The 71,856-nt window shown below is 44.2% G+C and overlaps 2 protein-coding genes across 9 annotated transcripts; both read left to right on the top strand.

Moving 5' to 3' along the window:
* The first annotated feature begins 5,712 nt into the window (after positions 1-5,712).
* LOC118520383 (aldo-keto reductase family 1 member C15-like) lies at positions 5,713-21,814 on the top strand. The gene is given in 10 exon segments (XM_078074079.1): positions 5,713-5,797; positions 10,213-10,382; positions 11,201-11,292; positions 11,294-11,315; positions 12,204-12,281; positions 13,319-13,441; positions 16,178-16,287; positions 17,763-17,928; positions 19,754-19,836; positions 21,565-21,814. Coding segments are annotated over 10 exon segments (972 nt in total). The 3' UTR covers positions 21,608-21,814.
* A 9,529-nt stretch (positions 21,815-31,343) lies between these two features.
* On the top strand, positions 31,344-70,276 carry LOC118520382 (aldo-keto reductase family 1 member C1-like). Of its 8 annotated transcripts, none has more exons than XM_078075090.1 (12): positions 31,344-31,648; positions 42,849-42,954; positions 43,776-43,840; positions 52,825-52,947; positions 54,686-54,853; positions 58,912-59,028; positions 59,709-59,786; positions 60,993-61,115; positions 63,985-64,094; positions 64,787-64,952; positions 65,475-65,554; positions 67,870-70,276. In XM_078075090.1, the coding sequence occupies exons 4-12, from the start codon at positions 52,861-52,863 to the stop codon at positions 67,910-67,912; spliced, it is 972 nt and encodes a 323-aa protein (XP_077931216.1). In that variant the 5' UTR covers positions 31,344-31,648; positions 42,849-42,954; positions 43,776-43,840; positions 52,825-52,860; the 3' UTR covers positions 67,913-70,276. The 8 variants fall into 8 exon arrangements, with proteins under 8 accessions (XP_077931216.1, XP_077931215.1, XP_077931213.1 ...); XM_078075089.1 differs by having other exon boundaries at positions 52,822-52,947; XM_078075087.1 differs by lacking the exon at positions 42,849-42,954.
* The last annotated feature ends 1,580 nt before the right edge of the window (positions 70,277-71,856 follow it).

Here is a 71,856-nt window from a genome sequence, read left to right as displayed (position 1 = left end):
CAATGTCTTATAGTTTTCTGGGTACAGATCTTTCACCTCCTTGAGTAAACTATTTCATAAGTATATATTTTTTTGATGCTCTTATAAATGACATTATTTTATTTATTTATTTTTTGGTTAATTCATTGTTAATGTATAGAAATGCAACTGATTTTGCACATTGGCATTTGTGTCTTCAACTGTACTGAATTTGTTGATTACTTCTAACAGTTTTTTGGAGTCTTTACAATTTTTCATATGTAAGATCATGTCATTTGCAAACAGAGACAATTTTACTTCTTTTTTGCTGATTTAGAAAATGCCTTTTATTTCTTTTTTCTTGCCAAATAGCTCTGACTAGGACTTCCAGTACTATGTTGAATAGGAGTGGTGAGAGTAGTACCCTGTCTTCTTCCTGATTTCAGAGGAAAAGCTTTTGACCTTTCCCCATTGAGTATGATGTGAGCTGTGGGCTTGCCATATATGGCCCTTTTATGTTGAGATATATTCCCTTTATACTTAATTCATTGAGAAATTTTATCATGAATGGATGTTGAATTTCGTCACATGCTTTTTCTGCATCTTTTAAAATGATCATGTGATTTTTATCTTTCATCTACTAACGTGATGTATAACATATATTAGTTTATGTATTTTGAACCATCCTTGCATCCCAGGGATGAATCTCACTTGATCATGGTGTATCCCTTTAATGTGTTGTGAATTTGGTTTGCTAATATTTCCTTATGAATTTTTGTGTCTATGTTCATCAGAGACACTGACCTGTAGTTTTCTTTTCTTATTGTGTCCTTATGTGGCTTTGGTACCAGGGTCAAGCTGGCCTAATAAAATGAGTTTGAGAGTGTTCTGTCCTTTTTAATTTTTTAGAAGAGTTTGAGAAGAATTGGTGTTAATTCATCTTTACATGTTTGATGGAATTTGCCCATGAAGCCATCTGTTCTTGAGCTTTTCTTTGTCCGGAGGTTTTTGATTACCGATTTGACCTTCATACTCATTATTTATCTGATCAGATTTTCTTTTTTTTTTTTTTAAAGATTTTATTTATTTGATAGAGAGAGAGAGCACAAGTAGGCAGAGCAGCAGGCAGAGGGAGAGGGAGAAGCAGGTTCCTCGCTGAGCAGAGAGTCTGATGTGGGGCTCAATCCCAGGACCCTGGGATTATGACCTGAGCTGAAGGCAGACGCTTAACTGACTGAGCCACCCAGGCGCCCCTGATCAGATTTTCTGTTTCTTCATGATTCAGCCTCGGTAGGTTGTACCTTTCCAGGAATTTATCCATTCCTTCTAGGTTGTCCAGTGTGTTGATGTAGAGTTGTTTATAGCAGTCTCTTATGATCCTTTGTATTTCTGTGGTATTATTATATATTTTATAATAATAAAATTTATTTATTTATTTATAATAATAAATAAATAAATAAAATAGAATAAAATTTATTTATTTATAATAATAAAATTTAGTACGTTTGCATTGGCACAGGAACTAAAATATATATTTTATATATATTATTATATATTTCATTTATAATATTATTTATGTAGGTTCTGTTTTTTATTGGTTAGTTTACTTAAAGTTTTGCCACTGTTGTTAACATTTTTCTTAAAGGGCTGGGACCCTGTCTCTTTGAAATGTAAACATCAGACAAGACAGGTTTCTGTCCCTCTGGGCACCTTGCTCCAGGCTATAATTGCCTGTTGTCGTAGAGGTTTCATTTTTCCTTCAGAAAAAGTCAGTTAATTAGCACAGATGGTTCTCCCAGTTACCATGCAAATTTAGAATTGAACTATACAATAATGCATTGCAAATGGTGGTATTAAGCCCTCTTACCTGAGGACAAGCTATCATTTATCTTGAAGATATACCTACTTGTTTATATAAAGGGATGAGATTTCTTTCCAGTCTCTGTAACCTTATTAGCAGATTACCTGCGATGTTCATTGCAGTCTGGTTTAATGTACATTCAATAATAAAACCATTTACTTTCTTTTTTTTTTTTTAATTTTTTTTATTGTTATGTTAATCCCCATACATTACATCATTAGTTTTAGATATAGTGTTCCATGATTCATTGTTTGTGCATAACACCCAGTGCTCCATGCAGAATGTGCCCTCCTCAATACCCATCACCAGGCTAACCCATCCTCCCAACCCCCTCCCCTCTAGAACCCTCAGTTTGTTTTCCAGAGTCCATCGTCTCTCATGGTTCTTCTCCCCCTCCAATTTCCCCCCTTTCATTCTTCCCCTCCTGCTATATTCTTCTTCTTCTTTTTTTCTTTCTTAACATATATTGCATTATTTAAAACCATTTACTTTCTTTTCTGCATGCATGCAGAGGAGTTTTCTGTGTTGGCAGGAGATTTTACTTTTAATTTTTCCCTGAACATGATTGAAGAGAAGCTTGACAGTCAGTGTCCCAAACAAGGTAAAGGAAGATTGCCATTTGATGTAACCATGGGCCCATCATTTCTACCTTCAGTGACATAATAAAGGACACAGAGCTACCTTCCCCTTCCAGAGGCCTCACTGGGGACTATCCAGTAATGCCCAGTGACATGGACACGTGGAACCCCTTTTGCTCTCGTTCCTACCCTCATCTGACTGAGTGAGCCATGCCAGCGTTGGCCTCCAGAACCACCTGGAGAATTGAGAAACCCCTCCTTCCTGTAGAAAGCTAAAAACAATGCATGGCATATCTGATTAGTACCTGGCATTGCATTCTGTAGGGAATACAAGGGGAGTGAGACTTTGACCTACCTGCGTATTTGGTATCAGGAATTTCTGCTTTGCTGCTATCAGAAATGCCACCCCAACCCTCTTTGCAAAATACTGCTGACTCACAGTGACCACAGGCTTTTGGTGGCATGTTAGAACTGCTGAAAACACAAACCTAGCTTGTCTGTGCTCACTCGGAGCCACATGGGTTCTCTCTTTTGATCCCAGCTTATTGGAAAGAAGCTCATAAAATGAGGGCCATTCTTTTTTAAATCATTCTGTTTTTTGCACTGTTCTAATAGTGTTTCCGAGGCTGGTGTCCACCTTCTCAGGAGGCAGGGAGTGGGGCCACTGGCCAAGGGTCTCTTGGTACACTTACGTTTTTAGGGCTTACAGTTTAGTACGTTTGCATTTGGCACAGGAACTAGAGAAGGTACAGGAAAAGAATAAATGGCAGTTCTAGAAGTAGCAGACATTACCCTGGAAATGGCATGGGGAAACAGTGCACCCCCTGCAGATACCTTGATAATTGGAGGCCAGAGCTGGGGAACCCCTCATCTCTCCCACCCCCAGCTGCACATGACTACACAGAGGCAAAGACCTATAGCCACAGCAAGGGCTGGGTAAGGAGAACAGATTGGAAATGACTTGTGTATGAATATGTGTGTGTGAGAAAGTTAAGAGTTTTGTTGAGCAAAATCCTTCCTCAAGAAAATATATTTGTACAATCTTTTTCCTTGAACTGTAAGATTTCTTAGGTCCTACAGTTGAAAATGCACTGTGGTCCTCTAAAGGGATATTGAGTCAGAGTCCATCCATGTCTCATTTTGTCCTTAGGGCTAGGTTAGCTCTCCCCTGAAACTTACAGCGAGCAGCCTCCTCCAGGGAACACAGTTGTTCCTGTGCACAGTTAGGCTGTGGTGGCCCTCGGCCACCATGGCCAACATGCTTGCATTGAATTGAAACTTTCCTCCATCATAAGCACTAGATCACCAAGGTCTCTTGGGAAATAGGCAGAGTAAAGAAGAAATACATTTTGTGGTAAAACAAACCTCTTGTTGACTCCAGAAAAGACTTTCTCTCAGCACATCTTTTAACCTCCTCAAGTCCAGCACTTTCTCATGACTTCCAGAAAGCTATCCAACTGTGTGTTGTTCACTAACCCCAACTCTGCCTCTTTTCCAGGGACTGATTCAAAGAGAGGACCACTCCTTCTTGCCCCTTCCCCTGAGGCTTTCCCACCCAGCGTAACTTCTCCGTGTGGGCTCCCTCCCGGGCCGTGGCAGTGCCCGCCCTCTCCCGTTGAGTCATGCATCCGAGGCTTGCCCTCCAGTGGGGAATAAGACAATTTGCCTTCTTCCTTTCTTGTTTCCTTCTATCAGTGTTTCCTTTCAGTATCCAGCTCCCCAAGTTTCGAGAGAGAAGCAGGCATCCCCTGTATGGTGCATGATGGTTACTTTTTCACCTGGCAGGAATGTGATAGTTTACCATAGAGGAAAAAATTCTCTGCTGTTATCAATTCTCAAGATGTCTGGATTCAATAGAGGGGGTTTCTCTGTCTAAGGTGAGCCCTCTGCTCCCTGGGCCACCATGTCTCCTTTGTCAGTTGTCAAGAAAAAGTTCCAGAGCTCTGCCTGTGGCTAGCAAGGCCCTCACTGCTGTGTGCACAACCTCCCACCGCCTCTTGCCAGGATAACGTCAGAATTGCTGTCATCTGCTCCTCACCCCAGCTTATGTCTGTCATCTGAAGAGCCCGGGACTCCCAGCTCATCCCAGTCCCCTAAACCTTCTTCTCTGCGCTCTGTCCCTCCTACTTCATGAGCATGGCTCACTCCTGGCTCACTTGAAAGCCCTCCTAGTGTTCCCTCTGGAGCTGGGGCTCCACCCATTGTCACAAAATTCTAAATCCTGGACTTCTGACCGCATACCCACCCCTTCCCTTTCTTTCTAGCCCAAACATGTTTCCTCCTCATGGATGCCGCTTTCCTGGCAGTGTGGAGATGGGGGTGGTGGCCCCCCGGAAACAGCCATGTCTCAGGCCACCTCTCATGGTTGTGGTCCCTGGCCTCCACCCTCACCATCATTCAGTCTCGTTCCTTGAAGATTTTAACTCCTAGTTCTGGCTCATTCTGTAATACTGTTTCTCTCTTCATTCCTGGCGTTTTCAACATCCGCACAGATACTGCATCTATGCTCCGGCGTCTTGTCTCCCCCACCGTCCCTGTTATAATGTAGGTTCTTTCCCTTTTTTTTTTTTTTTTTATTTATTTATTCATGAGAGTCAGAGAGACAGAGAGGCAGAGGCAGAGAGAGAAGCAGGCTCCCCGCCTAGCAGGGAGACCGATGCGGGACTTAATCCCAGGACCCTGGGATCATGACCTGAGCCGAAGGCAGATGCTTAACCATCTGAGCCACCCAGGTGCCCGGTTCTTTCCCTTTTATACAACACTCTTCAACCTCTACCTCATGTCTCTCTACTTTCCTGGTTCAGTTCCTTCACAGATCTTTCTTCATTCACCGCCTCTAATTCCCGTTCTCTCACCCCACGGGGGTTTTCAGCCTTATCATCCCACTAAAACTGTTTTACTCATGTCACTGGTGACTTCCATGATGCTAAATTTAATAGTGAAATGCTCAGTCCTTGACTGGTATAACCTACCAGCAGCATCTGCCATGGTTGGTACTCTACCCTTCTTAAATTATTTTTTATAACTAGGATCAATTAGTGAGCAATGCTGAGGAGAAAATTCAAACTCCCGTGACTTGCGTGACATTTCTGGGCGCAGTTCCTGCAAGAGATGTCTGCAGGGACCTGAAAGAAAGACATGAACGTCATTGGATTGATTCCAGTTTCATCGTTCAATAGCTGGAGTCTGCAAGCCCAGCCCCACCTACCTCGTTGTTGGTAGCAATAAAGGACACTGGAGCCTTGTCTTCTCTTGGCTCTCTGTCAGGAAGAGGGAGGAGAGACAGAGCCAGATTAGCCGGGACTATGGACAGTGATGGACCTCAACCGGAGTTGTTCCGTGAAACTGAATGATGGGCACATCATGCCTGTGCTCGGGTTTGGCACTCTTGCTTCTAATGACATAGGTGGAACCCAGGCGACCGGAGGGTTGACCATGAACAGCCCTGGAAGGGTGGTCAGCAGACATGCACCCCATGCCTCGTGCACTCCGGGTGATGAATCCTGGCAGGACTCATTTGGGTCTTCATTTCATGATCTCTAACTTTGCACTAAGTGGGATGGCGAGCTGTTGATTCTGGGGATCCAGAGGTGATCATTTTGAGGGTGGATTATTATTTATTATTATTATTTATTATTTTACTGCAATGCATACTGAATGCTTACTGTGTATTTTAAGTGCTTTCCATGCATTTTTTTTTTTTTTTTTAATTCCTCGACAACACTCCTGGGTAAGTGCTATTATTCTTTCTTATTTCTCACCTGTTTAAAATCTGAGCTGGGGCTGCCCCTCCTGCCGCCACCTGCTGCCTCGGTCAGAGCCACTCTGCTCTTTGTTAGAAGCTCCTGATGGGCAGTGGGTGCAGGGGGCAGGATGACATGACCGCTTCGTAGCTGCTTTGCTGTAGGTTCATTGGCACATCACCAAAATCTTTCATCCTAGGAGAACCTGCTATTATTTCAAGCAGTAGGTTAGTGCCTGAACTATCACCAGCTAATGGCTCTCAGACAAGGCCAGTTTGTTTGCGTGACATAATTATCTCGTGTCCACCATTATAGCTTAAGCAGAGGGTATGTTCTTCCATATTTATATCCAACCTACTGTTGTTAAAGACAGAAAAGTGCCACAGAGGATAGAATCAAAACAGCCCATTATCTCCACACTGACCCAAAGTAACATGTGCCTGTGCTTTGTATGGTGCAAAAGGTACAGAGTAAGATGGGAACTTCTCTTCCACCCTGAGCGGAGTTCTTTTTCTGAATGTGACCCCCCCAGCCCCACACTAGTGTCCTGTGGGTCATGGCAGAAGCAAGAAGCATGTTCCAGTATCTGTGCATGCAATTTTTTTCACAGAGGCAAGTGTCTTTTCAGCCTCACCTAGCCCCCTGTATGTGAAGCCAGTGTGTGCATTTTATCAGAGGCTGAGATAAATATTAGAATAAATAAACGAGCATTTGACACAGTGGGCAGAAAGGAATAATACCCCTTCTGATCTCATGAGTGAGGCTCTCAAGAAAGTACAGGTGGAATATGTCATTATTAATGAATAAATCAATTAACCAATTCAACAGTCATGATTAAGCTTCTACTTGGTGTTAAAATCTACCCCAGCGGTGGTGAGAGTTTGCACAGAAGATAGCTCCATGTCTTTGGGGCTTCGACAGCCAGAGGAAGACACCTGATGCCCGGGACAACAGCCACTCAACAAGGCTCAATGTTAGATCGCTAGGTGCCAGGAGAAGTGAGGGGTTCAGAAAGAGGAGGCTGATGGGAGCTGGGATGTGCTGGGAAGGCTTCCAGGAGGAGGTGAGCTGAGCTTAAGTGAGGCTGGAAGTCAGACTCAGACATTCTAACGGGCAGTGTGACGGCTCCATTTCAGTAGAAGAGGCCATTCCAGCATGACTGGAATCTCAAATGGCTGGCAGAGGGACGAGGAATACTCTGGCGGCCCGCAGACCCGGTTGGCGCAGCGGAGAGTGTCCCCTGGTATAAGTCTTGGTTTTGTAGTTGTTGTAAAGACAGATCTTTAATGACAACATCATGAATAATTTTGAAATATCGTTCCAACTTTTTAAAAAGATTCCAGTCATGTGTCACTTCCACTGCTCTAGGCTGCTGGCTTAACGGGGCAATCACTTAGGGGTCCGAGCACCTGCTTCCTGTGCCCTTGTCCGTGGTACTTGCTCAAATTGTCCATTCACAGTTATTACCAGGTACAGAAGCACCCAGGGCTGCCCTAGTGACTTCTCTGAATTCCAGACATCCTCCTCCCTGCAGCCATTATACAGAGACCACTCTCTCTACTTCTGAAAAACAGGTGGCCGCCAGGGCATTAGTTAGGTGGAACCCTTACTAGGTCACCTGGTTGAAGGTTTCCCTCCTGGGAACCAGGATCATGAATCTGGCGCATCCTGAAGCTGAGCAAACGGGCAACAGAAACTCCCCAAGCAGATAACTAGGAGTGGGGATGATAGTGTGTGGCAGGTGCGGTTGTCCCACCCGTACGCTCCCCGTGAACCCCTGGCGCTTAGCCTGACTTCCAGCTGCCCGCATTTGCGTCTCCTCACCTGAACGCCGGGGACTTACGCAAAGCCTCCAGGAGCAGCCCGTAGCAATTTACTGACTGGAATTATCTAGGAACATTCTCGGTCCCTCGCTTCTTGGGAGCTATATGTTTCCCATGAGCATGGGGTTCATAGTGGCAACTGTGATAGAGCAGTGTTTACTGGCTCTCTTCCTTCTCCCACTTGCTCACACCCCTACTGGTGTACCCTTTGCCCCTCCAGTAAATTACTTGCTTTGGGATCCTTGCCTTGGTTTCACCATCTGGAGGAACCCACACTAATTCAAAGAGGCCACTTGTATTTCTAGCCCTTGGTCACTGAATCAGGTATGAGGATTGTGGCACCACATGATTGTTACTAGTTCAAAGTAATATATCGCATCTTCAATGACAGTGTCCTAAACCTACAGTGTCCTTCCTTGCAACCTGGCTCTTGCGGTTGTACCCTCAAGAAGCCGTTCGACATTCTGTCATGCCCGTCGCTTCTTGAAGATGCAGTATCTTCAGAGAACCAATGCATTCTGTGGTCAGGAGCTCATTGGTGCATATCCTTCACTATAAAGGGGTCAAAGCGCTAGTGCATGAGATCCTGTAATGACAAGCCAAACTCTCTGAGAGCTCTTACATCGTAATGCTGGCCGAGGGACTGTGAAGGGGACATACATAGAAACTCATCCATAGAACGTGGTAGTCTCAGTAAAGATGAATTCCTTGCTTCCCTCCCCACTGGGGTGGGGTGTTTAATACAATCAACTTGCCACTCAGGGGCTGGCTTGCCTCCTCGAGGAATGGTACCTTACCAAGACTCGGTGTCAGTCTCTGCTGCTGCTGACGGGCCACACATTTACAAACAGTGGGGTCTAAAAGAGCTCTAGTGAGAAGTAGCACATGAAGTTGGCCCAGGCGCAGTCTTAATCCCTTCCAGCATGTCTGTTCCGTTCATGGGCCCATAGTGTGAGGCCTGCAGTGGTCAGGTAGAGAGGTGAAGTAGCGTCCAGTGGTCAACACATCTTCTCTACCTGATGACTGAGAACCTCTCCCAAAGACTGGTGGCCACAGAAATTCCCAGGCAGAGTTGTGGGTGCTTCCAGCTGGAAGACTTTGGGTGAGTGTGCACGGATATGTTTAGTGCCAAGCTCATAGAATGACAATTGTGTCACAATGATGGGCATCATGTAGTATATTTCTCCTTTAATTCTCTCTCAATCTCCCTGAAAATCAGCCATTATTTTCCTTTAATCCAATTGGTATACTATTGATTTGTTTTTTGTCAGCTTTACTGAGGTAAAATTCACAAAATTGTAAGATATTTAAACTGCACGACATGATTATTTGATATATGTATACATGGTGAGAATATTCGTCCCATCAAGTCTAACTCATCCCTCACCTCACATATTTATGCCTTCATTTCTTTTCTGGTGAGAACATTTATCTTCTATCTTCTTAACAAATTTCAATTCTACAGGACGGGGTTATCAACAATAGTTACCATGATATACATGAGTTCCTTAGACCTTGTTTTATAGCTGAAAGTTGGCACCATTTTACTAATGTCTCCCCATTTCCCCAACTCCTGGCCCCTGGCAATCCCTTTTCTACTTTCTGTTTCTAGGAAATGGAATTTTTTTTTCAGATCCCGTATATAAGTGACACCATGCAGTAGTTGTCTTTCTCTGTCTGTCTGCCTTATCTCACTTAGCATAGGTTCATCCATTTGTTGCAAATGGAGGATATCTTTCTTTAAAGCTGAATAATATTCTGTTGTGTGATATATACATATAAAGAAAATGTGATATATATATACATATATATATGTATATGTGTATATATATATATGTATATATATATAATTGGATGGAGAATGGCTATTATGGCCTCATTTTCAATTCTAAACCAAAAATACATGCCGTCCCTTTTATCCTGTCTCTGTCTCCTGTAACCATATCTATGTACATCTATATACTTAGAAGTTCTCTCTAGTGTCAGAAGCTTTCCTCTTAGTAACTTCCATACAACGAATTCCTTATTGAGTGAGAGTTGATTTTCTGTGGTCCTTGGTGAAGCCTGTTTCACTAACTCCTCTGAGATGAGAGGTCTGTGCCCCCAGAGTACAGGTTTGTTACCGAGGCTTGCATCACCCCCCCAGGGGAGCAGGGGACACGCAGAAATAGCTGGCCAACATGCCATTAAGGAAATACATTACTTCTCTGTGTCAGGTGGATTACCAGCCCTCCTAATTTATATTTTATAGATTCCTAAAAGCAAGGCCGGTGAGGCCACCAAAGTGGCGATTGACGTAGGTTTCCGACACTTCGATGCAGCATATGTCTATCAAAATGAGGAGGAAGTCGGCAAGGCCATTCGAGAGAAGATCGCTGAAGGCACCGTGAAGAGAGAGGACACATTCTACACCACCAAGGTGCTGTGGGCCAGTGATGGGAAGTCACTGCTAGATACATTATCTTGCAAAACACAAAAAACAACCTTTGGTCTTGGTTTGAATAATTTATGTACCTTCTCACATCGTAGGGACCCATTGTAGAAAAGTAGAGAACGAAAAAAGCTTGCTTTGCTTGAAGCATGTGAGAGGTAGGAGAGCAGACCGCATTCACACGTGAAACATGATTAGTAATATGTATGTTTTTTATCCATTGTATGGCTCAGCTGAGCCACCACAGGTGGGGTCCACTCCTTTTATTCTTCAGCAGATTCTCTCAGGACATATCCACGTGTGGTTGACCTAGTATTCACAGAAGGGAGCCTGACTCAAAAATAGGTTCTTCAAGTCAGCATTGAATTTCCTGAGATTTGTAAAATGTTCTTAGGTGGAAAACGGTGCTTCCAATGTCAAGAGAGCAGGGGTCTCTACAGAATGACCCTATGAGTGTCTCCATCAGGGACACCCTGTTTCTAGAAAGTGGCAGAATTCCTTCCAGGCAGATTCTGTTCCCCTTGCATGACACTTCCTGACTCTCCCTTCAGAGATGACTTTTCTGACCTGTGGGATGTTTGGGCTGCTCTCCCTGGCCCATCCAAGTTCATTCAGTTTTCCTACCATCACTCGAATACAGCTCAGTGCCCCTGAAGGACCCCAGTCACACCAAGTGATGAATTTAGTCCCGGCGTTTCTTATTTTTAGACCACCCCAGTGACTTGCTACTCACTTCTCAATCTTGTAACTGAGATGCTTAATTTTGGTCCCCAAATGTGTGAAATCACTTCTTTTGGTCACTGCAGCTTTGGACTACTTTCCGTTGCCCGGAATTGGTTCGACCAGCCCTGGAAAGATCACTGAAGGCACTTCAGCTGGACTCTGTGGATCTCTTCATTACATTTGCCACTCGTCATGAAGGTCAGCTTCTGCTTTTCCTTGTTATGCCCATCACTGCTGCCACACCTCGTTTCCTCCTTCCTGATAGATTGTCGGGGTTCTGACTGAGAGGTAGGCTTGGGTGTGGTGCATAGAATTGCTCCATGACTTATGACTCTTGTTGACACTTCTGTCATCTCACCACTGAGATTTTTTTTCCTCATCCCATAGCCTGCAGAATGATTGAAATTCAATGATCTCTTTGTCTCTACCTCAAAGAGTTGAGGACAGTGCCCTACACGTCTAAGTGATGTGCTCCTGTCTGTGGTCCCTTAGCGATCAGTGTCCTCAAGAACGTTAAGTTATAACTGACTGCATCGATATGGGAAACCCCTACCTCTGTAGGGGAAGAGTCCCTCCCATATGGACCTCTCAGCCCAATCATGATATGGTACCGTGGGTTGGTCCTCACTGCACCCCTGGGCTTCTTTGGGCTTCGCTGATCCAACCTCTCATCAGAGTGGACATTCACTGACCATGTCTGGTAACCTCACCATCTCTGACAGGTTGTCATAAACTGAAGCTGAAACACATTGCTTATTAGTAAAGGGAGTTCCTATCATCCAAACCAGCCTGTCCTTGTGAAATCAATTCCAACAGTACGAAAACTGATTCTTGGCAGAGTTTAGGGGTGTGTGTGGATAGGAGGGAGAGGAGGTACTTAGTTACAGTCTCTCCTGATTCTTGTTCTCCTCCCTCTCCCCATTTCTTCTCCACAACACACACACACCTGCATGCACAAATTCACACATACACTCTCATCAGTAATCACAACTTTTTAAAGGTCATGTGACCAAGCTCCTTAGGCACCAGAAAGGTCATTCTTTAAACAAACCTTCTTCCTCCTTCTCTCTCCTCTCCGTATTCCAGCCTGGGGAGGAGTTTATGCCCAAGGATGCCAACGGGGAGGTTATTTTACAGACGGTGGACCTGTGTGACACGTGGGCAGTAAGTGTGGCTACTAGACCCGAGAGGCACTGTGCAGTGAGGTAGAGGTCACTGGGTGGGGAGTCAGGAGACATGGGTTCTGGCTCCATCAATTGTCTGCTTTCAGACAGGTGGCTGAGCCTCGACGTACATCAGTGTTCTCATCTATACAGCAAGGGCGTTGAACAGGATGGCCTCTTAGGTCTATTTTTAATCTAACTTCTGTGGTTCTAAGTGGAGGTTTCTTTGCTCCATGGATCAGGTTGAATCTGCCAGCCCCATAAGGGGGATTGTCAGCAGCAAGCTCAAAAGGAGGTAGAGCTCTATCCAGCACAAGTAAATGCACCCACAGCGGGAGGGAAGGACTGCTGTCTGACTTAGCAGAAGGGTGGGCTGTAGGAGCGAAGCTTGCCCTTGTGTACCCCATTCCATACACTTTTTTCACCATTCAAGGAAAGAGGAAGCAGAAGGATCTTCCTTTGGTGGAAAATCTGAGAGTTTCTCTTTGTCCTTGACCCTGATACCATTTGTTAAAGAACTGTTATGGGCTTTTTTTTTTTTTTTTAAAGATTTTATTTATTTATTTGACAGAGAGAGAGACACAGCAAGAGAGGGAACACAAGCAGGGGAGTGGGAGAGGGAGAAGCAGGCTTCCCGCGGAGCAGGGAGCCCGATGCGGGGCTCGATCCCAGGACCTGGAATCATGACCTGAGCCGAAGGCAGACGCTTAATGACTGAGCCACCCAGGCGCCCCAAAGAACTGTTATGGGCTTAATAGCAAAACAGGTGCTGCGGAAGAGAGCGGGGAGCTGAGGGGCAACTTAAAAGCTTTTCAATGTCTATTTGTTGTCCTGGTTGTGCATGTTAATGGACTCAAGGAAACAAAACGTGTACATAGCGATAAAGTATCATAGGAAATAATATATGTAAATGATAAAACTGGTTCAGTCAAATCATTATATATGTTAAAAACAGATTTCCTAGTTTTGAAATGTTCAATGTCAAATGCAAGGGCCAAAGTACACTAAAGATTTGCCTCATGTTTCCCTCCTCCCCAGGCCATGGAGAAGTGTAAAGATGCAGGTTTAACCAAGTCCATTGGGGTATCCAATTTCAACCACAAGCAGCTGGAAATGATCCTGAACAAACCAGGGCTCAAGTACAAGCCTGTCTGCAACCAGGTGAGCCCACAGCCCACAGGAGACTACCTTGCTTCCTGCCCTTCATACCCTCTTCCTTAATGTATGGGACCCAAATTTCTGGCTCATGTCCACTGCATAGGGGATTGTTCCTTTTATTACAAGAGGAAATGCCAAAGGATGAACAGGTTGAGGGCAGTGGGAAGGGTATGATTTCTACTTCTCAGATTCCTCTGAGACGTCCAAATGGGAGATGCTGAGTTGGCAGATGGCAGTGCTGGTCTGGAGCTCAGGAAGTCGGTCAGGGCTGGAGGTGCAGATTTTGGAGTCCTTGCTTTATGGGTGGTAATTAAACTCACAGAAATGGATTAGCATTTCTGGGAGCAAATTTCCAGTTTATTCTGAGATAGGATAAACTGGAAGGGCAGGAAAGTCAACATTTAATTAAGGATCAGGCAAAGGGGCACTGGTTAGGAGACTGAATATGAGTTGCTAAGTTGGGAGAGAGAACATGGTGGAAGCCAAAGGAGAGGGTTGAAAAGGTTTGAGTGAGTCATCGGGGTGGGGGGGGGGCAGTCCTTGGTGAGGAGCAGCCAGTCTAAATAGGGGTAGAAAATGCCACTGGACTTCATGACACGGGCTGCATGAGAAAGCCCACAGGAGCAGTGGCGGGGCAGTGAGAGAGGAGCTGAGAAGAGAAGGAAAGAAGTGGAGAGTGAGGAAAGGGAGAAGTCATAATTAAAAGAAATAATTTTAAAAAATAACTCTCAACACCCAAAAAACAAATAATCCAATCAAGAAATGGGCAGAAGACATGAACAGACATTTCTCCAAAGAAGACATCCAAATGGTCAACAGACACATGAAAAATGCTCCACATCGCTCGGCATCAGGGAAATCCAAATCAAAACCTCAATGAGATACCACCTCACACCATTCAGAATGGCTAAAATTAACAAGACAGGAAACGACAGATGTTGGCGGGGATGTGGAGAAAGGGGAACCCTCCTACACTGTTGGTGGGAATGCAAGCTGGTGCAGCCACTCTGGAAAACAGTATGGAGGTTCTTCAAAAAGTTGAAAATAGAGCTACCCTATGATCCAGCAATTGCACCACTGGGTATTTATCTCACAGTTACAGATGTAGTGATCCAAAGGGGTACATGCAGCCCGATGTTCATAGTAGCAATGTCCACAATAGCCAAACTGTGGAAGGAGCCGAGATGTCCTTTGACAGATGAATGGATAAAGATGTGGTTCATAAATCCAATGGAATATTACTCAGATATCAGAAAGAATGAATACTTACCATTTACATCGATGTGAATGGAACTGGAGGGGATTATGCTAAGTGAAATAAGTCAATCAGAGAAAGACAATTATCATATGGTTTCACTCATATGTGGAACATAAGAAATGGTGCAGAGGATCATAGGGGAAGGGAAGGAAGACTGGATGGGAAGAAATCAGAGAGGGAGACAAACCATGAGAGACTTAACTCTGGGAAACAAACTGAGGGTTGCTGGAGGGGAGGTAGTTGGGCAGATGAGGTAACTGGGTGATGGCATTAAGGAGGGCACGTGATGTGATGAGCACTGGGTGTTATATGCAACTGATGAATTACTGGACACTACATCTGAAACTAATGATGTACTATATGTTGGCTAATTGAATTAAAAATAACGCCATATGTTGCCAATTTTCAAACACTATTATATTGTAAAGTTTTATAGCCCTTTTGTAAAAGAGCTTGAAAATGAGGCAAGAAACCATTCACATATTTATACTCTTCATCTTAGTTATTTTACTTCTAGGAATCTATTTGCAGAAAATAATTTAAAATGTGTTAAAATATGTCCTTCAGTCCTTCCTTCCTTCCCTTTGTCTTCCTCCTCCTCCTCTTTATCTCTCAATTTATTTGTGAAAGAAACTAAGCCTTTTTTCTTTTAAATTTTCCCACACAACTGGTTTTACCGACTGATGCCTGTGATACAGTTTGACATGTTACTCCGTCTTTTGTGCTTCCTGTAAACTGGAGGTTAGGTCTAAAGATGTGATCATATACACATGTCATCGTGAATTCATGAGTTTTAACAGATGGGATGTTTTCCCATCCAGTGCAGTTGCCGTTCTTATCCATGAGCAAATGGTTCACGATTTTGGTCAGCAGAAGCCTCCTCTTCCTCTTTGTCTTACCCATCTTCTTTACTCTCAGGACTGTAGGATGTTCTAGGATCAATTTGTAGCTTTTTTGTTCAGACCTGGAATCATCCAGGTTTCTAAGGAATCTTGGTTTCTTTTAGTAGGAAATGGCATTTAGAGGCCACAACCTGAGCATAATGGTCTCTAATCATTTTAAATACTAATAAAAAAATGAGAAGAGGGGCAACTGGGTGCCTTAGTCAGTAAAGCATCCCATTCTTGATCTCAGCTCAGTCTTGATATCAGGGTCGTGAGTTCAAGCCCTGCATTGGGCTCTGCATTGGGTGTGGAGCCTACAGAAGAAGAAGAAAAAGGGAAGAAGGGGAATAAGGAGAAGAAGAAGGAGGAGGAGGAGGAGGAGAACAGGAAGGGGAGGAGGAGGAAGAAGAAGAAAATTGTTTAATTACATTTGAAAATTGATAGCATCTGAAGGTATTTCAGAAGGACATGAGAAAAATAATCTGAAAATATAGTATATATGTTAATAGAGTATCAGATATTTCTTCAAAGGACTTTCCAAATTTACATGTCATTGGCTTATGTATTTTGACATCTTTTGGTCTTGGCAATTTACAGGTGGAATGTCATCCTTACCTCAACCAGAGCAAACTCCTGGAGTTCTGCAAGTCCAAGGACATCGTTCTTGTTGCCTATAGTGCCCTGGGATCCCAAAAGGACCCAACCTGGTAATGAGAATATCAAAGTGAACCTATGTCAACAACTCTATGATGACGAAACACTTTTATTAACATCTTAATGTGGAAAGATTCAAACATCAGAAAGTAAACATGATCATGTAGCGAGTTCCCATGTACCATCACCGAGCTTCAAAAATCACCCACCTTCTTACAATCTTGCTTCATCCATGCGTCCATCTATTCCAAACTCCACTCCAAATGGTATTTATTAAGTTATTAATAATGTTGTTTATTAATTTGATGGTAAAATTTGCACAGCATATCATGCATAACTCTTAGCTGTATAATTTTGACAAATGGATGTACAGTATAACCCACACCCCTACCATGATACAGAAACTTGCTATCTCCTAAGACCATTCTTTTGTGTTTCTTCCCAAAAAGTTCTTCCTCACCATCTTTTTTTTAAAGTATTTATTTTAATTCCAGTTAGTTAACACACAGTGTTATGTTAGTTTCGAGTGTACAATACAGTGAGTCAACACTTCCATACAACACCTGGTGCTTATCACAGCAAGTGCCCTCCTTCATCCCCGTCACCTGTTTCCACCCTCCCTCCATCCCCCCTCCCCTCTGATGACCATCAGTTTGTTCTCTGCAGTTAAGAGTCTGTTTCTTCATTTATCTCTTTCTCTCTCTCTTACTTTTTCCCCTTTGCTTCTTTGTTTCTTAAATTCCACATGAGTGAAATCATCAGATATTTGTCTTTCTCTGACTGACTTATTTCACTTAACATTATACTCCCTAGCTCCATCCATGTCATTGCAAATAGCAAGATTTCATTCTTTTTTATGGCTGAGTAATATTCCATTGTATATATACACCACCTCTTCTTTATCCATTCATCAGCCAATGGACACTTGGGCTGATTCTGTATCTTGGCTATTGTAAATAATGCTGCTATAAGCATAGGGGTGCATGTATCCCTTTGAATTAGTGTTCTTGTATTCTTGGGTAAATACCCAGAAGTACAATTGCTGGATCGTAAGCCAGTTTTATTTTTAACTTTTTGAGGAACCCCCATAATGTTTTCTTCCTTACCATTTTTTCTGATTTCCTTTTTCAATTTGGATTAGTTTGGTATGTTTTAGGACTTCATAAATAAAAGAAGTCATAGAGTACACACTCTTTGTGTCCAGCTTCTTTGGCTTAGCTTAGTATCTGTGGAATGTATCTGTGTTGTTGCAAGTGTCTAGTTTATTCTTGTTTGCTGCTGTGTAATATTTCATTGTATGGGCACATATCCCACAAGTTGTTTCTCTAGTCATCTGTTGATGGAAACATTAATTGTTTCCAGTTTGGTGTAATCATGAATGAATCCCTATGAATATTCATGAAACTCTCTTTTAATCATACCATATTATACCCACTTCTCTCAATCGTCTGGAGAATCTGGGGAAAGGTGACAGCACACTCTAGATGTTCAGTCCCACACCCTTCAAATCTGTGTTTTTTGTTCTCAGGATGGCAGGGGGTAGCCCATCCCTCTTGGAAGAGCCAATCTTGAATGCCATTGCCAAGAAACACAACAGAAACCCAGGCCAGGTGGCCCTGCGCTTCCAGCCGCAGTGGGGGGTGGTGGTCCTGGCCAAGAGCTTCAACGAGAAGAGACTCAAAGAGAACTCTGAGGTATAGGTGCAGCGGTATTTTTCCAAAGTGAGGAATGGGTGCTGTGTTGGGGACTATCTCTCTTGCTTTTCAGCAAGTGCCCATGTGCATTCATTCCCAGGCATCTCTCCCTGTGTGCCATGGGGCAGCTAGGCAGGTAGGAGAGAGAGTACAAGCCTGAGTCCTAGGCTTTATGGTCTTTAGTTCTGGCTTTACCTCTTCCTAATTTTGTGACCCTGAGCAGATTTTACCTCTATGCTCCTTACAGGAGGCCTTCCATGCAGTAAAGAACTTTTAAAACCCTGGTTCCTCTCTTTTACCTTCTCCACCTGATGAACTCCAATGTATATTTCAATATCAAACCCAAGTAGGATTAGCTGCTCTGTTAAACCATCAGCAGTTTGACCACCATAGCACTTGGCATGGCTGTGTGGGTTTTTCCTTATTAAACTCAAATTGCTTGTTTATATGTCAGTGTGCTCTCCAGGCTGTGAGACCCTAAATGTCATGACCCTCTCTGGGTCATCTTATAACACCTTGTCCCCAGCAGAGCTCCCGGCAGGTAGGAAGCTAGGTATAAGTTTATGGACTGGCCAAATTAACAAATGAATGAGTAGTGTTGCCCTAAACCCTCTCTCATATATCTCCTGGTGCCTCAGAACAGTAGTATTCTTCAGCTTACTTTGTTGTGAACTCCAGCGAATTGTGAAAAACTGTGGGAGCCCTAGCCCATCCTAATGACAACAAAAATTTCATCCTGAGTATAGTATTTGCACAAGATGATATTGTGGAGCATATTATTTAAAAGCATTTGCTCCAAAACCTTGAAGCCATAGATTTAGTTCATTCAATTTATGGAAATATCCAATAGGTAAATCTAATCTCATTGTTAAACCAATCAGAAAAAGATCCCATTTTATTTTTCAATTCAATTCAATATATTAATACATATCCCCATGACAACATATCACTTCTGGAGTATATTTGTAACATGAATGATAGATGGATGGAGAGATGATAGATGATAGATAGATAGATGATAGATAGATAGGTGGATAGGTAGAGGTACCGAGTTTTCTGTGAAATCATCCCCTGGATGAAATAATGAGTTTCCTGCTTTAATATTTCTTAACCAAAGATCTGTCTGCTTTGCTATTAATTCCCTCTCAATTAGGTGCTATGTATCTTCAAATAAAAAATCTGGACGTAAGTAAAAGAGACTTTATTCAAAAGGGAGAACTGTCTGGATGTAAGATCAATCCCTAAGTGTCTCAGAGATCAATCAGAAAGATTTTTCTCTTACAGGGAAGAGCAAACACAACTAGGAAGAGAATGGTGTTTGGGGTTGGAATGAGCAGGTGGTTGACTGAACCGCAGATCAGGAAATGCCTTTTTCTGAAGTCAACAGGTTCTTGAAGAGGCCTTTACAGGGGAGCTGCTCTTCCTTCCAGTGCTTGCTTAAGCTCAAGCTTGTGTCAAATTGTAGGTGGTTCTGGGGAAGGAAAAGCCTGATTACAGTTTGGTTGATTTTGTCCAGATTGTCCAGCTGTCCCTTTGGTTGGACAAAAAGGATTTTTTTTTCTTTTCTGTTGCAAGCAATTCACTTAGAACGATTTGGGATTGTGTGTTATGAGCCTTTTGTGGAGTGGAGCAGCAGAGAGGGGGTGGAGAAGAACGGGGTGGGAGGTGAACTCGGGCCAGCACCCCTAGGAGCTGATGGCAGGGATTGCCCCCCTCCCAGTGCACCCCTTTCCCACCCCCCTGCCCAGCTGTAAAGAACTGAAGCTCCCAGGTAGAAGCCAGCTGCGTTGGAGAGAGTTCAATTTAGTTCTTTCCTTCCTTTCAGGTTTTTGACTTTGAATTGACTCCAGAAGACATGAAAGCAATTGAAGGCCTCAACAGAAATTTCCGATATTTCAAACTACTATTGTAAGTGACTTGTATGTTGTATTTCACGGGTCGTTGGTTGTTTTCTGCGGTGTGGAGGTCAGCAGAGGAACTACACTCCCCTAAATCGGGAACAAAGGCCCGATTTCCACATAGCAGTGAAACTGGAGCTTCCCGTAGACTGCAGACTGGAGGTTTACTCCGGAGCTCAGGGTCTGACCTGACGGCATTGTGAGCAGGGACCCAGAACACCGGGAGCACAACTGCTAATGTTTGCATCATCGGGAATTCACTGCTTTCCTGCCCTAGTCTTGTGCCTGGCGTACCCCCACTCGGGGCCGACTGACCCATTAGACACAGAAGGCTCAGTGCCCACGGTCCACTCTACTTCTGGGGGGCCTATGGAAATGCTTCGTCTTTAATTCTTTTTAAAATCAGGAGAAAAAAGGATTCCATTAATAATGACTACGTAATAATGAGTCCCGCCTGGATTCTATTTATCCTAACACAATTGTAAAATGTAATGTTAATATTTTTATGGAGGAGTGTGGCCCACGAAGGCAAATGTACATTTTTTCCTTGGCGGGTATTTTTTTTTTTTAAAGATTTTGTTTATTTACTCATGATAGACAGAGAGAGAGAGAGAAAGAGAGAGAGGTAGAGGGAGAAGCAGGCTTCCCGCAGAGCAGGGAGCCCGATGCGGGACTCCATCCCAGGACCCCAGGATCATGACCTGTGCCGAAGGCAGACGCTTAACCATCTGAACCACCCAGGCACCCCTTGGCGGGTATTCTTTTCCCTGTTTCTTTCAGATCCATTTGTTTCAAATGCATCTTTTTGTTGGCTTTTTCTCAGCTGTATAATGTCACTGAACTGAATTATAAATGGGTCATGAAATTAATTGACCCTCAAGTTGGTGACTCATGTGTCCCCAGTGGTATACAGATAAGATTCTTTGGATTTCTCTGGTTTCTTGAGTCAAGATGGACTCCCGAGTTGCCTTTGTCCATCAGGAGGTGATCCTCTGGGAGCCCCTGCTTCCTTTGACTTTGACTTATTCATATTCCAGTTGTTCAGTTAGACTGCAGGGGGGTCTCAGGATGGAGGAGAAGGAAGACTAGTCAAATTGACAGGTGTTCGCAAGGGAGTTTAAAGATAAGGGGATTAAGATTTTAGTTACAGAATAAGAATTTAGTTTTGAACGAAAGATTGTCAGTAATACTGATTACTGAACAACAAGTATTCTCTTAAATTCTAAATTAAGAAGACAGTAATCACATTTTGTAGGTATGGTTATTTAGGTGTACATATTATCTCCTCAATAGACTGGGAGTTCCTTAATAGAAGGACCCTGTGTTGTCGAGGGAGCTCCTTATATATTTGCTGAACGCATGCGTAAAAAAACAAAAACAAAACAAAAAAGCAGCAAAATCCTCACTGTGACTATTCTCACCAATAGGGGCCGGTTCCACCTGGGGATGAAGTGACCACAATATTCATGCCCCAGTACTTACCCTTCTTGTAAACTGCCACCTAGATCAGGCTCTGTGTCTGTATTACAGGTGCACGTGCACTGGGCATGCAGGTGGACTCTGCTCGGGGCTCGGGAGCTTCAGTGCGCGTGCGCCCCAGGGGACAAGAGGTTTGGTGGGGGGGCGGTGTGTGGCTGCGGACTTGGAGGTTTTAGCCCGGCCTGCCTGCGTACCCAAAGAAACCCTCTGGAACCCTGGGAGGCAGAGTAACAAGTTCATGTCCTTCCTTCTCTTTCAGTGCTGTGGATCATCCTCATTACCCGTTTTCTGAAGAATACTGACCATGAGCTATCACCATTTGCTCTAGCAGAATTTCTCAACTTCCAGGGCTTGGAGAGGACTTCTGTGCGTGGTGAAGGTGATTAAAAGGAGTGTCTGTGGCTTTAGGCTGTTTGCCTTTCTTTCTTTCCCTTTTTCTTCCTTCCTTCCTTCCTTCCTTCCTTCCTTCCTTTCTTTCTTTCTTTCTTTTCTTTCTTTCTTTCTTTCTTTCTTTCTTTCTTTCTTTCTTTCTTTCTTTCTTTCTTAAAAATATAAAACAATAAAGACTTCAAAATAAGCACGTTGTTTTTTCCTGATGATTAAAATGATACATAAAGGGGTGCCTGGGTGGCTCAGTCGTTAAGCGTCTGCCTTCGGCTCAGGTCATGATCCCAGAGTCCTGGGATTGAGCCCCGCTCCCTGCTCTGTGGGAAACCTGCTTCTCCCTCTCCCACTCCCCCTGTTTGTGTTCCTTCTCTCACTTTGTCTCTCTCTGTCAAATAAATAAGTTAAAAATCTTAAAAAAAGATACATAAAAATTACAGAAGATTTGGGAAGTAAAGACAAAGGATAGAGAATACAGATAACCTATAATTAGCCCTTTTAAAAACACTTAGTTTTAAAACAAGTAAAAAAAAATAAAAATACTTAACTTTTGGTACATTTTCCTTCGTGATTTTCCTATACGTGTATGTGTTTATTTACAAAATTGAAATAATCTTCAACATACACACTGTATAATTTTTTTTAGTTAGCATAGTCTTTTTCCAAGATATTAAAATATTATTAAAAAGTTCCAGTATTATATTTGGCTTATGGTAAAGCAATGCATCTCAGTAATTAATTTCTCTATTGTCTTACCTGTGTTTTGGCATCGTGATTCGTTCTTGTGAATTTTGCCTTTCATCTATTTATTCATGCAGCACAACTTATTGATCATCCTTTGTTTGCTAGACATTGTTTTATCGGTAAATAAAACAGATGAGAATGAAATTAAAGTGGGAAATGTCTTGAGTTTGTAGTCTAGTGGAGGAAGAATTTCATGAGTGAAATAAGGGGTGTTTAGTTGTTAGAAATGGGTGAGTGGGAGAGAATTCTGCGCAGTCTCTCACGTTTCTGTACTCCTCAGAAGCAGGGGCACTGGCTACCCTTCATTCCACACTATTCTTTTTTTCAAGAAGTTTGTACAGCAAATGGCCTTGGAATATAGAGATCATGGCCCCCGCCAGGGAAATGGAAGGCTGTTTACAGCCTAGTGATATAAAGCAAATGTTTCCCTCCAGAGAAAGGGCAGGGATGTTTAGTCCCTACTGTACCTGATCCAGATTCCCTAGACTCAAGATTTTCCTCCCATAATTCAACCCACTGTGTGTTTAGGTATCACCTGGTCCCCTTCACTTCACCCTGTGGAAATGGGGGCTCAAGGAACCAGCAAAACAAACCTTACCATGGTACACATTTTTTGCAATATATACATGTATCAAATCCCCATATCATAAACCTTATGCTTACACAATGTTATATGTCAGCGGTATCTCAACAAAGCTGGAAAAGATGCTGTTACTTTAGCTATAACTTTTACTGTGAGTAATAAGCTGTCCTTTTTCTACCAGCATCCATGAAACCAGGGCAAGCTAATTTGTTAGCTTGCAAAACCATCCTTGATGGTTCTTGACAGTGATTTGAAGAAAAATGAAGCAGGGAAGGAGAATCATAGTAGTGGAGAGGGAGAGCATTTGGTGCTCTTATAATACGGTTAGAAAAGATTCCACTGAGAAGGTGACTCTTGAGCGAAAATTAAGGCAAGAGAGTGAACTTTGTGGGAATGTGGGAGAGTATTCCTGGACATGGACCAGAAAATGCTAAGGCCAAGAAGAAAGAGTGTTCCTATACTATTTAAGCGACAACAAGTGGGCTGGTGTGCAAAGTTTAGTGAGCAAAGGAGATAGAAGTAGAAGATGAGGTCCTGACGGCCAACAGAGAGAGGGTATGTCATCCAGGCTTTGAAAGGACTTTGGTTCCAAGAGAAATGGGAAAAGATACTGTGGGTTCTGAGCAGAGAAGCTACTTGTGCTGACACATTTTAAAAGGATCACCTGGGTGTTCACGTCGAGGAGGAAGAGAAGCCTGTTTCAGGGCTCCATGTAAAAATTAAGATAAGAGATAATGTTGGCTTAGACCATAATGTGAGCAGTAAATGTGGTCAGAAGTTGTTAGAATGGGATATATTTTATGGATAGAGTCAACAAGGCTGTCTAACATACTGGACATATGGTGAAGGGAAAGAAAAGAATCAAAGTTGACTCCAGACATTTGCAGTTAAGGAACTGGGAGGAAGGAGTTGCTATTTTCTCAGAGGAAGATGATGTAGGAGGGGCAGATTTTTGTGGGAAGACGATGAGCTCAATTTGAAACATGTGTGTTTGAGATACCTATTAGGTATCCAAGTGAAGAAGCCACACAGAGACTTGAACATACAAGTCTACAGTTAAGGGAGAGGTCTAGACCGAAGATATGTATTTGGGATTCATCAGAATAGAGTTGCCACTTAAAGCCATGGAAGGAGCTGGTCAAAGATTAGATGGTGTGAGTGAGCGTGAAGAGAAGCACCATGAGGGATCCCATTGTTAAGAGGTGTGTGGGGAAAAAATTGGAGGAGACAGGAAAGGAGGCTGAGAAGGACGGGCCAGTGAGGTGGGAGGGAAACGGAGGAGATTTTTCTGTTCTGGAAGCAAAGAAGGAACAGTTTCAAGAAGAGTCAGATGCTACTAACAGTGTAGGTAAGACAAGGACTGAAAATGGACCACTGGATTTGGCAATTGACTTTAACAAGGTCAAGAGCAGTTTTGTTTTGTTTTTTTAAGATTTTATTTATTTATTTGAGAAAGAGAGAGAATGTGCACAAGCAGGTGGAAGGGCAGAGGGAGAGGGAGAAGCAGACTCCCCGCTGAGCAGGGAGAACAATGCTCTTAGGAACAATCTAGTAAAGAGCGAACATTGATGACCCAGGAGAGGGGTAGAATTGCGAATGATGTCTGTATCAGTTTCCTGTTGCTGCTATAACAAATCACCACAAGTTTGGTGACATGAAACAACATAGTTGTATTGTCTCACACTTCTGGAGTTCAGAAGTTCAAAATCGGGTTCAATGGGCTAAAATCAAAGTGTCTGTGTGCCCTCATTCCTTCTTGAGGTTGTAGGGGAGAATCCATTTCCTTGCCTTTTCCAGCTTCTGGAAGATACCTTCTTCCCTTGTCTTTTGGGCTCTTCCTCCATCTTCAAAGCCAGCTGCATAGCATCTTCCAATCTCTTATCTATGCTTCTGTCCCCACTTCTGATGGCAACCCTCCCCGGTCCCATTTATAAGGACTTTGTGATTACATTTGACCTCCCCAGATATTCCAGGAAAATCCTCTCATCTCATGATCCTTAATCACATTTGAAAAGTTCCTTTTTCCACACAGGGTAGCATACTCACAGGCTTCAGGGATTGGGGCATGGACATTTTTGAGGCCATTATTCAGTCTACTGCACTACCTCTGTGGTTAATTTGAGGCAACTAAGTCTTAGTTTCCTAATCCTTCCAATAGAATAATTATATCACCAGCCGGCAAGTACTGAAGCTCTAGACTTTCATCCCAGATATCAAGTGGAAAGCAACATTAATAAAAAACAAAAACAACTGTTCTTTTAAGGTTGGCATCTTCTTGACCCCATTATCTTACCCACTTTTTGGCAACACTCCCTTTGTTCTCTTAGTTTATAATTCCTTCCCAGGGTGTGTTAACATCATCCTTGTTCATGCAGACGACACAAGCTTCTCAGTTTTTTGATCTTCTCAACTCCAGAGAGGCTCTCCTTGTACTGAGACCACACTAGGTAACCACCCCCATGGCGGCATCTGTGAAACCCTCACGCTGACATGGTCCACACCAGTCCCTTCTCCTACTGTTGTTTTTCCTGTACCTCCGTCCATCAAGTTCTGATTCATCATAGGGGCAGCCGGTGAGACTCTCCCCTTTCTATCCTTCAGCTCCCATTGGAGTTAACATATTCAAATTAGGCTAAAGGGATACATTAAGTTGAAATTTATCAGATGTCACGCATTCTCTCTACATTTCTGCTTCAAACAGATTTGCCTCCTGGCTTGTTCATGTCTTTATCAGTCCTTGTATCAATCATACAAGACAAGTGTGCCTACAACCAAGACAAATTTTCTGCTTTTATTTTATCTAAAGCTGAGACTCCAACCCCACCAGAGATTCTTAATCATCTGCTCTGTAGTAAAGCCTTGGTGTCAGTGTGTTGTGAAAGCTCAATATGCAGTTCCAAGTGAGGCCAAGGTTGGAAACCTCTAATATCGTGATTACATTCTCACTGTGCCTTCCTAATACCCATTTTACTTCAAATGATTGATTTAGGTCACTCTTGTTAATTCTGATTCACTTGACATGTAATCACTTTGGGAAGAGGACTGGCCAATGACAAGGGAGAGGAACTGTGTTGGGGGGCTTTTAAGGACTTGTTCCCACTTCTTAACACAGGTGGCCCCTCTCCTGCTGCTGGCTGTGTCCTGTTGCCACTGGATGTCTGGATCTGCTGTGCTGGCTGTACCCAGCTCAAGGATGATGCCGATGCCCAGAGGAAGGAAGAGCTCAGAATATCAGAAGGGGACCTGGACCCCCCATGGATGACACCCAGTGCTTGCCTTGCTTGTTAGGAAGGTAACACATTTCCGTGGGGTTTAAGCCAATGGGAGGCTGGTTTTCTTGACCTGGTTGTATCCTAACCAAAATAGACATCAAAGTTAACAACCTTCTCTTGATGACTCCCCTGCACCACACACCTTGCTGGCAGTTTGGAATCTGCAAAAATTGCTGAGTCATCCTTCGAGAGCATGAACCCCAGTGAATTGGAAGGGTTTGACAATGGCATTGGGTAATATTAAACTAAAAAATTATGCAGAAGATGCTGTGGTCCCCCGAAGAGCCTTGGATTTCTCCTTCACTTATCTTGAGGTCACATTTGGGACACATTTTGTTCTTCCAATGGAACGCACTTCATGACACACTAGTGAGTGAAGTCGATTTTACTTAAAATTCCATGGGTTATGGATTTCATCAAATAGCATACTTACCATTTCATAAATATCTCTTTAAATATCTCTGTTCTTTCTCCCCAAATTCCCCCCAGGCCAATAGCAGTGCCTCACACCCTCTCTACACACTACCTCTCTTTCTTATCCTTCTGTCCATACAGCTTCCCATTTTCCAAAGCAGTGCGTTTCTGACCTTTGGTCTGCACCCTCCTACCATACGTCTGTCAAGTTCAAGTGCATTGTTTTTGTTCACCCAGAATGCAACGTTCGTTACCCAGTCCCACTTCAGAGAATTCATTAAAGGAAACAGGTCACTTTCTAGAGACAAATACTGCTAGCCACATAATTTTATTTATTTTTAAAACCATGTCAATATACCCTTTGTTGGGCAAGCATTTGCTGTTCTCTGTACACTGACAGTTCTCACCTAGGGAGTGAGTGAGGAGAAACTAAAATCAATTATTTGTGGCACACCTGCATTACTTACTTATGACTCAGAGAGGCCCTCTGCTATCTCCTTTCATTCCTGCATTCCTACTTCCTCTCTTCTCCCTTCCTCATGCCCCTCTCTTAGCTCTCTCCTATGGGACTAGGAAATCCTCAGATCTCTTGACAGTTCTCCCGTTCAGCCTGATTGTATACAGCTGGGGAAAGTTGGAATCCACACCAGTTCCTTTAACCCAGACTGGTCAAGCAAACAGCCCTACAGATCAGCCAGTTTCTCCAGGGAGCCCTGGGACGCTGGAAGATTCTAGCTGGTCACCGGATTAATAGGGGAACGTCCAGCCTGGGCCCTCTGTGATAGAGCCCCCCCAAAGCTACATGTGTTCTCTTTCTGGGGGTTTGTAGTCCAGGACACTGAACTTACTTCTTTATCTTCATTAAAACCGTAATCAGAAGTTCTACCTATTTTATTCTATTAGAAATTCTAATACTATTCTATCCTAACTCTTGCAGATAGTTCACTGATCCTCGTTATTTATAAGGCAATCCTAAAAGAGCCTCCCGTTTAGTAATAAATGCAATAATGTCTGGCAAGGACTTAGCTTAATGGCACATTGACACTCAGATGTTGGTAAATATTTTTGCTAATATTTTATTAATATAGAGATGAATGAAGACAAAGATAAGGAAATAATGCAAAGAGAGAGAGAATGGTGATCAATCGGTAATTCTTACAAAAAAGTAGATATTTCAATAATAAGCAATCATTTTTCTATCACATTTTATTCTGGGTCACTACTCTGTATAAAGATCTCCTTACTTTACAGTAAGCCCTTCGGACATGGGGCCTGATTTTTATGTGACATTTTTTCCATTTCTGATATGTTGCATATGGTGGGCAGTTAATAAATAATTAATGAATTTTAAAAATGGGAAATGAAATTGCTATCAGTAACACGTATCACTCCAAAGTATGTATTAGTGCCAAGCAAGTGGCTGGACTTGTCCCATTCAAAACAAGGCAGAATCAGCCTCTTCTTCCACTGAGTATTTGAAATAAAAAGGACAGGCTTTCTGCCATTGCTTTACTGACAGATGTAGCTCAGGTGAGAAATATATTTGAATATTTGACTCTGTGTGTCCTGTGTATTCAGTGCTGGGCAGGGAATATGATTTGAATAATTTAATTATTATTTTTTAAAAACCACATTGATTATAAAGTCATGTTTGTGAAAGACAGAAAGGCAGACTTCACAACCAGCTAGGTAATAAAATGTTTAACTTTTACTTTTTTTGAGATTTTATTTATTTATTTGAGACAGAGTCATTGAACCCGTATGACACATTGTTCTTTCCCATTTGGGTGCTGCTGGTCACTATAACCGTCTCCACTTCTAATGAATATTAACACAGGATCCTTTGACTTCTACCTGAAGCCCTGTGTGTGGCGAGCGCTGTGGGAACGTCTCAGATGTTGGTGAGCGCGGGGTCAGTCCATGCTGTTTAGTGCACACTCAGAGTGAAACCCAGAGGGGAGGAGGGGAGGGCGCTAAGCCTTTGTCCCTTTCGGTAAATATTAAAGAATTGTTTTCCTTAAAGACTCTTAGCTCCTCCAGCCCTCTGTCTTATGTGTTTTGTTTCCTTCTAACTCATTAGGGCCCCAAACTGGTTTGGCCAGTTTGGGTTTGGGGTGGGGAAGAAGGGATAATAAGATGACACAGTGTCACAGATGTTCCTGGGGTGGGGTGGGTAGTTTTCAGCCTCCAGGAAGTAGCAGTTGGCAGATACTCCTCAGTATCTTAGGCCCTTCCAGGAACAGGGAGATGCGTGGCATTCGGTCCGGACAGGGGCACACTGGATGACCAGCCGCCCCTGGGCTCCTTCCAGCAGTGCACAGAGCAGAGGGGATGAGATACCTCCCGTGAGCCCAGCGGCCCAGGGCGCGGGAGGGGAACCAGCCCCAAAGGATGCATGGGACTCAGGTGGACAGAAGGCTGAGGAAGGAGTTGAGCACAGATCTGCTTGGGAAATGGTGGCAAATGCCTCTTTTGATACTTCTATCCTGCAGAAAAAGGGCAGCCCTCCACAGTCTTTTACCAAAGAGCCAGAGCTGACTGTCGGGGCTTGACTGTCATGTCCATCCAGGTAACAGTGGTGACTTGCTGGGGGTAGCGGGGCGGGAAGTCGAGGGAACCACTCACCGATCAGGCTGCCCTTGCTAAGGAACAAAAATGTAACAGAGTGCATTTTAAAGATCTAACTGGCTTTATTAAATGATTCATGAATCAGGCAGCATCCCGTCTAGCAAACAGAAAGGAGCTCCATCAAGATGCAGAAAAGCAAGAGTTTTTAAATGTAGAGAGGAAGCAGAAAAAAGGAAATTAATGGTGAAGAACCCAGTGTTTTAGGCAAGGTCGCCCTCCTAAAGGGAATGGAAGGGTCTATCAGTAAATCTCCTGGTGACCAGGAAGTTTCCACATTGACCAGTTAGAGGTCACATTCCTGAGGGGTTGAAACTGCAGTTAGGTAGGGTAGTGAGTCTTGGTTTACTGACTTGGGGCCTAACCTACGTGGCTCCATGATGCCCTGTGGTTTTAATACCGTGCATACTAATTCCACATTTACCTAATTTTCTTAGGTCTAACAAATATTAATTTGATATACTTGATCCCTTTAAACATTCCAAACACAAAATAAGGCATACTTGCAAATACAAAGTGCAAACTATTCCTAAGCCATCAAATATTTTTGATAAAGCCAATATTTATATGGCTAATACATTTAGTAACTCCAGTTCGCCTGAATTTTAAAACACCGTTTGAAAATACATGCATGCAAAATAGCACACTGCTTCCAGCAAGTGTTAATTTTTAGGAACAGCTTTTACCAAAAAATGTACATTTATGTTCTATAATTTTTAAGACTATGTTAGCTTTTAGGAACATCTTTTACAAAAAATATACATTACTTTCTATAATATTTATTTTATAAAGATTTATTTATTTATTTATTTGAGAGAGAGAGAGAGAGAGTGCTTGAGCAGGGGGAGGGGCAGAGGGAGAGGGAGAAGCAGACTCCCCGCTGAGCCAGGAGCCCAATGCAGGGCTCGATGCGGGGCTCGATCCCAGGACCCTGGGATCATGATCTGAGCCAAAGGCAGACGCTTAACTGACTGAGCCACCCAGGTGCTCCATACTTTCCATAATATTTAAGAATACAAACTTAATCATGTCATCATAAGGAACCAGATTTTTATGTCAGACCACTTTGTTAAAATTTGGGACAGTCATGGACCCAGCAGGGATAATGAAAGAACTTTGAGACAGACAGTTGTTCAAGACCCGGGTATACTTTCCAGCACCAATATCTCAGCTGCTGCCTCCTCTCATAACCACATTTGTCTGTCATAACTGCTGGGCTTTCTAAAGCCATGCTCTTCAGCTGGGACCTAACCAACAAGCTGTGCAAGCCACGGTATTTCCTAAAATGACTCATCCTTTTAAATTAGAGGTCATGTTTGTTCTCAAATATTAATTCACATTTGTATGACTATGGCATAACCTTATGTCTTTTAGACATAGCACATAATAATTGGGATCGAATTCTTTACATAAGCTGAGATTGTATCTCTCTTATTTTTTATAATGTCTCATTGGACATTTATTTTTTTTAGTCAGTTTATTGAAATCCGTCTTTAAAAGTTGCTCCCCTGGGAAGATCAGTGTATATGATGAAGGCAGCCAGGGAAACTCCCTAGGCCTGCTTCAGGCAGTAAAAAGATGAGAAGATGCAAAGAGTCGAGTACCTTGTCTAATGAGTTAAGAAGTGTTCACAGAGGAGGGCCAAATTTTAATAATATAGAAAAAGCTGGACTTCTGGTATCTGGACTCACAGGTTACAAACTTGGAAGTCATTACTCCCATCCTCATAACAAGCAAAAAGATAAACTAAAATTCCATAGCTCTTAGATCCATCAGAAAATTGACATCACAGGGCAAATGGAAGACCCCAAAATTGGAGAGACAATGGACATGATAAGGAAACTCTGTGTCCTAAGATGGCCAATCGAGCCAGCGAGAGAGTCCCAGTCCTCGCCCTGGGGCTCTTCCGGGTTCCTCTCCCTGCCCCGCTTCGCACACGTGCCAAGAGTGACAAGTATGCAGAAGTAGAAGTGTATAAATTACCCCTTTGTTTGTGCTCAGGGCTCAGACCTTTGGGGACCCCTCTCCTCTGAGCCCGCCGGTGTTAAATAAACCTCCTGTCCTCCAAGATCTCCAAGTGCCGCTTGGTTCTTCCGTCGGGCAATCCAGTCCAGGTTCTGTAACATTTGGTTCCCTGACTGGGAAACCCAACTGCGTTGGTCCATTGTTGCCACCGGTTTGGGGGCAACGGCGGGGCGGTGACAGAACGAGGGGTCATAACGGAGAAGGCGCACCCTGCCTAATTTTCGGCAGTCTCCCGCCCCGGTCGCCTCCGGCGGCCCCACTCCGCTGTTCCCGCTGGACTCGAGGAGACTTGGCAGGTGAGGACCTGGTCCCAGCGACGGATTCCGGTAAGGCCTGGGGGCCCCAGGACCCAGACAGGCCCACCCCCATTGGGGTGGAAGGGGAGCCTGATCACCTACCAGAGACCTCTTAGAGGTCTCCCAGCTAGGGATTCCCAGGGAGGGAACGTAGTAACTTCTGGAGTGTGAACGTGTGAGTGACTGCAGTCCAACCTGGCTTGCTCAAGAGGACTGATTCTGTGACTCCATGGGTGGACACTCTTAAGGTCCCCAGAAGCCTACGGAGTCTGAGTGGGCCCCTCTGTGATTCCGTGGTGAACGGCATACAGTCTATGGTGGCATCGGAATAGTTTCCGATCGTAAGTCACAACGCTGAGACCACTTCGGCTAAGCCTCACCTAAGCTCCTTTGGGACACGGCCAGACAGGCATCTGATTGGTCTCCTCACCTCAGGAGGCTCCCCCCCACCCCCCGGTCTGTCTCTGTGCCACCGCACACGGGGAAGGTCTGGCCAAATTGCCTAAGCCCAGTCATGTGTGAAATGCTTCAGAACACTTGGAGACAAAGCGGAGCAACCAAAATTGAGATCATGAGACAGGCCTGGGGGTCTGGAGTTTGTGGAGGTTGGAGGACCTGGGAGTCAAGTCGGCCTTCTCTAACAAGATGAGATCTCCAGCTGTTTAAGTTCTTTAGCTTCACAGAGCACCTTTTCCTGTCGTCTCTGGGTGGTAGGAGGTTGGGGCGAGCATCCCTCGGGGATGGGACAGGTCTCAGGTAGGGAGAGGCAGGGGACACTGGCTCTTCTGGAGAGGACTGGGGCAAGGAAGTCGGGGGAGGAACCCTACTAAAATGAAAACAGAGGAGGTCAGATCAAAAGCGAAGCTACCACACTATTCAAAGGCAGATTCTGGTTGTCTGTCTGGGGTAGGGCTGAGATTGTCAATTTAAACAAGATACCCCAGGCGATACAGATCCTGCTGGTCCCTTGGCCGCACTCTGAATAGCAAGGCTTAGACGTTGTTTCCAAACCTCCTTTATAAGAGTCACCTGGGAGGACCTTGTTAAAAAGGCAACTATTTGGGTGATGGGGTAGACAGGTGATAAGTATTACGGAGGGCACGTGTTGTGATGAGCACTGGGTGTAATACTATCCGGCCTATGCAAACCCACTGAATCAAAATGGGTGGGATGGGGGGGAATATCTCAGAAGCTGTGTGTTTAAAAAGCAACCCCCGGGGGCACCTAAATGGCTCAGAAAAAACGGTCAGACTCAGGATACCGAGCCTCATGGAAGCCGATACCTTGGTTTTCCCCTCACCCAAGGGAAAAGAGAACTAGGGCCGGAGAGGAAAAGGATCATCATCTCCCTGCCACAGCCCCAGACAAAAAGGGGCCTACGAGAATTCCTGGGGGCTGCAGGATTCTGCTGCTTCTGGATCCCTGGGTTCTCAGCAATAGCAAGACCCCTTTATGATCTCTTAGGGGGACCAGATCAAGAACTCCCTGCTTGGACTGAAAAGGAAAAAATAGCGCTCAGGGTCCTCACCCAGACTGTTGGACCCTGGCAATGGCCAGTTGCTTACCTCTCAAAGAAGCTGGACCCCGTGGCAGCGGGATGGCCGCCATGCCTCAGGGTGCTGGCAGCCACAGTCCTACTCATCAAGGAGGCAAACAAACTTACCCTGGGGCAAGAACCTAACGCACAGGGACATCGCTTCCTTTCCAACTCTCGGCTAGCACAATACCAAGGGCTTCTCTGTGAAAACCCGTGGGTTACCCTTGAAACAGTTCGCCTTTGCTACTGTACATATACATGGAGCCGTCTACAAGGAAAGGGGCCTCCTAACCACAGCAGGAAAAGCTCTCAAGAACAAGGAGAAGATACTGAGACTCCTCGAAGCCATCTGGCTTCCCAAGGAAGTAGCAGTCCTGTACTGTAAGGGACACCAGAAAGGAGACGACCCCATAGTGTGGGGAAATTGTCTGGCAGATGAGGCAGCCAAGACCGCAACCAGCGAGGACATGGACAGAGCCCCTTCCCTCACCATGGCCCTAACACCCCCGGAAGAAGTCCCTCCGCCCAGTTACACTAAAAAGGAAAAGGAATGGGCCATGGCTGAGGGGACCAACCTGACTGAAAAGGGACAGTGGATGATGCCAGACGGGCGCATCTTTGTTCCAACAGCAACTGGAGGGCATCTAGTCAAGGAACACCACCGAGCCAAGGAACATCACTCATCTGGGAAAAACTGCATTAGAGGCCCTTCTCAAGAAGCACCACTACATCCGTCGGCTGCCAGCACTATGCCGAGCAACGAGTGAACGATGCATAACATGTGCTAAAAATAATGCTCCGTCTGCACCACTGCCCCTGCCAGGTGTCCAGAGAGTGGGAGCAACCCCCTTCGAAGATCTAGAGGTAGACTTCACAGATGTGCAGCCGAGTAGGGGGTTCAGATATCTCCTAGTAATAGTATGCACATACTCTGGGTGGGTCAAAGCCTTCCCAACCAGGATGGAGCAAAGCCGGGAAGTAGCTAAAGTTGTCTTGCGGGAGATCATGCCCCGGTTCGGCCTGCCATTAACAATCAATAGTGACAGTGGATCTGCATCTGTGGCAGACGTTGTACAGGTCTTGACCAAATCTTTCGATATCACCTGGAGACTCCACACTGCTTACCGGCCCCAAAGTTCAGGGAAAGGGGTTTTCGGGAGACTATGGAGTCAGGATGAACCCCAGCAAGTTGAGAACCCTATGTGAATTGGAATGGCCTACCTTTGTTGGGTGGCCTTCAGAAGGGACATTGGATGTCCCAACGATTCATCGAGTATGGCGAGTCGTAACAGGAGAACCAGGACACCCTGACTAGTTTCTGTACATTGACTCCTGGCTAGGAATTGCTCAGATGCTTCCCCTCTGGGTGTGATTCGCTTGCAATAGGGACAGGCCAGGGTCTTAATCACCTCATCCAAGTGACCTAAAGAAAATCAGCAAAAGCCCCAGTCTCCACAAATCCTAGCCGGAGATCCCAAGGACGACTCTGAGAAACCATAGGCCATGGCAGACCTCGTAGAATCCCTCTTCCAGACTCATCGGCCAACCTGGGAAGACTGCCAACAGTTACTCTGCACCCTGTTTAACACAGAAGAAAGGAGGAGAATAATGAAAGGTGCATGGCAATACCTGGAAGAGCACGCACCAGCGGGAGTCATCAACCCTGCTGCCTGGGCTAATACAGCCGCACCCGAAGAGCGCCCAGCGTGGGACTTCACCACAACCGAGGGACAGGCCCACATCCGCTAGTACCAGGAGGCGGGGAATCTAGGCAGGAGCTAAGAAACCCATGAACATGACTAAGGTATCCTCGGTCACTCAACAACCAGGGGAGTCCCCCGGGGACCACTACGAGACTATGTGAAGCCTACAGGGTATACACTCCATTTGACCCCAAGGCACAGGAAAGCCAACAGATGGTAAACACCTCCTTCGTGGCTCAGGCTGCCCCAGACATCAGAAAAAAAAACTTCAGAAACTAAGGATTTTGCCAGATGAATATCACCCAACTAATAGAGCTTGCCAATAAGGTCTACATGAACAGGGAGGTCACAGCCGAATGGGAAGCCGACAGAAAGGTGAAAAAGAAATCCTCCTCGCCACTGCCCTGAAAGAAAAGGACAACACAAAGACGGGAAGACCCCAACCACCGAAAGGGGGGAAGCCCAGAACCCCCTTGGCAAGGGATCAATGTGCCTACTGTAAAGAGAAAGGGCATTGGAAAATGAATGTCCCAACCGGAGAAAGGCTCAAAAGCCCAGCCACTACAAGGAAGAACCCCCGAGAGGAGGACGCCATAGGCCTTGCAGGAATGGACTCAGACTGAGGGGGACCAGGCTCTTTCCTCCTTGGCCCCCATGAGCCCACGGTCAGAATGAAGGTGGGGGGCTAACCAGTGACTTTTATGGTTGATATTGGGGCCGAGCACTCTGTTGTCACCTCCCCAGTGGCCCCTTTCAGCAAAAGGACTGCGACCATCCTTGGGGCCACCGGGATGCGGGCGATACAATAGCCCTTTTGCCAGGCTCACCAGTGTGAACTCGGGGGCCACAAGGTCTGACATGAATTCCTTTATCTGCCTGATTGCCCCATCCTTCTCCTGGGCTGAGACATATTCTCCAAGTTTGGGAGTCAGATAACCTTTGAGCCCACTGGACACACTAACCTCCAATTGAACCCAAGGCAAGAGGAGATGGGGTCTCTGAACAGTAGAGCAAATGAATCACACCCTCAAGGGAACCTTAGCAAAGTTTTGTCAGGAGACTAACTTCCATGGCTGGATCTGCTACCCCTGGCTCTCCTGCGTGCTTGCTGCATGCCCGGGACATCAGGTTTATGGACAGCCTCTCCCGTGCTTGGGAAGCCCTCCAGGAAACTTGCATCAGGTTGGAGATAAAGGGATAAAGGAGCAGCTTCAGGCCCTGGGGGCCACCCTAAACACCTTTGAGAGGGCCCCAATTTCCTTAGGGTCTCAGGTACACTCCTTCCAGACAGGGGACTCAGTTTGGGTCAAAGATTGGAAGAAAGAAGAAAGCTCATCATTCAGATGAGGAGCCACACCAGTGGAGAGTCCAGCCAGACTTCATGAACCCAGTCTGGCTTCACCTTCGACGAGACCCCACCGACTGATGGACACCTGCTCACCGTGGTTCCTGGCTCTCATCAGCCTGATTTCCCTCATCTTGGGAGTCGGACTCTACACTGTTGCCCTTCCTGACTGGACTTTCCCCCAGAGGCTTCTACCTAAGGTCATAGATCCCACTTTTACTGGCCCTCTGCTGTCTACTCCTGAGCGCATTTCACCATGGTTTCCCTGGCCCCAGTCAGTCCTGGTCTTCTGCTACCTGGTGTGCTGTTAAGTTTATGATTAAGTCCGTGTTTGCCCCAAGCCTTAGAGTCAACCCTCAGAGTCAAACAGAATGATGCCCTCTAAACTAGGTGTTTAAAGGGGCATCAAAGAGGGGAATGATAAGGGAAATCTGTGTCCTAAGATGGCCGACTGAGCCAGCAGGAGAGTCCCAGCCCCTGCCCTGGGGCTCTTCTGGGTTCTTCTCCCTGCCCCGCTTCGCACATGCGCCAAAAGTGCCAAGTATGCAGATAAATTGCCCCCTTTGTTTGTGCTCAGGGCTCAGACCTTTGGAGACCACTCTCCTCTGAGCCCACCGGCATTAAATAAACCTCTTATCCTCCAAGATCTCTGGGTGCTGCTTGTTTCTTCCGTCGGGCGATCCAGTCCAGGTTCCGTAACAGACATAGAGAATCACGACATACCAGAAGCAGGAGAATAACATAGGCAGTGGACCGACCATTACCAAATGTTAAAGCTTACTGTAAAAGCCCCAGCAATCAAGATGGTATGGTAGTGGTGAACATAGACAAATCCATCAGTGGAACAGAGCAGACCCCACACAAATATAGTTAACTGGTCTTTGACAAAAGAGCAAAGACAATCCAATGGAGAAAGAATAGTGTTTTCAACAAATCCACATGTGAAAAACGAATCTAGACTCAGACCTTATACATTTCACAAAAATTAACTCAAAATGGATTGTAGACCTAACTGTAAAAAGTAAAACTATATAACCCTAGAAGATAACAGGTGAAAATCTAGATGACCTTGGGCACAGCGATCACTTTTTAGACACAACGCTAAATGCACAATCCATGTAAGAAAATCAATGTTAACCTTCATTAAAATTAAATTAAAAAAAAAATCTGCTCCGTGAAAGGCACCATAAAGAGAATGAGAAGACAAGCCACAGACAGGGAGAAAATATTTGCAAGACATATATCTAGTAGAGTATCGGTGTCCAAAACAACAGACCCCCAAATGGGAAGAGAACCACACTAGAAGAAAAAAAATGGTGGAGTGACTTGAAAATAATTTAGTCTTCTCAAAGAAATTAAGAAAGGACAAACATTTATGGAAGGAGAAGGAAAATAAGTAAGAAAAGTCAGATGGGAGGAAGACTTTAAACTATTTGAATAAGAGAGAAAACCCAGCATACCTGATTGGCTCAGTTGGTTAAGCAGTTAAGCGTCTGCCTTGGGCTCAGGTCATGATCCCAGGGTCCTGGCCCGCCTTGGGCTCCCTGCTCAGTGGGGAGCCTGCTTCTCCTTCTCTCCCTCTCCCCCCTGCCTGTGCTCTCTCACCCCTCTCTCTCTCTCTCAAATGAATAAGTAAAAATCTTAAAAAGGTTAACATAATAATAAATAAATAAAAATTAAATAAATAAATAAAATAAATAAAAAAATAAATAAAAATGAAAAATAAACAGTTGTTAATTTTTTATTTAAATTAGTGATTGCTTTTAGAACCTACCTGATGTCTTTTTATCTGCCAAAGCCAATGACAAAAGAGTCTATTTTGATGACTTCCATGTAAAAGAGGTGTTAATCAGTGTAATTTTCCCAATAAAGATTTTGCCTTTATAGCTTTTTCTTTGGCACATATCCCCTGCTTCTCAAAAGTTCACCTTACACCACTTCCCTTTTATGAAAGACTTTAGTCTTTCAACCAATTTCAACATTAGTACCTGTTTTCGTTAGCTGAAAGAAATTTGGAGAGGATTTTTGTTGTTGTTGTTGCTTGCTTTTAGGAGAAAAGGTGAAAAGCGCAAAGAGCACGGAGCCTGGTTTTGCAGCCAGCTCGCGGAGGTGGCGCCACCCAGCGCCTTCCCCGGGAACTGCATGCGTCACCATTTCATGGATGCAGGACCAACTTGGAGCTGCCAGGTCCCCGTCCCACGTCTGCGTCCCTCTGCCTGGGGGCTTTCTCTGCTCTCTAGCATCCATCTCCACATCCAGCCTCCAGAGCTCTGAGCTGGGTCTGTGAGCCTCTGGGTTTGAGCTCCAGCTATTTTGCGTCTCCCTTCGCAAGATGTGCCCCAAGCCTCCAAAACCCTAAGAGAGGTGATTTTTTTTTTACATCTGGGATGCTCAAAAATTGTTAAGTTGATTAGCCTAAGTTAATGGGAATTGCTTCTTCACTTTGGGCCATTAGGAAAGGTTTTGTAGGAAGGCTCTACTTTCAGATGGAGAGGAGACCCGTATTTGTACGTAATCCTTAAGCCATGTTTACAAACATGGGCACCTCACTGTTTCTATAACTGCTTTCAAGGTCAAGCCCATTCCTTTTATGCATGGCTACACTGGAGGCTCTTCCTTCTCCCTGACCCTCCTTGGTGAGCCTTACTTCTGCTCCACAGGGAAAGCTGAATCAGGCCAGTTCAGATTTCACCAGATAAATCCAGTGATTCCTTCACTTCAGGATTCCTTTGGCGGCTCTCTTGTTCTGTTGGGAAGATCGGCAGTCCACATGCTGTTTTGTGTTTCCTCGTGGGTCACTTTCGTGCTCCTGCAGAAACCATAGAAACATTTGCATCTTTCCCCAATTTTTATTTTGAAAGATGTCAAACTTACCCAAAATTTGAAAGCACAGTATAATGAGCATGCATATGCTCCCACCGCCATTCACCTATTGTTAATAGTTTGCTGTATTTTCTTTCTCTCTCCATTCTTTTCCCCCTGTGGAAACTCTTGAAAATAAGTTAGAAACAGCACACTTTAGTTCGGCATGAATCTCCCAAGAGTGAGGGCATTCTCCGGTGCAACCACTATGCCATGATCATGCCCAAGAATACAGTAATATCACCCGGCATACAGCCCGCATTCTGATGTCTCCAGCTGGATCTCCGTTTGGATCCCCCTGGACTAGAATGAAAGGTGTCAAGTGAAAATGGCTCATTCGAGAGGTAATATGAAGACACCAGAAGAGGGGTGAGGAAGTGAGAGACGGAGAGGAGGGACCCCAGAAAGGTAATCGCACTGGGAACTCTGGGAAGCATTATAGAGCCTCTAGCTCCCGAGCCCTTCCAAACGGTGAGCACCAGCAACTACCTGTTGTTGGAGGGCTGCTCGCAGGGGGCATTTGTGTCCTGGCACTTCCCGCCCATGGTCACAGGCTGCAGTGCCAGTGAGCAGAGAAAGCCCTCGGGCAGAGGGACGTGGACATGGCAGCTGCAGGTCGGTCCTGTATCCCAAACTTCCCAGCCTGAGGAAATGAGGAAAACTTTTCCCTTCTTCCTTCCTGGGTTCTTTGGCTGGTCTAATAATTAAATTGACCTAAGACGGATTATCAGGAGAAAAACAAATTTAGTTTCATACATACAGGTGCTCCTAGAAATATGGGACTCAAGGAAGTAACCAAAGCAGGCAGCTTTTATACCTTTTAGACAAGAAAACAATAAATTTTGAAGAATTAACAAGACGAAGGAGTTTGGGCTTGGGCTAGCAAATTACTGAAAATGTCCCCATGTCTGTTTCTACAACAGGCTCAGCCCTGAATTTCTTATCTCTGGTGGGAAGGATGCCTTTTACCCTCCAGGGGCTGGAGGGTACCCTTGACATGTGGAATTTATTTCCTGCAGGGGGACAGAGGAGGGACAGAGTGTTCTTGCACAGGCCATTTCTTTATATATATATATATATATTTTTTATTATGTTAATCACCATACATTACATCATTAGTTTTGATGTAGTGTTCCATGGCATAGGCCATTTGTTAAGTGATTTTAATTCAAAGTAATCAATTTACCAAAGTGGCATATTTTGGGGTGGCCTGCCTCAAACCCATCGAGTCACATTTGAAGGCACTCAGTCGACAGTCACCTGGTTTCCCGAGGGTGGTTCCCTGCTGTGGCACATGACGTCTGCCACCAGGGCTTGAACAATTAAATAATGCCGCATTTTGGCATTATGCGGACAGTATTCTGTGTGTGTGTGAGGCCCTGCTATAGAACAGACTTTCCATGGGGAAGAGACCCTTCACATGGGCAGATTGACCCAGGCCCTGAGGCTCCTTGGTCCAATAGCTCTAACTTCAGGTAGGGCCAGACTGTAGGAGGATGACTTCCCCATCTTAGCCCCTCGCCTGAGGCCATGAGGGGGGTGGAGGTACCCCTCAGCTTACCCCCCTTGGCAGAATGGGGAGCCCCCTGGGACAATGGCAGTGGTACCGTTTTGCAGAATGGAGCTGATGGAGAGGGGTGGGCTGCCACCCCCCTCACGCGCTGCCTGACCTGGGGTGATCCAAGGGGCTCTGGGCAGTTGGGAGGGTTGGAAGTGCTCTGTCTGGCTCTTCCAAGATGCCCCAAGGAGAGGCCAACCCCAGGTCCCTGGTTTTACTTACCCAGGGTGGCCGCTGACAGGCTTGTGACACGGTCTGGAAAATGGAAAGAAGCATCATTTTTATCATGAGGGGAATTGCTTTGAGGAGCCACATTTGGCAGGTGCCGGTGGATTTTCTCCTCCCGTCTGGGTCACCCATGTCCCAGCTCACACCCAGGTGTGCTCACCAGTGCCTCCACTTAATGCCACGGCACGCGATCCATCAAAAATTCCAACGGCTGCATTGGCTTGCCGCAAGTCCCAGGGTCACCGATGGGGCCACCCCAACACTGTTTTGCCTCCGCTGCTGGCCATCTGGGCTCACGGGACTTCCAGCCATAGTGGTATCCCGCCTCTGCCCTTGGGACCATCCTGGACGAAACAGCTGTTGATAACTGTCTTCTTTGTAAGATAAGTGAACACTGGAACTCCCTTGGTGCGGAGCTGTTCCCCGATCCCCCACAGCCGGGCACCCTACTCCCGATGGCACGTCTGTCGTTATCGGTCCACTGCCCCTCTCCAGTGCCCTGCCCTATGCTCTTACCGCGGGGGACACACACCCCAGGCTAACGCACGCCAGTGCGGACCCCATACCACAGGCCTCAATCTACGTTGCTAACATGTGGTGCCCCAGATATTACAGACTCTGTTCAAGGTTCCTGTTCACTTCGCGCCCATATGAGCATGGGAGGGAGAACATAGCATATGGTGGATTTTTCAGGGGCCCACGGCTTTCAAGGCGCAGGTAAAGGCCTCCTTAAAGGATTGCTATTTAAGTTATAATCAGGCAAATGGCCCCCCCCACCAAAGTGCATGAATGGGTCTCTCCTGCCTCAGGCGATGGTTCTATTAAGTTCTAGACTGGTAGGCCTTAAAAGACTGTAAGCTGCCATGGGTCCCCCCCTGTTAATTTCCAAGGGAGACATAAAAGGATTCCATGTCTATGGAGATTCTATTTTTCTATTTACCTCCTCACCCACCATGTAGCCCTCTGTCCCACCCAGGCTCCCACTGTTTGCTCCCATGCCCCCCAGAGGACAGCCCCCGCTAGACACTGTCCGTGTCTGTGCTCTCCCGCCTACTGTCCTCCTCCCTCCACTGCTGACTCTCAGGTACTTCCCTTAACGTCACCCTCTCTCACAAATCCCCGCGGAGACCGGCTGACCAGGTTGTACTGTGGAACTCAAGCCTCCCTTCGCCCCTCCATCCCACCATATTGTGACCCCCTTTCTCATGGACCCGCTGCCACTCACTGGCTCCCTCCTCACTCTGGGATCTCCACCCCCACCCTGCCCGCATCCTTCTGCCAACACCACGCGCGCGCCTCATCCAGCTCAGGGTGGTTCATCCAGCGCAGGTGGATTCCTCGGGAAGGGGCATTGCCTGTTCCAAAGAGGATGGCATGGCAGTCCAAACTTGCAGAGGTCAAAGGGCAAATGTCTGAGACTTTAATCTCTCGCACGACGGAGACACCCCAAGCCTCTTAAATCAAGGACAAGGCTCATTCGTTAAAATGGTGTAGCTCTTGACCTCGCCCCCGGCGAAGTGTTTGCAAAATTGTTGGAACCTCCTTTTACACGTATGGGAAGGACGTGGGTCGTCACCCCGCGACTGACTTGCTGTACCTAAAGCAATTTTCACTGGCTTCATTCTGCATCACTCCAGGCTCCGAACATTTCCCAGGATGTCGTGGATTTATTTTCATACTCGCCAAGTGGGCCACCTGGCTCTGCGATGTGCATCAGGGGGTCATAATTACTATCCTAAGAAGAGACCCATGCTGTGATTTTCTTAAATGCTATGGATGAATGGCGACCAGATCTCACCCTATACTCTACAGGTGTCTTGCATTTCCGAGGTCTCAACTACCGAAATCTCCCTGGTGATCTCCACGCATTCCCTGGGTATACCTAATGTCAACAGTGGTGCTAAAGCATGATGGGGCCAACTGCATTAAACACACTTTATTCTATTTTATTATTATTCTTTTTAAAGTAATCTCTACACCCGACGTGGGGCTCGAACTCATGGCCCCGATGTCAGGAGTCACATGCTGCACCGACTGAGCCTGCCTGGCACCCCAAACATACTTTAAATTTTGGTAAGCTGATAATTTAACACCCACACAATAGGAATTAGGTGCTCCTCAGTAAACCTGGGCCCATCCAAAAGCATGTCGAGGCTCTAAATAGCTCCAGGCCACATGCTCTTCTAGTCATAGTGAACACGGGACCACGTTCAGGGGAGCCAGCCAATCCCAAGCCTGCTCACCTGCCTCGCCTGATCCTTTCCAGAAAGCCACAATATAGGCTGTCTATGCCCACCGCTCCACTCTTAGTGTGGTTTCAACCCCAGTGCTTCTTCCGAGTGCCCCGAGCTGCACGTTGTGTGCTCTTCCTCCACTGTGAGTATGGAAAGATCTTTAAACTCTCGGGCTCTCTCTCCCCATCTGTGGTCTGCGTCTTTGATTTCAGTTTCAGTCATTGTTGCTGGGCTGCTTTTCAAATGCAGTTTCCAATACCTCACTGCAACAGTTGAGATCACTCTCTTCTCGCTCCTACCCACGATGGATAGCCTGAGGCATTTACATTTTTTGCTACTCAGGTGGCTTTAAACTGACATCTCTCGGGACTTGAATTAGCTTTTCCCTAACTACTAGTGAAGCATAACGTCCTTTATCTCTGTGGACGTTGAGCTTACTCTTCTGTGCAATGCATTCTTCTCAATGTGTCTGAAAACTATTTGTCTTTTTCTGGTCAATTTCTAAGAGCTCTCGGAGGCTATAAATATCAGCTCCCTTTCATCCAGTTGATAAATATTTTCCAAATTTATCGTTTGCCTGTTAACTCTGATGAAAGTGAACTTTGCCATGCAAAGGTTTAATGTGTGTATGTTCAACTACGTTAATTTCTTCTTTCATAGCATTTGATTTTCTGGTCTACTTAACAAAGTCTTCTCACGCACAAGACTGTGCCCTGGAGTTTCTTGTAAGTATTTTTCTTCTCCCTTTTTATACTTCATGTTGTTTATGTATCTAGAATTATTTACACATATGGTGTAAGAAGGGAAATCCAATCCTGTTTTCTTTGAGGTGGATAGGCGTTTATTCCAGTATCATGTGTTAAATAATTCATTACTCTCCTCTGGATTATACCCCCCTGTTAATCATATCTTAAATTCTCATATAAATAAAACCTAATTCTGAATTTTCTACTCTGCTCCACGAGAAGTTTTATGTAACCTTATACCAATACAATTATTTTTTTACTTTTTATTTATTTAAAATCAATTTAATTAACACAACCTGTATTATTAATTTCAGAGGTAGAGGTCAGTGATTCATCAGTTGCATAGAACACCCAGTGCTCATCACATCACGTGCCCTCAATGCCCATCACCCAGTTACCCCATCCCCCACCCCCCTCCCCTCCAGCAACCCTCAGTTTTTTTCCCTAGAGTTAAGGGTCTCTTATGGTTTGTCTCCCTCTCTGATTTCATCTTATTTAATTTTCCTTCCTATCCTCTATGTTCATCTGTTTTGTTTCTTAAATTCCACATATGAGTGAAACCATATGATAATTGTCTTTCTCTGATTGACTGATTTTCTCTGATTTTGCTTAGCATAATACTCTCTAGTTCCATCCACACTGTTGCAAATGGCAAGATTTCATTCTTTTTGATGGATGAGTACAATATGATTATTTAGGTAATTGTGGCTTTGTAATAAGTTGTGAGGTCCAGTCAAGAAAGTGTCCATCACTGATACTTTCTATGAATTTTCTTTTCAGGAATTTTCTCTCTGGCATTAATTTTTTTTTTTACATACACCAGAAAAATTTGTATATGATTTTAAAAATTGGACTTTTTGGGGAATTTGAATTATAATTGCTTGGGTATATGCATTATTTTATGGGAATTTAAATTTTAATAAACTGTCCAAAAATTTTGCATACACTTTCACTTGTTCAGATATTATTTTACGCCTTCAAGGATGTTTTCCATAGAAGTTCCATCACTCTTGTTAAATTTAGTCCTAAGTATTTTGAGGTTGTTATGATTAGAATGCAGGTGATATTTTGCTCATTTCCATTTTGTGGTGCTTTGGTGCAAGTTTTGTGTATTTGTCTTGTACCCAGTCAATGACAGAAGTCTCTAGGTGTATTCTAGTATATTCTTTTCTTTTGTATTATATTTGCATCCTTTAGGACAATTATACTATAGTTAGTGACTTCTAAAGTATGTCTATTTTCACAGTATGACACCTTTTTTATTATCAGAGTTTAGTTAAATGACTGTAGCATTTTGTAGTACAGAAAATAACTGGTTTTTGGAAAATTCACACTACTTCTTTTAAAATAATTTAATTTATGTATACATTTCTAGTTTATTGATGTAATTGATAGGTAACCTTGTGTAAATTCAAGGCAGTGTGATGATTCGATATACATATGTGTTGCAAAATGATTGCTACGGTAAGGTTATTTACTACATCTACTACCTCACACAGTTACTTTTGGGGGAGGGGTTGTGAGACCTTTTAAAATTTACTATCTTGGCAATTTTCAAGTGTACAATACAGTATGATTAACTAGAGTCACCATGCTGTTTTGATCCCCAGAACTTATTCACTCAACAAAAGAAAGTTTGTGCCCTTTGACCACCTTTACCCATTGTCCCCCACATAGCTCTAGCCTGGCAACCACCAACCTACTCTCTGTTTCTGTAAGTTCGGCGTTTTTAAGAGTCTACATACTATATTGGAAATTAAACTGAGGAAATTTTAAATATTTATGTGTTGTGTCAATAAAAAAATAATAAGCCTATGACATATTAACATGAAAAGTACATTTTATGAAAAATAAAAATATTTTCCGAAACAAAAACCCATTAGGGACAAGAGTGATACTGTTTGATATTTTTGAAAATCGAATGAGTAGCCAAAGAGAAGACAACTGGAATATCAAATCTGCTTCTGCATTCCATCTGGTACAACATCCCATGCTGTGTAAACCTCTGGAAAACTCCACTGTATACATATGAGATAGTGAGGATGAAAAAGGAAAATAGTATCTTGGTATCATGAAGATAGTCTTTTTCTTATGCCTCAAAAAGGGATTTTAGGGGCCTCCGTGGGGCCTGTGACTACACTTTGAGAACCATTGTTTTGAAGTTCAGATGAAGCCACCTTCCTTTGGTCCTTGGCCACCAGAGCTCTTCAATATTTGAAATTAGCAGGTATGTTATAGTGAATATAAATAACATAAGAAAAGGAAAGAAAAGTGGTGGGAAAAGGCTACACAGTGCTTGATGTCCATTACCATGAGGATAAGAAAGTCTGCACCAGTGACATAGGGCAGGGTTCATGAGAGAGCCTGGTTCTGACACAGTCGGTGGTTGAGATTGAACCAGCTACCCTGGCATGATGCCTTGCCTTAAGAGTCTGGATTAAGAATGTGAATGTAAATTAAGATAATTGTGATCTTGGATTTTGCATAGATTATGGAAGGGACCAATTAGAAAAATCCCAAGGAAGAATGTCCTTGTGTTCTTAAAACCCTTAGCCTGGGACCCATTGCTTTAGCCATGGGGAAGTACATAATTGGTTTATCTGGAATTAGTTGCTCACCTCATAACCAATAATTGTGTCTAAAGATGCAGGCTCTGTAAACTCCAACTCTGTAAATTGGAACTCCTTATGACAGAGCAGGTCACGTTTCTCTTACGGAATCCATACGTACAAGGAATTATCTTGCTCTCCAAACACATTTCTTTGCAATCGGAAAACCACAAGGATGGGAGCAGCAGTTGCTCAAAGATAGGGAACCAGAGGGACACCTGGGTGGCTCAGTCGGTTAAGTGTCTGCCTTCAGCTCAGGTCATGATCTCAGGGTCCTGGGATCAAGTCCCACATCGGGCTCCCTGCTCAGCAGGGAGTCTGCTTCTCCCTCTGCTGCTCCCCCTGCTTGTGCACGCGCTCTCTCTCTCTCTCTGACAAATAAATAAATAAACACCTAAAAAAAAAAAAAAGATAGGGAACCAGAATGCATGAAGGAAAGTTATGGTGCTATTCCAGGCAGTTGTGACAAATGTCACAAAGATGCCAAGTATTAGGTTAAGTCTCCCCTTGCCAGAGAATCATTTCTGCCGGTTGGTTAGAGTATGTCTAAAGCTCTTTTATGACTGGAGAGGAATAGCATCTACAATGAATTGTCCTTAGTTTCACGCTAAGTAGATTAAGCTTACTCTACCAATCAAGACATGGGAACCGATTTTTATCGAGTATCTAAAAGTTGGTTACATTTTGGAAAAATCATCTCTGAAACAGTTTGCATTGAAATCACAAATTTAACATCACTGATGAGACAAACTGCAGAAAAACACATGCAAAAGCAATGATTGTACAAATGTTATTACTAGACCAACACCCAGATTGCCTTCAAAAAAGTTTGGAGCTCTGGAGTCTATCTGAAAGCTTGCCACATTCAGGGGAAAGCTTGGCCGGTGAATCGAGCTAATATTGGTCGATTAGAGCCCTCAGAGTGGTAGTTCCTAGAATCCCCAACCCCGCCGGCCTGCGGCAGGTAGCTGTGAGGATGGAAATGAGAGGTCCAGAAGGGTTTGTTGGATCCAGGGTGGTCAGTATCAATGTTCTGTGTTTTGATGGTAGGTTGCTGCTTCTGCCTGCTGCCTGCAAATACAGAGGCTCTTGCCATTGTTTTATACCCCAAAGGGTATAAATCTTAATGTGGATTCCAGGAGATTTCAAGGAGCCATCTCTGCTTTTGGAGGCATTCAAAAACACTGTTATCTAGGGCATGAGTTTGTGGGAGGGGCTAGCATCATTCAGTTCATTTTGTACTTAGCCACACGAAAGGGATGCTGAGGCAGGGACAGCATTAGTGGTTTAGCTAAACTCCCAGCAAAGCCATACATTAAAAACCCACAGCTGACATCCCACTCAATGTTGGAAGGCTGAAAGCATTCCTCCTGAGATCAGGAGCAAGATAGGACACCCATTCCCACCACCGCTATTCAACATTATACTGGACCCTCTAGCCAGAGCCATGAGACAAGCAACAGAAACAAAGGGCATCCAAATTGGAAAGGATGAGGGAAAACTATTCTCAATCACAGATGACGTGACCTTACGTACAGCAAATCCCAAAGGGCTCATAAGGAAACTCGTAGAGCCAATAAACGAGCTCAGCAAACTTGCAAGGAGCAAGGCGAACACGCAGAGATCAGTTGTGTTTCTACACATCGGTAGTGAACTCTCCCAAAGGAAATTTTTTGAAAGGTGCAGAGTTTTTGTTGGGGATGACAAAAATGTCCTGTGTCGTTAGTGGTGATGGTTGTACAACACTGTGTATCTATTTAGTGCCAGTGGACTGTGTAGTTATGCATGGTCAAAAGGACATTGTTCTGCAGATTTTGTCACAGTTAAGACATAATCTATAGAAAGATAATCATAGATATCGTAATGTCTACTAATTATATGGAGCAGAGATCCACAAAGTGAGCACGGCTCACTGCCTGTGCACATATAGCCCCCAAGCTAAACATGACTTAGACATTTTTTTTAATGGCTGAAAAATCCAAAGGACGAATAATATTTCAGGACACTTGAAAATTATGGGAATTCCAACTTTCAGTATTCAGAAGTAAAATGTTTTGGAACCAAACAATTAGCGGGATTTGGATGATTGATTTATCCTTAGTTAGGGCCCTGATATGGTTGCCTCTCCTTAGGTGATTCAAATCCAAGCCACTGATCACCGAAATGACCTCTTTTTTTTATGGTAAACCTTTACTTTCTACACACTTTAGAAAGTGCCCGCGCCTTTGCCTTCCTTATAGGTTTTAGTATTTTTGCACCCTGGTGTCTCATGAATGGACTTGCCTTTTAGAGGTTCCGTTTACTAGTATTATGGGATCCACAGGATTTATTCTCCTCTCTTCCACACTGTGAAGCTCTTTCTGTACTTGAGCGTCGGACCACTGACTCGTCACTTGTGTGGCCCCTGGTGGATCCATTGTTCCTGTACTTGGCACACTTCCTGTCCATGCACCTGCCACCATCCTTCCCACCTGGCGCCCTTTCAGAGCTGCTGGGCTTGCCTCAATGTCCTGCTTGCACAAATAGACACATTCAGAGCTCTACTCTATCACCTGCCATGGATATAAAAGAAGAAAAAGTAGTCACGTCCATTCACCTTCCCTCACTTATTAAAACCGGTGACAAACTCAACATATTTTATTTGTGTTCATCCTGCTTTTATATTTCAACTGCCTTTTCCTAACCTTTATATTAATTTTCTGTTTTTCACTGTAATTATGAACTCATAGCTTTTCATAGAATCAACTTCTTCCAAATAACGATAATGTTATTTTCATTTTCAAATTGTCACAGGTGTCTGGCAGGATTCCTTCCTTGGATGCCTTGTTTTATCAGCCTTGCTGCTGGCTTGATTTCTGGCAACAACATGGTATTCAGGTCTGTCCTGAATTTTCCTGATGCAAGACACAAATAGCTACTCTCTAAGAAGACAGATTTCTTTTCGGAGGAAACAGAGCTAGGGAGTAAACTCTGGTCACTGGTATCACACAAGAGAATTGGGGGTAGGTAGAGATGCTACTAGGTCCCGTTTGCCTCCCTTAGGAGAGCCGGAGCCGGAAATAGTATCTTAAACATAATTTTAGAAGTATGAGCTCACATCACGTTTCCGATTGAATATATTTCTTAAAGGGTGAGATATTGTCAACCACTAATATCTTATACTATGTTGACAGTTACTTTATTAAAGGAGTTGGTTAGAGGAAATTAAAATAAAATGGAGAAACCAGGCAAATAGAAACAGGTTTGAGATGGTTGAGAATCAGTACTGAGGGGGAATTGCAGATGCCGATTCAAGGTGGTAGTCCGTATCAAAGTCCAGAAAATACCAACGAGTGTTTCATAATTAAACAATCCCTGGTATGAACTATGCAACCCAAGGAGAAGGTGCCAGTCACTGAGCTGGCTTTGGGCAAGCTCAAAGGTCTTGGAAGAATTTCTAAACTCAGTAAAGGCAGAGACGGAGCAGTTCTAGTTAGAGGGGCCAAGACAAGACATCGAAGGGAAAGGACAGGAGACGTCTGAGCAGAGGAGGCCAGGAGGGAGCAGGTTGAGAAGGCATTTGGGGACTCTAAATCTGGGCAGGCTGAACACCTGCTGGTAAGTTCATTGTGACCAGTTATGCAATAAAATCTACAAACCCAGGGACTTTTTAAAATAAATTTTAATCTGTTTCTTCAAAATTAATATATTTTCATTTAGGGATCTGAAAAATTGGCTACTCCAGAACAGAGACCAAAATCACAATAAAAATAAATATCACAGTAATTGTCAACATTCTGGAGTTTCATACCCCATGTACGCATTGTTTATGTAGTGTAATCTTACTTTCTTCACCATCTTTGTAGCTGATCTTTTCATGGAATACAACAATTTAAACAGACTTATGAAAATGGTATTTCATTTTTAATGCATATTTTATTTTCCCCCCACATGTTTTTAATATTTATAATGCATACTTTTTTTATTGAGATATAATTGAGGTATACCGTTATGTGTTTCAGATATGCAGCGTGATGATTTGATATTTGGATAGATAGTGGAATGATGGCCACAGTACGTCTAGTTAACATACATTTCATGCATGTCTCCTATGTGTAAGCAAGGTGGAATAGACTTACTGGGAGTCTAACGCCTTTTTGAGAGGAGAGGAGAGGAGAAGGAGATGCCTTAATGCACCTGATTTAAGCACGAGAGGGAAGGAAAAGATTAACAGAGTCAGAATCCAGAAATTAACCTAATAGCGTTAGTCAGCCTCTTGTAATGAGACCTGCTCTATTTATTATGGATAATACATGCTAGAAAAGGAGTGTGACAGCCCAATAGTCTGTTCAGAAATTTTTCAATGAGGTATCACAATACTGTCACAGGGTCAATGAGCTAGGAATTTTCATGCTCTGTTGATCAGAATGTAAACACTGATAGGGCAGAGCCTTTTGAGAAATTGGTTTGGAAACATCAGATAAGAGCTTCAAAATATATATATTTAATAATTTTCCATAGCATCATAAAATCTGAATAAACATCATTATAATTTCTTTTTTCAAAACTGTTTAGGTAGTCTGTGTACTTTCTATTGCTACATATCATGAAGCAGATAATGCCTGGATTTCAATTGCTCTTTTATTTATTTTTTATTTTTATTTTCTTAAAGATTTTATTTATTTGAGTGAGAGAGAGAGCACAACCAGGGGGAGGGGCAGAAGCAGACTCCCCACTGAGTAGGCAGCCAGACATGGGGCTCGATCCCAGGACCCCGAGATCATGACCTGAGCCAAAGGCAGACACTTTACCGACTGAGCCACCCAGGCACCCCTCAATTGCTCTCTTAATTTATCAGTTCAAACTTAGAAATGGAGGTAGGCCCAGAGTTAGAGCTTCATTAAATAATTTAAAAACAAAATTAATCAAAGATTAATCATTCTAAGACCATGTTAGAATAATACAAATGTATTGGGGTTGTCAAATTCAACTCAAAATGGATTAAAGACTTAAATGTAAGACCTACAACTTTAAAACTCTGGAGGAGGGTGCCTGGGTGGCTCAGTTGGTTAAGCAACTGCCTTCGGCTCAGGTTGTGATCCTGGAGTCCCGGGATAGAGTCCCACATCAGGCTCCCTGCTCAGCAGGGGATCTGCTTCTCCCTCTGACCCTCTTCCCTCTCATGCTCTCTGTCTCTCATTCTCTCTCTCTCAAATTAATAAATAAAAAAAATCTTTAAAAAAAAAAAAATAAAACTCTGGAGGAAAACATCGGAGAAAATCTTAATGACATTAATCATGATTTCGTACCAGAAGTACAAGCAACAAGACGAAAATAAACAAGTGGGACTTCATCAAACCAAAAGCTTGAAAACAGCAAAGGAAACCATCAACAGAGAGAAAAGGCATTCTTTGAAATGGAAGAATTTGGCATTTGCAAACCATGTATTTGACAAGAAGTTCCTTTCCAAAATATATAAGGAACTCCCCCAACTTGTTAGTAAAGGAAACTAATAACCAATTCAAAAATGGGCAAGGACTGAAGTAGACATTTCTTCAAAGAAGATATGCAAATAGCCAAGAGGTACATGAAAATATGCTCCACATCACTCATCATCAGGGAGATGCAGATCAAAACCACAATATCACTTCATACCTGTCAGAATGGCTATTAACAAAAAACAGTGGGTAGCAAGTATCGGAGAAGATGTGGAGAAACTGGAATTCTCAAGAATTGGAATGTCAACGTTGCAGCCATTTTGGAAAACACTTGGCAGGTACACAGAACGTTAAACCTGGGTTTGCTCTATGACTCAGTGATTCCAGGCTTATGTATAGACCCAAGAGAATTGAAAATGTATGTCCACACAAAAACATGTGCATGGATGTTTACTTAAGCATTATTCCCAGTAGGCAAAAAGCTGAAAAAACCAAATGTTTGTCAGCTGATGAATGGATAAAAAGCATGTGGTACATCTGTACAAAGGGATGTTAGCCAGTAAAAGGAGTGAAGTACTATTACACGCTACGACGTGGATTGGCCTTGAAAACATTATGCTAAGTGAAAGCAAGCAGTCACAAAATGCCACAGAGTGTATGAATGCATTTATATAAAATTCCAGAATAGGCAAATCCAAAGAGACAGAAAGTGGTTGCCAGGGGTCGAAGGGAGAGAGGAATGGGGAGTTGTTTCTATGAGTATGGGGTTTTGAAGGGTTATGAAAATGCTCTAAAATTGTACATGGATAACAACTCCATGAATATACTAAAAACTGCTGACTTGGGTAATTTAAAGGGGGTGATTTTATGGTATGTGACTTATATCTCATTAAAGCTGTTAAAAAATAGCAATTATATTATTTTCTCCCCTCAGCAGATTTCTTTTAATAAAAAGCCAGAAGAGTGCAAAGAGATGAACCGAATGAAAGCTTGCTCTATAAAGCTGAATGATGGACACCTCATGCCTATGCTGGGATTTGGCACCTCTGCTCCTAGTGAGGTAGTCGTAATGACATTGGAGATGGAGAGTAGCAGACATGGGTCCTTATCAGAATCAGAATTTAGGAAATGCAGGAAGGCCTCATTTTCTCCATTTGTAAGCTGCTTCTCTCCAGGTTAGGTTGTTTTCTGCATTAGGTCAATGCTTTTCAAATTTTAATAGGCATACAAACACTGGAGGATCTTGTTAAAAATGCAGATTTGGGGGCTGCACCCACAAAGGTTCTGAATGAGTAGATCTGGGAATAGGGCTTAAAAATCCACATTTCTAATGAGCTAGCCAGTGACTCTGATGCTGTTTATCCAAGGATCACACTTGGAGTGGCGCTCTATCAAGGGACATGGAAGTGTGTCATCTATCAGCAGTCCAGGCATGGGCAACGCTGTTTCTGTTCCTTGCACCTGCTGTCCAGTTGTAGCCATTCAAAGTCTGTTGGAATCAGTAAAACCCGGGAGTCAGGGACTTCGCAGCAACCTTGCTTGTCATGAAGTTTCTCTGTAACGCCCAGGGTCCAAGAGCTCTCTGTCCACCCACGCTCGTAGAATATCTAGAGAAATCTCAGCCGCTGAAGGATCTGGAGAGAGGCAAGATTCACGTAGAGAGAGTGTTGGTGGTCTGGAGTGGAAATACTCTCTTAGAGGCCCGGTTGTTAAGACTGTGCCATGGGGAGAGCCACGTGGCCCTTGGACATTCTCTCTCTGCTTGGAAAACTGAGCTCCATGCATGTTTCTTGTTTGAACATCGCGAATTTACAAGAGCACATCTTCAGTGGTTCTTGGCAGAGGAGCTCATAACTATTTAGAGCAAGTTGTAGGGCTCGTTCCCCAGCATGAGAGTCACATGGGATGTCATGCTGAGGACTCAGCAAGGACGCTAGCACAGAGTGTTGCTTTTCCTCGGACGTGGCTTTTAAGTCTGTATCATTGGGAGTTACAAATGAAAAAGTAACCCTGGGAGACATTTTAAGTGAGGGAGAGGAGGGGCACAGAGAGAGGAAATTATGGATAACTTTAAAAGTCCAGCCTGGTAAGCCAGCAGAACAGTAGGCAGCTAAGAAAAATAACCAAGTTGTCTATTGATTATAGGAGAAAGTATCACCTACAGACCCCAACTTAGTAATAACCTCCACCATAACAACAAACTTAATGACGAGCTATTTTTGCGTAAAAGAATAGTTTATTTTCTTTTACCTCTTTGTCCTTCCTCAAATGTTGTTTGAAGTGTTTCTCCAAGTTGACATAGGTAAATCATTAATTTATTCTGTGTAAAGTTATACCTTCATTGCACTGATAGATAATTTTGAGCCTTAGACTTCTGAATTGCAATCAGTGTAATAATCTCTTACCAGTGAATTAACTTGGGACTGTAAATCTATAGACTGTATAAAACCACAGATCATGTAAACCCAGAGGCAGAGGGTTAAACCAGTGACGAGTGGGGCCAGCTCATGGGCTCACGAGATCCGACGGTGAGCACCTTCTCCTAATATTCATAGCTTGAAGTTAGCGGTGGTGGGAGTATTTATACCATAGAAACTGGCAAATATTCTAAATCAGGACTTCTTTTCTTCAGAGAGTCTGTTGTTAAACATTTACCACTAAGATTATAAGTCAGCATTTAGCTCTGTCACCTCTAGCTCTCAGCCCTTAGAAAAACAATAGGTCCTGCTGAATAGCTCTGCTTGTGGAACTGGCCATTCCTGAATCCAGTAGGTCCTTGTCTTTTTATGGTCTTCTAGGTTGCGAAGAGTAATGTAGAAGAGGCTGTCAAGACAGCAATCAGTGTAGGCTACCGCCATATTGACTCAGCTTATTTGTATCTAAATGAAGAAGAGATTGGGAGGGCCATCCGGAAGAAGATTGCCGACGGCACGGTGAAGAGAGAGGACATATTCTACACTTCGAAGGTTCTGTGTATAGTTTCCTATGTATCTGTGAATAATAGACATGTTGGGTCTCTTTCCTCTGAAGTAGGAAAATAGAACTGCTCCAAGGATGAAATTAATATTTGTAAAAATACTTATGTATTTTGTTAACTTTTCAAAAAAGATGTACTTATTTATTTTAGAGAGAGAGAGTGTGCATGTGCACCAGCAGGGGGAGGGGTAGAGGGAGAGAGAATCTCAAGCAGGCTCCCCACTGAGCATGGAGGCTATGCGGGGCTTGATCTCATGACCTGAGATCTTGACCTGAGCCTAAATCAAGACTTGGATGCTTAACTGAGTGAGCCACCCAGGCACCCATATATATATATATATATATATATATATTTTTATACTTTTGAGCATTTTCTCCTACTATTCCTCATATCCATGGATATCATATCTGGAACAAATAAAAGAACTTATATATTTAAGTCAGACTAGAAAGAGAATCCAAGAGGCATTTTTCCAGTAGTGTTCATTGAGCTGACTACTACTAGAGCCAAATATATATATATTTTTAAAGATTTTATTTTATTTGAGAGAGAGAGAGAGAGAACAAGTGGGGTGAGGGCCAGAGGGAGAAGCAGACTCTGCGCTGGGCAGGGAGACCAATGTGAGACTTGATCCCGGGACTCTGGGATCATGACCTGAGCCAAAGGCAGACGCTTAACAACTGAGCCACCCAGGCGCCCCTAGAACCAAATATTTAAATGTGAGGTGAAGTAGCCCATGAAGAGAGAGTTGAAGTCCACGCAAATGAATCCTAGGCAGGTCTGTGAACAGATATCTCTTCCTTTTCGCTCCAGAAGATGAAGCTTTCTCTGTGTGTTAGATGCGGTATCACCATCTTACTCTCATCTGTTTATCTCCTTTCCATTAGATCCTTTTGTTTTGTTGGTTTTAGCAATTTTGATTGATTTTCCTTAAATTATTACTTCTTTAAAATAAGCTGACTAAAGTACCCTCCCCACCAAAATCCCGATAGGGCCCAATTTTCTTGGGAACACTGAACCATTTAATACAGTCAAGACACAATTTCCTGAATCACAACTGCTTGAGGTTCTTGTTTAAAATGTGATTTCCCAGCTCAGTCTCCAGATACTGTGATTTATTAGGTTTGAGGTAGAACTCAGGGATGCGTTCTGTACAGCGAGACCAATTAATTCCTTTATGTTCTAAAGTTTGTGGGGTGCCTGGGTGGCTCAGTCGTTAAGCGTCTGCCTTCAGCTCAGGGTCCTGGGATCGAGCCCCACGTTGGGGCTCCCTGCTCAGCTGGAAGCCTGTTTCTGCCTCTCCTACTCCCACTGCTTGTGTTCCTGCTCTCGCTATCTCTCTCTCTGTCAAATAAATAAATTTAAAAAAAACTTTAAAGTTTGAGACCCTCGGTGTAGGGCCATACTTGTCCATTTCTACCTCATTGTCTTAATTCAGTATGAAACAGAAGCCATGAGGATACGGAACTTAGGAGCTTGGCAGGATGACTTCCCAATGACGGCACTTGGAATTGTGGTTGTTGTTGTTGTTTACTTGCGATTTTATTATTTTCTCCTAAAGATTCTTTCTTTTTTTTTTTTTTAGCTGAATCAAATAGTTTTATTTGGTTCCGCTTAGGCTAGAACCAGGCAGCAAGCCCCTGATGACTCAATCAACTAAGCCATATTAAAATACAACAATTTTTTTTTTTTATTGAAGTGAAGTTAAAAGAGCATTTTTTGTTACAGAAGTAGAGTTGAAATACAATATTCTTTTAGTTCCAGGCATACAACAGAGTGGTTTGACAAGTCTATACATTACACAGCACTCACCACGATAAGTGTAGCCCCCATCCGTCTCCATGCAACGCTGTTGCAACATTATTGACTATATATATTCTCCATTCTTCATGACCTACTTACTGTTTAACTAACTGGAACTTCATACTTCTTGATCTCCTTCACCTGTTTCACCCCTCCCCTGCCTCCCGTCCCTTCTGGAAACTACCAACTACCATTTTCTCCTCTGTATTTATGAGTCTGTTTCTGTTTTCTGTTTGTTTGTTCATTCGTTTGTTTTGCTTTTCAGATTTCACATATAAGTGAAATCATATGGCATTTTTCTTTCTCTGAGTTATTTCACTTAGCATAATATCCTCTAGGTCCATCCATGTTGTCACAAATGGCAAGATTTTGTTTTTTTATGAATAACATTCCATTTGTATATATACATATGTATCACATCTTTTTTATCCATTCATCTATCAATGGACATTTGGATTGTTTCCATATCTTGGTTGTTGTAAATAATGCTGCAATAAACATAGGGGTGCATATATCTTTTTGAATTAGTGTTTTCATTTTCTTTGGGTAAGTACCCCAAAGTGGAATTATAGTAGTAGATAATATGGTATTTCTAGTTTTAATTTTTTGAGGAACATCATTCCATGCTGTTTTTCACAGCAGCTGCACCAGCTTGCATTCCCACCAACAATGTAGAAGGGTTTCTGTTTCTCCACATCCTCGCCAACACCTGTTGTTTCTTGTGTTGTTGATTTTAGCCATTCTGACAGGTGTGAGGTGGTATCTCATTGTGGTTTTGATTTGGGTTTCCCTGATGGTTGATGATGTTTAGCATCTTTTCATGTGTCTGTTGGCCATCAGCTTGTCTTCTTTGGAAAAATGTCCATTCAGGTTTTCTGCCATTTTTAATCAGATTATTTGTTCTTTTGGTGTTGAGTTGTATAAGCTCTTTACGTATTTTTGATATTAACCACTTATCAGATATATCATTTGCAAATATCTTCTCCCATTGTGTAGGTTGCTTTTTTTGTTTTGTTGATTGTTTCCTTCACTGTGCAGAAGCTTTTTACTTTGGTGTAGTCCCAACGGCTTATTTTCGCTTTTATTTCTCTTGCCTCAGGAGACATATCCATAAGTATGTTGCTGAGGCCAACATCCAAGAGATTACTGCTTGTGTTTTCTTTTAGGCTTTTTATGGTTTCAGGTCTCACATTTAAGTCTTTAACCATTTTGAGTTTATGTGTATGCATGTGGCTGTCCAGTGTTCCCAATACCATTTGTTGAAGAGACTGTCTTTTTTCCATTGCGTATTCTTTCCTGCTTTGGTGAAGATTAATTGACCATACAGTTGTGGGTTCATTTCTGGGTTTTCTGGTCTGTTCCATTGATCTATGTGTCTGTGTTTGTGCCAGTACCATACTGTCTTGATTACTACAGCTTTGTAGTGTAACTTGAAGTCCAGAATTGTGATATTTTCAGTTTTGTTTTTCTTTCTTAAGATTGCTTTGGCTGCGCAGGGTCTTTTGTGGTTCCACACACATTGTAGGATTGTTTGTTCTAGTTCTGTTGGTGTTTTAAGAAGGATTGCATTGAATCTGTAGATTGTTATTGGTAGTATGGACATTTTAACAATATTAGTTCTCCCAGTCTGAGAGCATGGTGTATCTTTACATTTGTTTGTGTCATTCATCTTTAATTTCTTTCATTAATGTCTTATAATTTTCAGAATCCAGGTCTTTTATCTCCTTGATTAAATTTATTCTTAGGTATTTTATCCTTTTTGGTGCAATTGTAAATGGGATTGTTTTCTTAAGTTCTTTTTCTACTGTGTCCTTATTGTATAGAAATGCAACAGATTTCTGTATATTAATTTTGTCTCCTGCCACTTTACTGAATTCTGAATTTACTAGTTCTAATAGTTTTTTGGTGGAGTCTTTATATGGTATCATGTCTGCATTACAAATAGTGACAGTTTTATACTTTATTAATTTCTTCTAAAGATTCTTAAAAAAAGGGGGTGCCTGGGTGGCTCAGTCATTAAGCGTCTGCCTTCGGCTCAGGTCATGATCCCAGGGTCCTGGGATCGAGCCCGGCATTGGGCTCCCTGCTCAGCAGGAAGCCTGCTTCTCCCTCTCCCACTCCCCCTGCTTGTGTTCCCTCTCTCTCTGTGTCTCTCTCTGTCAAATAAATTAAAAAATCTTTAAAAAAGAAAAAAAGATTCTTAAAAAAAATCATCTCATACCATTTCTCTTTTAACCACTGCAGGTGTGGGGAACCTTCTTCCGTCCAGAATTGGTTCGAACCGGCCTGGACATGTCCCTGAGGAAGCTTGGGTTGAGCTATGTGAATCTTTATCTCATTCATTTCCCAGTAGCTTTGAAGGTTAGCAAAGTTATTTTACTTTGATGATCAACATAACAATTAGTAGCTGAATATAGCAGAGGATATAGTTTATAAAAATGAGGAGAAAACATACATAATACTTTGAGATTCCCTTTTTTCTGCTACATATTCCCATCCCAGTCCCAGAGTGACAAGAGCTCACTGGCTTCCATGTCTTTGCTTCGATCTTATGAATCCATTGTCTGTATTTTGAAGATCCCATGCTCCTAAATCTCAGCCTCTGTCCTCTTGTGTCTGGGGAATGTCCCAATGTGGAGACCAGTTGAGGTACCTGAGATTTAATGAGTCTGGAGCTCAGGCCTTGAGATGCTGATGAGTCATGCTCTCGTATGGCCACCTCCAGGTGGAAAGCAGGGGTGGGAGTGGCCTATTCCAGAAGGGTCGGGGGCCAAAGGGCCTGTGGAGTCCTGGCACCACCCTCACTTCTCTCTAGGATGTTGCCCTTGACACAAACAATATTCATTAAAACTTTAGCAGTTAAAAACATACTTTCTAGGAAGTATACTTCCTCCACGTACTTTCCCTTTAGCCTAACCTTCCCATTCGTTTCAAGAATGAGAATAGATTGTTGCATTAGCCTCAAGGTCTGTAGGCTCTAGACGGCTTGGCTGGGGCCAAACATAGCTTTATACAACCTCTCATTCTTTTCTGTGTCCCAGCCTGGGGAGGAACTTTTCCCAAAGGACAAAGATGGAGAAATCATTTTTGACACAGTGGATTTCTGTGCCATATGGGAGGTGAGTATAACTCCAAAGATGCTATCTATGTCTCTGCATGTTGGGAGACAGAGGATGGACAAGGAATCCAAGAAACATGTGTCTCGTCCAATTCTGCTCCCGTGTAGACTTGGGCGAGTCCCTGGATGTCCCTCTGCCTTGGTTCACATCATCCCCATTTAATAATTCAGTAAGTACTTATTGAGTGTCTATGGTGTACTCAGTGTGGGGAATTTTTAAGTTCTCAGGCTACATCAGTGAACAGATCAAGGTCTCTGGGCACATGGCGTGGAAGGTGCTATGGCATGAGGTTGGAATGGGAAGGGAAGGCTGACTCATGCAACTGAGAATGCCAAGGTAGCTATGGGATGCAGATGGGCAGGGTAGGCCCTCCTGAGCAGCTAACATGGGGCAAAGATTTGCAAGAAGTAAGGGAACTGATCATGTGGGTATCTGGAGGGAGAGTGATACAGGCGTAAAGAAAGCCAAGGCCCAGTGTTGCTTTTTTTCTTTTAAAGATTTCATTTATTTACTTGAGAAAGAGTGAGAGCGAGTGAGCGAGAGAGAGAGAGAGCATAAAGGGAGAGGGAAAAGCAGACTCCCTGCTGAGCAGGGAGCCCGATGTGGGGCTCGATCCCAGGACCCCAGGGTCATGACCTGAGCCAAAGGCAGATGTTTAATGACTGAGCCACCCAGGCGCCCCCAAGGCCCAGTTTTTAAGGTAAGAGAGAACCTATCGTGTTCAAGAACAGCAAGGGGGCATGTGTGACTGGAACAGAGTGAATTTGGTAACCCTAATAGGAAATGAGGTCAAAGGGAAAAGAGGGAGCCAGTGGTCTGGGGGACATGGATGGCCTCCTCCCTGCTTCCTGTGCTTCCCAGGCTCCACTTCCTGTTCTCCTGGAGCTTGTTTTGCCATCGCTCAAGGTTTTTTAGCTTTCAGCTAAAAATCGCATTAGCCCCTTTAGCTCTGTCATGAACCCCTTGCCTTCTTTCCTTACTCTATCTTCTTACTCATTTTTTTTTCTATTATTTTCTTTTTCATTCTCATACTCGGTTAACCAATTCCTATCTCATTTATTGACAAGGGCACATTTCAAGGCTTTCTCTTTCCTGCTGTGTCTCACCTTCTCTCCCAGCCCCAGCCCCCAGGTTGAGCATGCTACTGTTTATCATGCTTCCCCAGCCGGTTACACAGATAACTCCTCACACCCCCTCTGTTCACAGGCCATGGAGAAGTGTAAGGATTTAGGGCTGACCAAGTCCATCGGTGTGTCCAACTTTAGCTGCAGGCAGCTGGAGATGATCCTGAGCAAGCCAGGGCTCAAGTACAAGCCTGTCTGCAACCAGGTGAGCCTCACCAGTCCGCCCCCCCACGCCCCAACCTCTTCTCCCTCCTCAGCTTCCTCTTCCCTCATTTCAACAAGGTCACCAGTGGCCTCTCCCTCCCCTCTAGAGAACGGAGTGCATTGCAAGTTGTTGAAACAGGTCCCAAGGCCACATCGCTTTATAAACAAACATCGGAGGGTCAGGTTGGAGTGTAATCAACTAGAGGTGCTATGGTGGTTGGTCCTAGAAAATTAAAGCTAACCAACTACTGGGCTTTCTCACCTCTGGTCAATAAGGTTGGAACACCCTTGTGTAAAGGAAAACGGGGAATTCTGTTGAGTTCTGTGTCACGAGATAACCACTGAGACTTGAAGGTACAAAATCAGCCTGCCACAATGTGAATACATGAACGCCATTGAACCCTACACTTACAAATGGTTAAAATGGTAAACTTATTTTTTTTAATTTAAATTTTTATTTTTTTAAAGATTTTATTTATTTATTTGACAGGGAGAGAGTGCACAAGTGTGGGGGAGGGGCAGAGGCAGAGGGAGAAGCAAACTCCCCACAGAGCGGGGAGCCCCATGTGGGGCTCGATCCCAGGACCCCAGGATCATGACCTGAGCCGAAGGCAGACGCTTAACCAACTGAGCCACCCAGGCACCCTGGTAAACTTATTTTTTATAAAAAATGGTAAATTTATGTTATGTGTATTTTACCACAATAACAAATTTACAAGTAAAAAAAAAATTAAGAAGTCCACTTGTTAAGATAAACCTGCTTTAATAAGCCACACATACAACTTGCTTATTATAGGGAATAAAGTAAGAAATCCTGTGAGTAGGGAAGTGAGCGGCCGCCCCTCTGCACTAGGCAGGGCCCACACGCACCCTGGGTTTATGTCATCTCCTTTTAAATTTCTGACCTGCTGGCTGACAGAGAGGGATAGGCAGTCCGTGTATTAAATATCCGGGAGGCTTATTTTTAGATGAAAATACAAATAGGAGTTCTAAAAAGTTGAGGATAACTAGGGAGGTTTACCTCCACTTTGGGCATCACAAGTTTAGAGGAATTAAAGAAACTGGTTCTGACCGGGGTAGTGGTGACCAATTAAGAAGCCGAACGTGGCCGTGAGCTCTACAGGGCCAGCAGAACTCGGCCAAGTGGAGGTCATTGGTCGGCGGGGCATCTACACGGGCCTGAAGAGCTGGTGCGGAGTATAGTCCCTGGTGACCTGTGAGGCAAACGGGTTATCGTGGACGGTGGTTGAGGTCAGGTGTACCCGGGTCCAGGTTTGGTTTGGGGCCCCGCATACAACACATCCCCCTTCCTCCCCACCTGAGCTGCAAACAGGAGTGGCCGTGACACAGAGAGTTAATTTGCACTTCCTGCCTGAGCCAGCCCCAGCAAGCCAGCTCATTCTGGATCTCTGCTCCCTCTGATCTGACCCCCGGAGTCAGAGGAAAAGCAGCGAGAAAGGTGTGCAGCAGAAAGTGCTTCTGCCGCACTTCCGGTCTGGGCTCTGGCACATAAGGAGCTGGGGAGTTGTGCCTTGCATCCGTACAATAATGGAAAAGCTGACCCAACAGAGAACCAGCCACTCTGTTTCGATCCCTCAGAGGATTGGGGTCCAGGCAAGCTGTTGCCCCAAAAATTGGAGAGGCAGGCAGGCAGATGCAGGGAATCACAGCTTCCCAGGAACACAAGGGCTGCGAGGGTCCCTTTGGGGCAGGAGAGGGTCAAACAGCAGCTGCTGACTTGCTGGAGGCTCAGTGTGGATGAGTCTGAGAGCTAAAGACTCCAGGGGGTGGTCCCCACACTTTTGTGATTTTTACCTCCAGAAGCCCTACCAGGTTTTCCCAATGAACACTGGAGAAAAAATTCCCTCATGCTTCTAGCCGGGGGAAAGGAAAGTAGTCAGCTTGAAAAATGGTTAGAACATTCTGTTTCTGTTCGGGCCCACCCCACAGTGAAACCACTACACTGCAGTCTAACCACCTGGGGTTTAACTCGAGCCTAACTGATCTGATGGAAGGGAATAGACCCAACCCCAGCCCGAGAATCCACAATTGAGCTGAGCTGGCCCCTAGCCCACCTGTCCCATGGCTGGGTTGACGGTCTTGGCCCACATATACCTGGACAAGAAGGCAGAGAAGACGTGGTTGGCATTCTGGGTAAAGGTTCTGGATTTCCTGCTCTCCAGGTGCATGGAAGGAAGACAGATGGAAAATGAGGAGACAGCACCACTGAATACCTTTTAGTGCACAGAAACCTCTCTCACTAGCTGTGTGTGTGTCATAACACTAATAACAGTTTCTGACGGATAACAACTAGCCATTTCTTTCCACTTGATGGCAAAGGGGCCAAAAGTCCCAAATCCCTCTACACCCGGGACAAGACTGAGCTTGGGCAAGGGAACAGGTGCAGGGATGCAGAGCATTGCTGGTGTTTGGAGGCTCCAAGGATCATGCAGAGACATCACAATATGATGTGGTGGGAAAGAGGAAAGCACTCTGGTTTCGGGAGCCAAAATTACTCAGATGTGGAGGATGAGGCGGGGCGGCTGTGAAGAGAAGAGATCAGTGTAAGGCTGAGGATAACTAGGAAAGGCAGAGCTGCTCCTCCCTAGATATGAGCAATGCGTGAGGAGACCCAAGTCCTCCCACCCCGATCTTGTCTCTCCTGAGCCCCGAGCCCATTTCTCGGTACTCGCTGTCTCTGGGCAGTAATCCAGAGGTCAGCCTCTGGCCACTCCACTGGCACAGCTGTGGGTGACGATCCTGTGGGACAATTAAATGCGTTTGTGACCATGCGACACAGCCCCGTATGTTCCTCATCAATTTGGTGGCCCTGGTCCTGTGATCCAACCCTTCTGCTTGGCACTCTGCAGGTAGAATGTCACCCTTACCTCAACCAGAGCAAACTCCTGGAGTTCTGCAAGTCCAAGGACATCGTCCTGACCGCATACGCTGCCTTGGGGTCCGACTCCAGGAAGGAATGGTAATGATCTCTGTGTACTTTTTCTAACCACAGACGCCGTATCTTCTGGAGTCGTTGTTGCTCAACCCTCAGGGGGAGGTTGACGGTAGACAGCAGGAATAATCCATCCTTGTAAACCCTTTAACTATCCTACGTTGTAACGACTCAAGAACACAGTATTAGGTAATAAAATCACTGATTAGAACGTTCACACAATTCAAAAGCTTTGGCCTTCGAGAGTGACCAAGGGAGCCCACACCGCGATTCTGACGCTTGATAGTTGAATGATAGGAGACAAGTAACAACTTCTGTAAGTCTTAGTTTCTTTATCTCTTGAAGAGGAATATAAAAATGCACCTTTCAGCACTTGACAGAACAGATCATTACTTGAAAGCACTTTTGAAGTTGTTATAAAATAATTGGATTATTTATTATCTTGGAGATTATTGGGTCCTGCTTTGGACAAACATTTTATCTTCTTGACTCATCCAGTCTTTTACTACATTTCTCAGAAAAGTTTAAGAAAAAAGAAATAATACCTGAGAGTCCTTTTCTGCCTTCCTTTCTCTGGTCCTTCTCTGGATTTACCAAAAGAAGCGAAAACAGGGCTGGAGACAGCCAGAGGGTAATGAGGCGGATTTCAGAGGATGAAGCCCCCGTAGCGTGAGTGGGTATACGAGCTCAGGCACACGGCACCTCTGCCTCTCTTCCAGGGTGAACAAGAACACCCCTGTTCTCCTGAAGGATCCAGTGCTCAAGGCCATTGCCGAGAAGCACAGGTGCACTCCCGCCCAGGTGGCCCTGCGTTTCCAGCTGCAGCGGGGAGTGGTGGCCTTGGCCAAGAGCTTCAATGAGAAGAGAATTCAGGAGAACTTCCAGGTTCGTGGTAGGGCTGTGGGCAGCAGGGGACCAACAGAGGTGCCTCATTTCCCTCGGGTCTGGGTTATCTGTGAGGCCCCCGAGGTCTGTTTGGGTGTATACTGTGTGCCTCTAAGTGCTGTATGTAACTGCTCTATCCTCCGGCTGAGGCAGGGAGGGAATGTGGGAAAGGACTCCAGAGGGTCAGGTTTGGGTCTCGATGTTGTTTTTTTTACCCCACAGTATGGCCTTGATTTCTCCAGGGGCAGAATGGAGGAGTTAGATGAGATGTGATTTGGGCTTAAACCTAGGATTCCTTTGTCTAGGATTCCTTTGTTCCAGCCACACCCACACCCGCCCAGCAACCCCGAGGGTGGTCTGAGTTCAGTGGACACACTGCCACACAGCGGAATGAGCCCCAGGTTCATGGCCACCGTCTCACAACACCTGCATACGTCCCTACATAAATATGTGTTTCTCCGGGGGGGCGGGGGCAGTCAGGGACACAAGGAAAAGGAGCCAATCTTCTCCCGTTTCTGACAGGTTTTCGATTTCCAGTTGACACCAGAGGACATGGAAACCCTGGACGGCCTAAACAAAAACATTCGCTATTTTACAGATACGTAAGTAGCTCGGTGTGCTGTAGACGCTGGGGAGCAGGACGGTGATGGGCTCCACTGGTCCCAATCCACAGAGGGATGCCTCATCTTTTAGGAAAGTGGCTGGGAAACGTTCTTCCTTCCGACCCCCTGTTCCCTGTGGCTCTCCTGTCCTCTGTCCCCACCCCACTTGCATCCCAGGGGCAAGCGGGGTGCTGGCATCCCCTGCAGATACCCTTGACTTCTGCCCTTCTCGCTGCCCTAATCCAGTGGGCCATATGAAACCTGGGGAAATCCCATACTCTGCATCCCCAGCAATTTTTCCCTCCCCATGGGATGGTTCCTAGAGGCATTCAAACATGCTCCCATCTTTAAAACCAAAACCAAAACCAAAATCTTCTCTTGAGCTGACTTCACTCTGCAGCCACGCCCCCTTCCTCCTTCCGCAGGGAAACTTCTGGAAGAAGCCTATTCTTGCCACCTCGAGGCTCTCTCTTCTGAACACACACAGACTAGGCACCTGCTCCCCACTTTGCCAAAACTCTTCTCATCAAGGTCAGCCATGACCTCCTCTCCTCATTCATCTTGTCTTAGCTGGTGAATCGCTCTCTCTTCCTAGGAACACGTTCCTGGCTTTCCTTTCGCACAGGCCGTCTGCGTTCCCTTGGTCTCCCTAGCTGGTCCTTCTCATGTTCTTTGCAGGCTCCTCACCATCCACCTGACCTCTTAACTTTGGAGTGACTCAGTCCTTGGACCTCTTCTCTTTCCTATCTGCACCCACCTCCTCGGGGATTTCATCCAGTCTCATGCTTTAAACACCATCTAAATACACACTCCCCAAATTATATCCAGCCCAGACCTATGAGGATTTGTGTATCCGTTTGCTCAGCTGCACTTGGGTGTGGAATACGTATCTCAAACCCGTCACGTCTACAGTTGAACTCACAATGGCATGTGCAGATGCCCCCCACCGCACACACACGACACACAGTCTCAGCCCAGAGTCTTCCTGCTCAGGTAGCTGGCTGTCGTCTGCTCCACACCTGGAGGCCAGAGTGAACGGGCACTCCTCTTCTTGACATCTGTTAGCCTGTCCTCTCACTCAGAGTGAAGGCCAAGTTCCTTCCCACACCTGCAGGGCCAGCAGGATGCTCCCTCCCTCGCTGTCTGCGTCCGTGTCCATCTACTCTGCCCCTGCTGACTCCAGTGCAGCCCTGTGGCCTCCTGGCTGTTCCTCACAGACGCCAGGCCCATCCCAGGGCCTTTGCACTGACTGTTCTCTCTGCCTAGAATGTTCTTCCTCCCGATAGCTGGATGCCCACTCCTTCGCCTCCTTCACGTCCTCCCTCAGGGGTCGCCTCCGTGATACCTTCTCTGTCACCTTACCTAAGAATGCAACCCTGCCCAGCAAGACCTTTCTCTCTACTTGACTTTGTTTTTCTGTTGGCACATATTCCTAATTAGCATACCATACGGTTTACTGATTTATGCTGTTTATTTCCCATTTACCTCATTCGAAATGTTAGATTCCTAGGGCAGGATTTTTAAAAATCTACTCTCTCCCTGAGTGATTACTAAATGCTGGTTGAAGGAATAATACCATCAAATGATAGAGAAGGAAAGGAAGGGAGAGTGGAGAAGCAGGCAATTAACATTGGTCATTTTAATCAGTAATTAATTATTTAGTGATTTAGCACTTCCTATCTCAAAATTATTACTATATATATATATATATATATATATAGAGAGAGAGAGAGAGAGAGAGAGAGAGAGAGAGAGTCTACCTCCCTTGCTAAAATGAAATCCCCCTGATGAAGTGACTTACATCATAATCACTGTATCCATCCCTAGGTCTAAAAAGTAATTTCTTACTGAGTAAAGGGGTAGATGAATTACTTCTGAGTGCTTGAAAGAAATTGAACAACAGTGACATTCTTACCACCTTCCTCTTCATTGCCTTGAAATATTTGTTAACTTTATGTATTAAACCAGGTTGGCATGGTTTTAAAAAAGGCAGAATTCATTTCTGCCCTCTTGGGAGTTTAAAATAGCAACACAAAGAGTTTATCTCCTTAAGTTGTGGAATAATACAGTACCTGCAAAAATGCAACATATTGGTTTATTTTTGTACCTGTGTTCATGAGTTTGTAAGTGTATTTTCTACATTCTATTCATTACAGTGTCAAGGAGGGGTACATGGTTATTATAAAACTGGGTGCCTTTGTACCTGTCCAAAAGAAAGTTCCATTAATTTTCATACTTAAGCCAGTTTAGAAGAAACCTCTCTTTATCCAGCCCAGAAACAGTTACTTGACTAAGTCTCTCCCTTTGCCTTTTAGATTTGTTAAGCATCCAGATTATCCATTTTTTGATGAGAATTGACAACAGCGTCTGGTTGCTCCAGAGTTCTTTGACTCTGGTTGATGACTGGCAAACAACTCACCGATGAGAAGGTATCTCGTTTATCCACGTTGCTTAGCCTGACAGGGTGATATGTGGCTTGATTCCCCAGATCTGGAAGTAAAAGTCTCTAAACCCAGTCTCCCCCTCCCCCCAAAAGTCAAGGAAAATACATTTCAAACAACCTAACCTTTCAATGCCTTGGTTTTTAGTCTGTTTTGCTTTTTCTTGTGTCACAGAGGTTGAAACGCTGATCTTTTGAAGTGATCACAGGGAATATTAATCTCCAAAAAAAACTAACCATTTAATATACTTTCAAGCTTTTTACTTGTCTGTAAGAATTTCTTTTCTCTTTTGTTCTGTGAATTTACCACACGATACAATTTTATCAGACCTTTTAAAGGGATCTAAAACTTAATTAAAACACAATACAAAAAAGGCCATATTTCAATTAAAAATTACTCATAATGCCAAGGACAAGATTATCAAACTCAATGAAAAAGAACAAGCAACGGATGCCCTACACCAAGACGACCAAGATATGAAAATTATCTGAGAAAGATTTTAAAACAGCCATCATGAAAATGTTTCAACAAACAATGGCAAACACACTTGGAACAAATGGAAAGACAGAAAGTTTCAATAAAGAAATAGAAGATATAAACAATCACAAAATGGAAATTTTAGAACTGAAAAATACAATAATTGAAATGCGAAACTCAAAGGATAGACTCGATAGACATTAAGGGACAGTAGAAATGATTAGTGTACTGGGTGGGAGGTAAAACAACATAAATCACCCAATGGGAACAAGAGAGAGAAAGTAACTGGGAGTGGGGGGAAAATGAACAGAGCCTTGTGGACCCTGAACAATAACAAAAAATCTAACATTCGTGTCATCACAGTGGGGGGAATGCAGAGATGTTGGTCAAAGGCACAACTTCTATTATAAGTTCTGAGGACCTAACATTCAGCAGGGTAATTATAGTTAATAATACTGTACTGTAAAATTGGTATTTGCTTAAAGAATAGATCATAAGTGCTCTCACCAAAACAAAAAAATATTAGCCATCTGGGGTGATGGATGTATTAATTAACCTGATCGTGGGAATCATTTCATAATGAATATGTTTATCAAATCATTGTGTTGGTACACTTTAAATACATACAGTTTGTCAGTTATATCTCAGTCAAGTTGGGGAAAAAGGAGGAAGTGGGAACAGAAGACAGAGGAGAGTATGTTCTGTGTCTTGATTGTGGTGAAGGATTCCTGAACACACACATGTGAAAAAAATCACAGAACACAAATCAGCATAAATCTGGGAAAGTCTGAACAAGATCAGTGGATTGCATCAATGTCAAAACCCTGGTTTTTGTGATTCTGTGATTCTGTGTTATAGTTTTTCAGGATGGTACCACTGGGGGAAACTGAGTAAAGAGTACATGGGATATTCCATATTATTTCTTACGACTTACTGTGAATCTACACTTATCTGAAGATAAAAGTGCTTTATAAAATAAGAAACCAGAAAATTGGTTTCAGCTCCATATATTCCCTTTCCTTTTGGAATCTTTTTGACCCAGTGTCAAAAGAATTTGGGTGAGGCTCTAGCCATAGGCCCCTCTACCAGTCCTTGAGTAATCCCAAGAACAATCTTCTCAGAGCACAGCCCAGAGGAAGTGGAATTGAAAACAGGAGTGATTTAGCCCAGCCAGTGAAGCCAGTGGCTCGACACACCTCCTCCTCTGAACTTGAATGATGGGGATTTCAAGCCAGTCGTAGGACTTGGCATTGTTAGTTACCAAGTGGTGGGATAATTCAGAATTTGGGGTGAGGGATTCAAAAGTCTAAATGAACCCCAGGGGAAGAACAATCCTTTCTGGAAATTGTTGTTAAATTCAAATTTTAATTTCCCCCTACATTCAAATGATTAACCATAAATACTTTTCTTTAGCAACATACACTCTTCAACTTGAGAATATGGGGGGGGGGGGCTCTTTTTTCCTAAACTTCAATATCTAGAGGTTCAAATGCTATCAATTCATAAACACATTTGTAAGGACTTTGGAATATAATCCCAACTTTCCTCCAGGAGAAATAGTTCTCCTAAAAGTTACTGAAAGTACAATTTTTCAAAAAACTTAACATATATTGGAGAGTCCAAATTTCAGAAATGGCATAATTGGTAAAAGGGACTGAGAAATGAGTGCCATGATTAATTAAGAGCTTCCAAAGTTGTGCTTTCTTCATTTGCATCAATGCATCTTTGTGAGCAATTTCCAGCCCCAGCTGCTTGCCATAAAGACCATGTTTCAAATGAAACTGAGTTTAGAATCAGAATTTCAAATTTCGATATCACAAAGTATTGAATCAAGATTGACAAAAAAAAAAAATATATATATATATATATATATATGTAAAGCATAGTCAAACTATTGCTTTGAAAAGAATTTGTTAGTAATCAATAAATTAGAACAAAGAGTTTGGACTGTGATTAAAGTTCTTATTTTTCAATTTTTTATTTCATCTCTGGCTTGGTTTAATTTTTTTTTTCTATTTTGAGGCATATTTTATAATGTACATAACGGACAGTAAAGAATGCATTTATATAATACATAAAAAATATACATGTATTTGGGTGCAAGTTCAAAAACTGTTACTAATAGTAGAGGTTCCATCAAAAAAGATGGACCCCATTTTTCAGAGCTCACATTGCCCTTGTGTGCACGAGACGGGAAAGCAATGGCGTCCTTTTTCACCAGGGCTGTCCACAGCACGGAGAGAGAGACGCCCCTGGCAGCCCTTCAAACCACTGTTGGTCTCCCTGTGGACCAGGCGGGACGGGGCCATTCCCAGACGGGGGCAGGCGCCACACCTGCGGGGAGCCGGGACCTGGGTCACACCTGCGGGGAGCCGGGGCAGGCGTCACACCTGTGGGGAGCCGGGGCCGGAGTCACACCTGTGGGGAGCCGGGACCTGAGTCACACCCGAGGGGAGCCGGAGCAGGCGTCACACCTGTGGGGAGCCGGAGCAGGCGTCACACCTGTGGGGAGCCGGGGCCGGGGTCACACCTGCACGGTGCCTCGCCGGAACCCCTGGGCTGCCTGGGGAGAGGTCCAGTCTCAGAAGCTGGGTAAACAAACAGGGCCCAGCTGCCTGGTCCCCCCCCCCCCCCCGTCGGCTCCCCTGCTTCGCCTTCCCAGCCAGCGCCCCCGATGTCGGTCCGGGCTCGAGAACGAACCCCTGCCGCCTCCCCTGAGCTGGCCCGTGCGCTTTTGCCGTCCGTTTCCGTCCTCGAGCCCGGCTTCCACGACCCCCACCCCCGGACGACCCCCCAGGTAGAGCCTCCAATCCACAGGCGGGGGAGCGGCGCCCCCTGCCGCCAGAGCCGCGAATGCGCCGGCGCCCCCCGCGGACCCGCTTCGAAATCCTCCCACGCAGGCGAGGCCTGGGGTCGCCGCTGGGGTCCCTGCCTACTCATGGACAGTCTGCGCCCTCGTGCTTTGCGGAGCGTCCTCGAATGTGCACAGTGCGACAGAGCCTGTGGGCCGCCCGCGCTGGGCCCAGCGGATGCAGGCGCAGGACTCACGGTGTGCACGCGTCCTCCACCCCAGCTCCGTGGGGCCAAGTGTTTCTCATCCTCCCGGTGTTTGCCATGGTGTTGCTCTTCCAAGTGGTCCTAGTCAAAAAACCACTTACAAATGTGTAATCCTTTTTTTTCTGTAGAATATAAAGTGATGGAACTTACAGTGTGTGCTCCCTCAAGGGACATTTGTTTAAGTTTAAGGTGTAGAGATGAGAAGCAGCACCCCCCCCCCCCCCATCGAACAGTGCCTTTGCAAGGCTGGAATTATGGTGATAAGGATTCAGTGTAAGATGTGGAAATCATTTACACTAGGCAGGAAGCTCGGATGATCAGTTAAAA

The sequence above is a fragment of the Halichoerus grypus genome, chromosome 6 (assembly GCF_964656455.1).
Source record: "Halichoerus grypus chromosome 6, mHalGry1.hap1.1, whole genome shotgun sequence".
Classification (NCBI taxonomy): Eukaryota; Metazoa; Chordata; class Mammalia; order Carnivora; family Phocidae; genus Halichoerus; species Halichoerus grypus.
The sequence above is the reverse complement of the archived record's forward strand: the minus strand, read 5'-3'. Positions and strand labels throughout refer to the sequence as shown.

Excerpts from the sequence above, each read along its gene's own strand:
- LOC118520382 (XM_078075093.1), top strand. The coding sequence starts at position 52,861 with ATGAACCGAATGAAAGCTTGCTCTATAAAGCTGAATGATGGACACCTC. Across the intron at positions 64,953-65,474 it reads GAATTCAGGAGAACTTCCAG|GTTTTCGATTTCCAGTTGAC; the intron begins GTTCGTGGTAGG and ends CGTTTCTGACAG. Across the intron at positions 65,555-67,869 it reads ATTCGCTATTTTACAGATAC|ATTTGTTAAGCATCCAGATT; the intron begins GTAAGTAGCTCG and ends TTTGCCTTTTAG.